Source organism: Balaenoptera musculus, chromosome 15 (assembly GCF_009873245.2).
Source record: "Balaenoptera musculus isolate JJ_BM4_2016_0621 chromosome 15, mBalMus1.pri.v3, whole genome shotgun sequence".
NCBI lineage: Eukaryota > Metazoa > Chordata > Mammalia > Artiodactyla > Balaenopteridae > Balaenoptera > Balaenoptera musculus.
The window spans coordinates 38,728,655-38,800,743 of NC_045799.1; the positions used below are offsets into that span (position 1 = coordinate 38,728,655).

The following is a 72,089-nucleotide window of genomic DNA, read 5'->3' on the forward strand; positions in this document are numbered from 1 at the left end:
ACCTAAGACGGTGCTTGGCTCAAAGCTATTGCTCAAAATTCATTTGAGAGCGAGTGGATACCAGGTATGCATGTCCCCACCCATTCAAACTCATTCTCTCACCACCCTCTTCTGATTCAGTGAAAGCAGTGGCCCTCTTTGCAACCAAGACCAAGCCTTCTCCCCATGCTTGAACTCCTGCCCTTTCCAGCTTCTCAGGGGTCTTACATTATCAGTTATCCTGTTTCTCTTATGCATAGTCTAAACCACACTCTTTCCAACAGCTTTTAAACATGCTTGAGAGTCTGTTCCACTGAAAACATAACTCTCCTTCAACCAACATCTCCCCTCCAGCTGCATCCCTCTCCCTCCTGTGTGCTTCCTAGAATTCTTAAAGAACAGTTTCCATTTGCCACCATACGCTCTGGACTGTCTCCATCTATCTGTTGTTCACATCAAAGCCTAATTGGGTTTTATAAGAGTGAAAAATAAGCACTACGTTTTTTCTTAATAATGTTTATTTTTGTATTATACAAATAATATGTATTAATTGTAGAAAAATTTAGAATACACATAAGGATGTATTTTTTTGAATAAAATAAAACCATATACAAATGCAATAACCAGAGACAGCCACTCCTTCTTAACATCTTGTTGCAAGCTCTTCCTGGCTCTTTCTTTGTTTACAGTCCTTGAGCTGCATGGCGTTGACGTGCAAAACTTCCAGCTACCGTGGTTTAGTTATAACCAACAACATGGTTCAAATTTCAGTTTTCTTGTTGTATTAACTGTAATTGCATAAAGGGCAAACTTTGCTTCTCACTCTTGGGCCCAGCAACCACTTCACAAATAATAGATATGCATCATGATCAGTGGCCAAAGATATTATTTCCTTCAAAGTCTGTCAGTGATGGGTCTCTGTGCATTTGTTATTCCATTCACACAGACAGCAAAGTTTGTAGCTGTGTTGCCTCCCTATCTCCCAGGGATAAACCTCTGTTACATTTTTCAAAAATGAATAACTGAAAGAGGAAATTGGCCAAAAACGTGAAAGTTCAGCAAAAAAAAAACTTTTTAAGGGATGATGTTGGAAGTGAAATAAGCATAGAATGAATGTTAACTGGATTATGGAAGAAATAGCAGACCACTGGAATGTTGACACTGTTGCCACTGAAGAGGAACTAAGTGAAGGTACATTTATAGACACAAATGTGGAATGTAGTTCTAAGGAAAGGATGAAGATGTCCCAAAGGACTTGATGCCACCAAGTCTCTCCATTAAGGAAACTCTCAGACACATGTCATGACTTTGACGGTGCAAAGAATAAAATGTTGGAAGATGACCCATCCAAGGAGGATGACAATTCACCAAGACATAGAAAAGATGCTTGTTCCATATCATAAGTTATATGACAAGAAGGCAAGTGCTATTCAAACTACTATTGATAATTTTTTAAAGAAATGAAACATTTTAATTCCCAATGCTTCTAATGTTTTAAATTACAGTATACTAAATAGAGATTAATTTTACTATTTTTTCACTTCTTTATACAATTAAAACAGGTTGTAAGGAACAGCTTGCATAATCCATTTTACAGGCCACACTACCATGCAAAGCAAGGGCTGCCTGTTCTCTCATTCATTCTCTCTCTTCTCTTCTCTTCTCTGTTTCTCTCTCATATCAGTACATGCAATGTAATAAAAATGTTACCATAATGGAAAAGTTGTGAATCCTACTTTTTTGCTTCACATATATTATTTCCATGTCAACACCATTTTGCATTCAGTGAATGCAAAACATACCACTGGCTCTGGCATCATTCATACAGTGATTTATTAAGACAACATTTGAATTATTGCTTTTGCTTTATGATTATGAAAAGTGCTACAATACGCTGCCTAAAAGTAGTATTGCTAAATCAAAGCGTAGGTGTGTGTATTTTTTAATTAGATAACACAATACTGAACTGAGTTTCTGAGAGTTACACCAATTTACACTTCCTCCTGGAGTGAAAGAGAACCACATCAAAAGTTGGTATTTGTATTCTTTCTAATATTTGCTAACCCAATCAGTGAAATATTTCTTTGCATTTTTTCAAATTGTTGGACTAAATTAAATTTGTGTTGGAGCAAAGTAAGACACCATGGCAAATTTCTATTTCACATTAGGAAGTATAAATGTTTAAGTCAGATAGTTTAGAGATGCTTATACTCGAAGAGGCCTTTTTGTAGTTCTCCAAAGACCTTAACTGTTGTATAGCAATCAGTGATACCTCTGTCTTCATGGACTAGAAAATAGAGGTTACACGGGAACAGAATACAAGTTTTGGATTCTGTTTATTGTTCTTTCCACTGGCCTGTTGGCTACACATGTTTAGAAGTTCACAGTGGTCCATATGGGTATCTATGTATACTAAAGATGCTTCTAACATTGGAATCCCCAGAAAAGAGAGTAGGGCTAAATAGATATTGGTTAAGGGACTGGTTTTACATTAAGACTCTAAACATAACACTGAGAATGCAAAGGGGTGAGAAAAAAAGTAGGTGTAAGTTAAAACTAAGCAATAAATCAAATTTACTTCAATATCAAAAGGTTAATTATAAACTTTAAAATATGATAATAACTTCAAAGATAAGCAATAACTTCATAGTTTATTCTGTTGTGAAATAATGTCCTTGCAATTTATGACATTTGGCTAGCAGAGTTGTTTTTTAATAATTGAAAAAATTTTAATATTAGAAGTGTTTAAATTTCCAATTATTCTTGAATCCTCAGAAGGTCTGATAACATGAGACCTCTCATTCCCACATGGCAACTATAGACAGGGGCTGGAAATGTAGCTGCTTCTTTTACAAAGGGGCAAGGTCCATAGTTTTTAGCTCACTTTCTTTATTCATTTATATTCCCTGCCTACCTTTTGCTCAAGAGGGTAAATCAATCTTGAATTTCCTTATGAATTTATATTACTAGGGGAAAGAAATGAAAACTTATGATGAACTCTGATTAGCGTAGCCATTATACTTGAAAGGGGCAGCAAATAAGTTTATCACTCTCTTTAGACATTTTATTTCAGGGAAAGGATTTTTTTTTCTTTAATATTTTTCCATTGAGTTCTTTCTGACTAGCTGCCCAGTCAGATGACCTAACGCCTAAACACTGTGAGTTAACACAATATCTAGGGGTTACATAGACTTCCACCAAAGCTTCCATGGTCCTGATGCAAGCACTTATCAGACTTGATGCCAGTGTGATCTGCATTGTAGCTGAGAAACCTAGTCCTTTCCTGTATTATCCCCACTAATACTAGTCCACTTTTCCCTAAGAAAAGTGTATAATCTGCCTGAAGTCACTCTCAATATTTTGTGGGAAAGTTTCAACGTCCTCTGTGAAGGGTTAGGCTCTTCTACTCTAACTGTAAATGATTTGCTTCCGAATTGACTGGGCTATGACAAAATTCTCAAAATACATGTTTCAGACAAGTAAGTCAATTTACTTAGTTACTTACTGTATGTTCTTCAAAACAACCATCACCAAGCTAGACGGGCACTGTGCTGGCTCTGCCATTTCTATAAAAAGATTCTAGAAGAACTCTACTTTCGAGTCTTATTCATTTTTCACACGTTAGAAAGAGAGAAAGGCATTTAGCTGGTTTTCCATGCGAGGAATAGAATCCATTAGGACAATTAATAGAGACACGAACAATGCAAGCTTAGAATGAGACTTCCCAGCCCCCTAAAATAAAAGCTAATTAATCAAGGTCATTCACCCCTTTCTTGATGATCTCACAGCACAAGGACTGTTCCTCAATAAAAGCTCTTTTTCTATTCTGTGACTTACTACAGCTACTCGTGTACTAATTGTCAGAGGCCTGTATCTTCAGCATCTTTAGATGCACCATAGTAACTAGCTCCTTGGTCTGCCCAAAGCAAGCCCTCAGTAAATGCCAGCAATCCACTGACTGACTCACACAGTGCCTAACTGAATACTCTTTATGTTCCTGCTCTGGGCAGGTACATCTCTTTCCTCCATCAAGTTGATTCCAGTGTCCCATTAGCTCTAGTGACTTTCTGTCCCATCTACCCTTCTCTCTTCATCCCTCCCTCCTTGGCCCAGGATCAGGGATGGGCCACCTCTCATTTGGACTCTTGCAATCTCATCCCTATTGTCCTCCCTGCCACTGTGGTCCTTCTAATACTAAATTCTGAACATGACACTCCTTTTCAAACTCTTCAGTGCCCTCCCCTCCCTGCAAAATGAAAATTCTTGGGATAATATACAAGGTCTGCCCACCTGCCCACCTGTCTAACTTACATTTCCCATTAAACCCAGGATCCTATTGTAAATTCCGGTATAACCAAACAATGTTCCAACATGCCACCTCTCTGAGATCCTTTCTTTAGGTAGGCTGTTTCCTTGGCCTGGAATGTGCACCCCTACCTGTGGGCCTGGGCAACTGCCACTCATTCCTCTCTGCTCCAAAAGGCCTCCTCTGAAACCTTCCCTTACTTCCCTGACAAGACACAGTTGATCTCACTGCACCTGGAGCACACCTCCAATAGAGTACGCCTCACATTGTAATCCAATTTGTTTGGAAGTGTTTCTCACTCATGGACTGTGAATTCCTCCAGGGAAGCAGCTGGCTCTGTTCTTATTTGAATCCTTGGTACTTGTTACTAACAGGTTGAGGGAGCTCTAACCAGAGAAGGCACTCAATTCATCTTGATTGAATGCAAGAAAGGACAAGGGTTGACTAGTCATTTCCTTGAAAACTTCATTCATCTATTCATTCATCTATTCATATTCTGTATTCATCCATTTATTGACTGCTTCCTAAAAATGGGTAGATTATTGTAATGGACACCCCTGAGAGGCTTAGTAAAAATGAGGCCACTTCACTTGTCAGGCCAGAGGCACTGAAAGCCAAGCTAACACACCTCAGAGTTTTGCTCAGGGACAATGTAGGCCAATTATTAGGGACAACACGTAAATATAATAAAGAGAATAATGCACATCACCATCACCATCATCATCATCATAATGGTATCTCACATGTGTACATCACTTCACAGTTTATAAAGAACTTAGATCTTTGCAACCTAGTTATCACAATTTAAACCACTAGAAATACTTGGGAGGGGGGGTTCTGGGTTGCGATCATCTCTAATTTATTAACATAAATGAGGCTTAGAAAGATTACGTGGCTTGTCTAAGTTTACTTCGTGTGATAGCCCAGTTCTTTACCCTTTCCTGTACACATACCTTTAGCCATCAAACTTTGCAGTTCTTCCACTTAGACTCTGGCTCTACCTACATAACTTACTTTGACTAACGGGATGTCAGCAAGCATAATACCAGCAGAGGTTTGAAAAGCCGATGCACACCTGGGCTTCCTTGCTCTTGCCCTCTGCCATCACCACGGGAAGCACCTGCCCGGGCTAGCCTGTTGGTCCCAGAGGAAGGAGGAAAAATACCCAGAGCAGAGACTAGTCACCTCTGACATCCAAACCATGACTATATAGACAGCTAAGAATCTAGACACGTGGGCTTCCCTGGTGGTGCAGTGGTTGAGAATCTGCCTGCTAATGCAGGGGGTGCGGGTTTGAGCCCTGGTCTGGGAAGATCCCACATGCCGCGGAGCGGCTGGGCCCGTGGGCCACAATTACTGAGCCTGCGCGTCTGGAGCCTGTGTTCCACAACAAGAGAGGCCGCGATAGTGAGAGGCCTGCGCACCGCGATGAAGAGTGGCCCCCGCTTGCCACAACTAGAGAAAGCCCTCGCACAGAAACGAAGACCCAACACAGCCATAAATAAATAAATAAATAAATAAATAAATAAATAAAAGCAGCCACCCATTCACTTTAAAAAAAAAAAAAAAAAAGAATCTAGACACGTGAGTGAACTGGGTCAAGGCTAGAAAGAACTGCTTAGTTCGGCCCAGACTAAGTCATTACCCTCAGATTCATGAACTAACTATATGCTTATTATTTTAAGCCACTTAATTTGAAGGTGGTTATATATAAGGGATTATTATGACAATCTACCCAGTTAATAAAATCAAAACCAGGACTAGAGAAGATTCTTATTGCAGTCATTCTTTACAGATATTGGCAAATCTGTAGACATTAGGCGCCTGGGTATTGAAGGTTGAACATATCCAATTTAAAGAGTCCAGGTGCCTCTCCATTTCCTGGGGAGTATCCACCTTGCGTAGTCCTGTGACTCAGTGAGAGAGTACAGATAGACTTCTTTATACCATGGACAGCTCATAATTTTCTAACTTCCAAAGTATCCCTCCTCTCAGAAAAACAATGTTTTTATAGCGTAATATCCCAGGCTATGCTAAATTGTGATTTGGAGACCAGTTGGAGTTAGATGAAGGCACCCACTCATGGGAGGCAGTTCCTGGGTCAGAAATGGGAGGAAGGAAGAGACGGATGAAGAGGCCAGTAGGAGATGTTTCTTCCAAGCCCCTCTAGCAATCAAGTATAATGACCCCAGGGAGAGAGGAAGGTCATGACACGGGATCCAGAACATGGGATTTGGCCAGCTGGGTCAGGACAAGAGGATGCAGGTGGAGGCAGAGATAATGCTTTGGGGCCCAGGTAACAAAGAATCTCTTATAGTGGAACCCAGAATATGACTCTCGTGAAGGGAGAACAGAATGCTCTTCGGTAGCCCTGGACCTTGGCAGCATTTGTTGTGCTGGGCAGAACCGCTCTTGGTGGAGACATGGTACGCTTAGGGGCTTGGCATCCGTGGTTCTGAGTGAACCACACCTCATGCCTCACCACATGTCTCATGGGTACCAAACACTAGCGAGTGGTCAGGGACAAAATCCAGAAGCAGTGTCCTCTGGGCTAAATGGACAATCAGAAATAACCAGGTGGCTTTGAAGTGGATGTTAAGGCCCTGTGTTTATGTAGGTGGGAACTAGGGACAACAAAGCCAATTTTAGTGTGAAAAACAGCGTTTAATCTAGAGGCTAGTGATGCCAAGAGGCTCAGCTTCCAACTATTAAAATTAAAATTGAGAGTGCTGAGAGGTAGCGCGCAGAGTCAGAAGGCGCTGGAGGCGGGGTCAGCTTCCGGACTGTAGCAAGTATTGACTGAGCACCTGCCTAGTGCCTGGCAGTGAGGTTGATGCTGTGAGAAAGACAAGACGAACTGAACCTGAGCTTAGTCCTCAAGGAGCTGGACTGGCCCAGAGGAGAGAGAAATTCAACGGAAGTAACTCTGCACCAGACTTGACCTTGCCAATGGACCTGGTTGGTTTTGGTTATGCAGCCCTGGTGACATTCATAAGCATTTTGGGATATAAGCAGAGAGGTGGTGTTCCATCTTTGATTGCTGGTCTTTTTTTTGGATTTTCGGTTGGTTATGGAGCTTTACTATGTCTCCAATGACAAGCAAGGTGTAAAACTATCACTGTTTACAGCTTTCTTCCTGGACACCACAATGGGGGTGAGGTTTAAGAGATCCAAGAAAATCATGCCAGCTGGGCTGGTTGCAGGTGTAAGCCTCATGATGATTCTGAGACTTGTCTTATTGCTGCTCTTGTCTCACTCTGAGAATTTGGAGGAACTGAAACCTAAATTCGTGTCATTCTGATGTAACGGGCAGAGCCTATTCTTTGCACTGGAAAGATAAATTTCAATATGGAAAGTTCAACATGGTCTTGTTTTATGTTACAAACTATAAAAGAAATACCATCAGCTCTAATATGGACAATAGTTTGAGGGGTTTTTTTTAAACAAATGGTTTAACTGTTTTCTAATTATCACATACTGGTTTCATTAAAGATATTTAATAAATCGTGATACACTCTTTGATTTGCTGTCATGTTTTATAGATGCGGTATTTTTTTTGATAGTTCCAAATACTCATGTCTGAAATAAGTTTAAATTAAACTACAACTTACCAGATGATGGAATGCCCCTTAAGTGGGCTTCACAGAATGCTAATGTTATCTATTTGTCATTTGTGTTATATTTGAAATTATTTTTTTTCCATTTTAATTGTATTACTGCCAGTGTTTTTTTTTTCCTTAAAAAACTTCAGCCTCAGCACACTCTGTACCAACAGAACATATTCAGTATTCAAATAAAACACATTCTGTTTTAAAAAATTAACTTAAATTAAAATTGAAAAGTAGCATCTCCATGATGTAATACCACACCTACCAGAAGGAATCAGATGAAAAAAGACATAATATATGAAGTGTTGGCAAGGATAAGAAACATGAACTCTCACACAATGCTGGTGGGAGCGTAAATTTGTACAACCACTACTGTTGAGCAATGTCGACTAAGGCTGACTTATTCAAATCCTCTGACTCAGCAATCCTCCTTCTAGGTATAAGTCCAACAGAAATATGTCCCTGTGTCCACCAAAGACATGTATAAGAAAGTTCACAGCACCACTATTTGAACAGGGAAAAACTGGAAAACCGCCACAATGCCTATCGATAATCACACTGGATGACTAAATTTTGAAACAGTCACACATGGGATACTATACAGCAATCAGAATGACCTACAACCACCCCCAATAATCTGAATGGAGCTCACAAACTTAATACTGAGCAAAGGAAGACACAAAAGAGACATACTGTATGATTCCGTTTATAGAAAATTTGAAAACAGGCAAAATGAATCAACGCTGTCAGAAATGAGGATGGTGTTATCCTGGGGAATTGGGCAGTGGTGTCCAAAAGGGGCATGAGGTGGGCTTTTGGATGATGGTCATGCCCTGTTTCTTGGTGAGAGTGCTGGTTACATGGATGCTTTTAGGTTGTGAAAATTAATTGAGTTGCACACTTATGCACCGTTTTCCATGTGTATGTTATACTTTGATAAAAATTTTAAAGTTTGGTATTAAACATCAAGTCGAAGTAATATGATGTGATATGATGTAATAAAAATTTGGTTGTCTTACAAATAGCTGACACTGTGTAGTGTTGATAGTGTCGGCTATTTGTAAGACAACCAAATTTTTTTTTTTTGGCCACGCCTCACGGCTTGCGTGGTGCAGGACTGAACCTGCACACTCGGCAGTGAAAGTGTGGAGTCCTAACCACTGGACCACCAGGGAATTCCAACAACCAAATTTTTATTTCAGCAAATAATGCTCTCTGAATTTTAGCTTTCTCATTTTAAAGATGGGGAAAATGATATCTGTTCTATTCATATGGTTGATTTGAAAATCAAGTGAGTTAATGGGTATAAAGAAAACTTCATAAACTGTGAAAATGTATACACATGGAAGATATTCCTGTTGGAAAAAAGTAGAGGAGGTTTCGATTTTAATTTTTAAATGACTTTTCACTGTTAAGGAATAGCTCCCTTTGGCAAATGATAGTAATTGTAAGTGTTTTGGATCAAATTTTGAAAAGCAGGTTTGTCAGTTATATAATGGTCTTTAATGTACCCAGATTATTGCTTTTGTTTCAGAAAACAGAAAATTACATGATAGCTTGTAAATGGCACATTCAATTTCACACACTGAGAATGCTTGAAAAGTAAAAGGTCCACATATAATGCAGGAACTCAAATTTAATGGCATCAAATGATACATAATTTGATTCGTTCAGCCACATTTCCAGAAATTAATCACTGAGTGTTAGTGTCTTTCTGTCCTTTGTGACTTGGTTTGTCAAAAGAAAACTGCCCTTTTTGCCATATCACTACTAATCAGCATTAGACTCTTTGGATTTAGCATTTCAATCCAGTGCTCAGCAACTGGAAACATTTTAAAAGGTCAGACTGCTACTCCCTTATTCAATTTACTAAAGTTTCACAAACATAATGAGCCTCCCAACATGCTTAGAAACACCTTTAGAAATCAATGGAAACTTTGTTAGAGCAAAAATTGGGAGAAAAGTTTAGGAGAGGCAGTTGGAATGAATGACCTGCAGCTTCTTCCTCTCCCACTGATGTTTTTTCTCTAGATCAGAGTGCCTGAACAGTACCACAGTTGAACTTTTAGGATGGCTAATTCTTTGTGGGGTGGGAGCTGCTATCCTGTGCATTATAAGATGTTTAGCAGCAGCCCTGACCTCTAACCACCTGATGCCAATAGTCCCCTCCCCCCACATTGTGACAACCAAAAAGGTCTCCAGCCATTGACAAATATCTCCAGGAAGGGAGAGGGGGTTAACATTTCCTCCAGGTGAGAACAACTGCTCTGGATGGAAATCTGCTAATGCCTTTGTCTTCAGATCTTCTCCAAGACGTTGACACCTTTGTACAATTTTCCCAAACTTTCTGGAAACAGTCTGGATGTAAGGTGCCCTGCTAAGGTGTGCAAGTAACCGGGTGGTTTGGCAAACCCATGTTGTTCTCTGGCACAGTGGGTCACTGCCTGCTGTGAACATCTTTAGAGCATACCTCCATTGACAGCATCACATTTTGAGAAGATCAGAGAGGACTAGAAATCAGAGGAGAAGAGGCAATCACTGAGGGGAATGAAGATAATATTCAGGTCTGCCTGGGAAGGGACTTGATGACGCCTCTCCGTGTCTGTGTTTACCTGGTGCATGTGGAGCTGCCCTGCTCACATCTCCTCACACTTACTGGTGCAAAACGTCTGGCTTCCAGATGCCAGCAGTTGAGATTCTTTGCCTTTTTTCTGGCCACTGAACCACCTTCAGCTCACAAGCAAAGGTTGAATGGAAGTGAAGGGAAATCAGTTTCCCTGGGAGCAGAACCTCAGTCTTTGATGGACTGGATGAGAATTGATGGATAACGATCCCAGCTCCCTCCAGCCTCAACTGGGACATCCCTGGTGTGTGTTCCCCACTCGGTCCCCCCCAGTCCCCCACAGGACCGAGCTCCAGCTGGTAAGCTGGCTGCACCCCATTCATTGTTTCACTTGCCCACTTCACCCTCAGTGTTTCCTTGGATCACCTCCAAACACACTACTTGCACTTGAATCCTGTCTGGAGGTTTGGTTCTGAGGAAAATCAAAGCTAAATGGTCTGGTGGGATATGACTTTTTGCTGTCACATTCTGGAATATTCCAAACCCACAAAGCTAACCTTGGGAGAATCAGACTCCACAGGGCTTCTCAGGGTCCAAGTTATTTGATCAGAAAGAATACCTTCTCCAGCTTTATGGGGAGCTGCACAGTAATAACCTTTTTAGAAGGGCAAACAGCACAATACAAGTAGGTAGTGTTTTATTCGTCTGTTTTTTGTCATTTACTCATGGGGGCACAGAATGTTGCATGGTAATTCACAGCTCTATGAACTGTAATTTACTCTTATAAGGTTATAATATAGTAACAAACAATTTACAATGCCTGTTTAAAGGGAAAAAGAAAAAAGGTTTCTATAGGACTCTGAACCTCCACAGATGCCAAGTAAGCAAACCCAGAGAAGGAAATGTACTTGCTTTTATTTCTTAAAAGCATAGCTCAGTCATATAACCAAGTGATAAAATACAATGCCTCTTACTTTAATGTCTGGGTTTAAGAAAATCTCTCTATATAACTCTTTAGTATGTTTTCCTCAAAATTCAACCGGGTTTAATGTCTGGGTTTAAGAAAATCTCTCCATATAACTCTTCAGTATGTTTTCCTCAAAATTCAACCGGGAATGGTTTTACATGATGAATTGAGCCATCAATTACGAGGAAATGCAGTGAAAAACACACGTGTGAACTACAAACGTTAAATGGATAACAGACAAGTAGGAAGTGTTTATCAACACTGTCTGCATATGAGAACTTGTTACTCAATCTTTTTGAAATCAGGTTTAGAATTCTGATGAAAGACCTGCGCGTCTGGAGCCCGTGCTCCGCAACAAGAGAGGCCACGACAGTAAGAGGCCCGCGCACCGCGATGAAGAGTGGACCCCGCTCGCTGGAACTGGAGAAAGCCCTCGCACAGAAACGAAGACCCAACACACCCAAAAATAAATAAATTAATTAATTAAAAAAAAAAAAAAACAACCTTTTTAGAACTCAAGACTGCACAGTGTTTTAAACATATCTGTTTACTGATTGTTGGGTTATTCAAAGATTGTATTCATTTTTGTTATTTACCCATATAATCAACTTAAAAAAGAGTTTTTAAAAGTGTAAAAATGACTAAACCTCAAAGAAAAATTCTACAAGACAGAAGGATACTAATAAAACTTGAGAGAGATCCCATTTACAATAGGGAGAGATAGTCAACACTGCAATACCGAAGAGATTTAAAAAAAACCTTGCAGAGTAAGAACAACTGGAAATGTATGGAATCAAACATGATAGGACTAACCAAATAAGACCTAGGCATGGCAGATTAAATTAATTAATGCCTGTATCCATTCTGGGCTTGCCAATGTGGCTTACTTTGGCTAATGAAACAGCGTCAACTTGATGTAATCAGAGGCCTTAAAATGTGCTTGGTTATTTTCACACAGTTTCTGGAGGGCCACCACTGCTCTGAGAACACACCTGGGCTAGCCTGCTGGAGACTAACAGACCACGAGGAGCAGTGCTGAGTTATTCCAGTTGACCATCCTAGACCAACTAGCTTCCAGGCAGCCCACCTGGCCCAGAAGCAGAACTGCACAGCAGACCCAGAGATTCGATGGAAGTAATAAAGGTTGTTGTCTTAAAGCCACTAACTCCTAGCGTGGTTTATTACTGAGAGGTATTAGATATACCTGATATGTTAGGTACAGATAATCAACAATGACTGGAGTAGAAAACAAGGTGGGCAATTTTTGCCATGAATGTGAGTTAGCTCTTACACTGGCAGTAGGATGTTGGGTGCAAGAGTTAAACATATTAAATAAATGTAGGCATCATAGAAAAGTTTTGTGATCCCATTGTCAGAGGTGATTTCTCTATTAGGAGATTTTCTAAACAATCATAAAGTAAAAATTCCACAGAACAAATACAGAAGTGCCAATACTCAACAGTTCTCACCAAGCACTGAAGTTAAATCTTTACCTGGAATTGTCCGTGTTACATCAGAACTCATGGCCTGATTAATCAAAGCTTGGAATTTTATTAGCAAGTGTTAATTTTATTAAGAAATACTAGTGATGCACATGTGCCACATATGCTATATATGCTACACCGCTAGTACGTTTCAGCATGATTTTTAGATGCTATTGGTTTCAAGTAAAGAACAATTGACACTGGTTTCATAATATTTAAGTTTTGATAATGCCTTAAATAAAACTAGTGATTCTCAAACTTTGTTGCATATTAGAATCACCCGAATTTCTTTTTTAATCCCAATGCCCAGGTGACGCCCTAGAGCAAATACACTAGAATCATGGGACCATGACACAGGCATCAACATTTTTTCATCTTTTCTCAGGTGATTCCAATGTGCAGCCACTTTTGAGAACCAAAAACCTAGTCCTAGATCTGTGCTGTCCAGCTCGATAGCAACTAGTCACATGTGGCTACTAATTATTTGAAATTGCAGTCTGAATTAGGATGAGCTGTAAGAGGAAAATACAAACCAAATTTTGAAGATGTAGTGTGAAAGCAAATGTAAAATATTTCATTAATAATTTTTTATATTTATTACATGATGAAATGATAATATTTTGAATATCTGGATTAATACATTATTGAAGTTAATTTCACCTGGTTTTACTTTTTAAGATGTTACTAGAAAATTTTAAATTTCATATGTAGCTCAAATTTGTGGCTAACATTTCTTTCTTAGACAGCACTGACCTAGACTGTCCCATTAAACTAGAATATAAGGTATATAAATAATTTTAATATTCATGTGACTTTACAAAACCTTGCTTAATGAAGTATGTGTTTACATTCTGGAAAACTGGATATAATTTTCTGTAGTGTAGGAGGTTCATTTTTAAAGAAACAACCCTCTATAACCCAGTACTGAGTTTGTCGCACTGTTTTTGTAGTTGCTTATGCGAAATAATTTACATGCATTTAATTTTTATGATTATACTCAATTTAATATTTTAAATGTCATATTGATGGAAAGTTCACTTAGGATTTAAAACTACAGGTATAATTAAAATGTGCAAAAGTCATCTTATTGAAAAGTTGTGTGTCAATGACATATTGTCAGTGGGATAAAATATTAAAGGGAAGAGGGAGGTAGAACTGGAAAAAATAACAGATATTGTGCCTGCTAGCCATTTTATATTATATTTTGATTTTTCATGATCAAATATTCTTATAGTAAGAAATACTTATATTGCCATTCTCTTTACTGAGTAGGCAACATTCTACTTGTGATACTCACCAGGTTGAATTCTTTTGAATAGTATTAATTTAAAAAAATCATGGAGAGAGGATGCTGTGTATGAATCTGTAGTGCAGAGATATGTTTTAGTTCTAATTTTAAACCATTTAATGTGAGCACATTGGTTAATCCTGCAAGGCACCATTCCAGAGTTGGTAATTTTTTTAAAAAGTTTGGGCCAGGATGTATTTTAACTTATTTCACATCTCCTATTATCATCATTATTATTCATCAGATGATAATTAACATCCATGGCTGGAGGCCATTCCTTTCAATTTTATTAAAACTCTTCCTTTTCTAGTATAGAGTTTCCTTTAATCCCAGATTAATTTATTTCCCACTCACTGTGGCAAAGCTCCTGAAATGAATATATTCACAAATTCTTATAATAAAAGAACATCCTGATTATTTAAAAATTACTAAAATGCTGTGTATTTTCCCTAAATCACTTGCTTTTGTCAGTCCTGCAGTCGGCTTACTCTCATCCACAGTGGAATATTTCATTCTCAGCCAAAAGGAAAAACGGGGTCACATCATGACAGCCCTGGCTACAGAACAAACATGATGGCCATGTCCATCCACCTGGTTCATGGTTTCCAACTCAATTATTCCTTGTCCTTTTATGAACTCCAATCCCCACTGTCTGTTATTGTCATGTTAGATTTTTATGTATTCTCCTCATAAATTTTCATGAGGTCAGGGGAATTTACCTAAGTTATTTTTTTTTTAACTCTAAAGTTAAATTCTCCTTTAAACAAAACAACAGCCATGACGGAAAAAGAAAGAGGAAATGAGGAAAAGAGGAGCTTTTACCTCTGAATGGCTTGTAAAGGCCCCTCCTGCCTCACCCTCTCTTATTATACCCTGTAAACTCTGAACTGAAGCAAGTGAGTCAGGGGAATGGGAATGTTATTTTATTTAATATTTACCAGCTTTGCTCAAACTTTTTTTAAAAGATGCTGCTCTACCCCATTGGCTTGTGCCAAACCAAACTGTGCAACCTGAGGGCCACAGTGGAGGCAGGATGAGGAGACGGAGCCCCCAGAATCAACTTCCTGAACAAAGTACACCTGGCTCAATCATTTATGCCCCTCCTAAGGCGCTTGCCACATTCTGCCTTACATTATAGCTATGAACTCTTAGCCTATTTGATCAATTCCCCAAGGGCAGGGATGTTGCCTAGTACATAACAAATGGCAATATCTGTAGATTAAATGGAATATCTTATCCATTTTTGCATGCTCCCAATAGCTACAGGATTGCCCCAAAAGGGATTCAATAAACACACTGATTGAATGCCAAATCATGCATCTACTCTGAGATTGAGAATTATTTCCAGTGTAAACTCTCCTTAGGTTGCTCCCTCCTAGCAGCAAGTAGTTAATTGTACTGGCACTTAAATTGAAATAAAATGTTCAGACGTGAAATCATGTCACTGCTTTGCATGTCTGGTGTTTTAAGAGTACAGCTAGAGTCCATCTTTAGTTAATGGCTCATTAGGCATTTATTTGAAAATAATTAAAATATTCATATGTATCACCTTTTTGGTATATCATAGCTAGGGAGACCAAAATTTTGTTACCTCCTATATCAATTTTTTAAATTTAATAGTATTACCCAGTGAACTGAAAATCTCACCATGCCAATATCCACACGCTCTCCTCTTTTGGTTTTTGCCTCTGGTATTCATTCACAAGTAATAGCAGTTGCCATTTATTCAGACCCTAGCATGTGCTGGGTGCTTTACCCATTTTTATTTAATTTGTCATAACCTTATAAGTTAAAGATTACAATACCCATTTTTCAGATTCAGATGATAATTAACTCATGTAATGTTCGTAACCTCGCAAGGTATATTAGTCAGGGTTCTTGAGAGAGAGAGAGAGAGAGAGAGAGAGAGAGGGAGAGAGAGAGAGAGAGAGAGAGAGAGGGAGGGAGGGAGGGAGGGGGGGAGAGGAGAGAGAGAGAGGAGAGAGAGAGAGAGAGAGAGAGAGGGAGAGAGAGAGATGCGATAGAGAGGATGAGATAGAGCGGTGAGCGAGAGACGTACATTAAGGAATGACTCACATGCTTGTGGAGGCTGGGACGTCCATAATCTGCAGGGGTGAGCCAGCAGGCTGTAGGCCCAGGAAGAGTTGCAGTTCAGTCCAGAGGCAGTATGTGGGCAGAATTCCTGTTTTTTTTTTCAGGGGAGGTCAGTCTTTTTCTATTTGGGCCTTCAACTGATTGGATAAGGCCCACCCACATTATGGAAGGCAATCTGCTTCACTCAAAGTCCACTGACTTAAATGTTAATCTCACCTGAAAAAAAATACCTTCGCATAAACATCTAGACTATATTTGACCAAATATCTGAGTACTGTGGCCTGGCCAAACTGACACATAAAATTAACCATCATACAAGGTAAATATTATGATTCCATGCTACTGTAGGGGAACAAAACTTGCCACCCCAAAATGTCTCTTTGGTATGCAGATTTTTTTTCCGAACTGAAAACAATCAAGGCCCAAAAGACTCAGGAAGAACCTTTGACCTTCCCCCTAATTGCCTAAAAATTTTAGATATAGGGCCTATTCCAGGAATAGAGCTATCACCAGAGACACCTGCAAAAATATGGGCTAGGGATGGTAGGGGAATAGGGCATAGAGATCAAAGTCCACTCTGTGTCCCATTGTCTCTGCCTGATCCAGCAAACAGTTATTTACCAAACATTTATATGAATTGCCTTCTTCCCCTTTCAAGTCCCAAACCACGACCCACAACATCTTCTTTTGCCTTTAAACTGAAGATGATATTTAAGGTAAGGGTGTCAGTCATTTTGGTGAGTTACTCAGTTTTCCTGGCTCTCTGCCATGTACATATGTTATTAAACTGTTGTTTGATTTTCTTCTGTTACTCTGTCTCAATTGAATTCTTACACCAGCCAGAAGAACCTAAAGGGAAGAGGAAAATTTCTTCCTCCCTGACATTACAGATGAACACAGTAAGGCTCACAGATATTGAGTAACTTGCATTACATCAGACAGTTTGTTTCGGAGCATCTGGACTTTATAAAAGGGGTTTTTGTTTTCCAAAGTCCATATATTTTTCACTACATATACTGTCTCTCAAATTAATGTTATTTTAATTAAGTAGAAATATATTCTCCCAGGACCAAACTCATGTTAAAAGAAGCATTTAGTGATTGTAGCTGTACATTTTAAAGGTCTAATTTATCCACTAATAAATATCTACCAAAGATGATGATCTAATCTAATGAAGTAGGTGTCTCTCATGAGAAACAACTCTTTACACCCAAACAGGCAGTGACAAAAACTAGGGAATCCTGTCCTTCACAATCTCACAATCTCTGAAAACGTTTCCATGTATTCTATTTCTGATGCCAACACTTGAATTCAGGACCCTTCTACTTCTACAGCATTTCACTGCTAGTCTTCACCTTATATTCCAAAATTCTGCATCTAATCAGACCGCCAGAAACACCAGACCCTTCTCCCTCACACCTTTAGTATTTATCAGTTATCCACTAAAAAAAGCTGAAAATTTGAAGTGAAGCATCAAAAATCTTTTCCAGACGAGCTTCAAGTACCCTTCCAGCCACCGTTTTTGCCCTTCACTATGAAAAACACATTCAGATTAAACTTGTCCCCAAGAAGGTTCATGAGCTCATATATTACTTGATTTTTTTTTTTTTTTTCAGTTTCTGCCTTTGCATTGACCTTTCTCCCAGGTGAGCTTATCTTCTGACTCCATCTCTTACCCTTCCAGGCTTCTCAAAAGTTTTCTCATCACCCCAGCCAGAGGCAACTCTCCTTCCCCAAATTGCTTAAGAGTGTAGTTAAGGTTTGCAGTTTCAGGTACTGGATGATCTCTATTTATGCACTTTTCTCATCTGTTCAAAGAGAGGGCTGGAATCAGTGCCCGAAAAGGAATCCCAAAGCCAAATGCAATCGGTTCACCATTACCTGAGGATGCCCTGTGTTCTGCACAAAGGCTCTGCCAAAGTAGGTGCTCAATAAATATTTAACACCTTAATTGACGAATGATACAGAGAAGAAAACTGCAACTTGTGGGACAAGGGCGAACTTGCTTCTCAGCGAAGGGTGACTTTTGGCCCTCTTCCACTGCCCTACGTTTCACAGGTCCAGGGTCACAGCCCACTCCTCCACCGGACCCTAGGAAGGGACAGGCACTACGCATGCCCGGTATCCAGGGGCGCCTCCGGGCGCTCAGCCCGCTCGGCCCCGCCCCTCCCGTCGCTCGGGTGCGCGCGTGCGCGGCCCCGCGGAGCGTGCCCTGCGTGCGGGTACCCGCCGAGCCCGCCGGGCGCTGGTTCCCCGAGTGCCCGGGCCGGGGCCTGAGGAGCGGGCACCGGGCCGGGGCAGCGAGCAGTAAGCAGAGCGGACGGCGGGCGCTGCCTGAGGCGACAAGGACAGCGAGCGGTGAGTGAGGGGGCCGTGAGCGAGCGGGCGGGCGCCTCCGCGCGTGCGCAGCGTCGGACCGCCGGTCCAGGGGCGCGCTCCCGGCAGCGGGCCGGAGGGGCAGAGCTTGGCTGGGCAGGGACGGGGCTGCCGGCCGGCGTGGGGACAGGGGCTGTGGGGGCGCCCGGATAGCCTGTCCCGGCTCGAGAGGCGCTGGCCGCGCGGGCGGGCTTCCGGAGGAGCTCCAGGCGGGACGGTGCTGGCCCCGCGCGGAGGTCCTGGCGTCCGGGCCCGAGGGCAGGGCCAGCTGCAGCTGAGGACGCCGGGGAGGGGCGAGGCGAACCCCCCGGGGCTCCTGCCGGCAGTACGAGCGCTCGCTGAGTGCGCGACCCCCGGAGGTGGCCGAGGTCCAGGGAGGGGGCGCGGCCGAGCAGCCTCGGCGTCGAGCAGGTGGCGGGGCCGCGCCCCTCGCCCGGGGAGGCGCGGGTTGGAAACGGGAGCAAAGTTCCCCGGAGCAACTTTACTGGGGCGCAGCCTGCGGGGTGCGGGGACGGGGCCCGTGCTGGGGGCTCCGGGGACCGACACCCCAGCCTTCGTCCAGCCCTGGTGGTCGCAGGACGCCCGCGAATGCTGGTGGGCTTCTGCGGGTTCAGTTTCCTTCTGGTCCTGGAGCTCGTCCTCCAAGTTCTGAGCTGTATTCACTGCCAATTCGCTCTTAAAATAGATATGTAAGTTTGGTGTTTCGGTAAGAAGGATATTTGCTCTCTTGGGAAGAAAGGGCTTATATTGCCCGTTTTTGTTTTTTTTTTTAATCTCAAAGAAAGTATTGTTAGGGCATACCGGGGACTCCTATTTATCAAGAAACCTATTGTCCTGTGTGTGCTTGGAGAAAGCCAGCTAATTTCTATTATTAGCCGTAAAAAGACAAAGGGAGATAACTTTGCTTTCTTTTTTCCTTTCTTTCTTTCTCTCTCTTTTTTTCTTACCCTTTGGTTTAAATACTCTCCGCCACCTCGCCACATCTTGGAGTACTGTAGTTCCCAAAACTGGCTGCACAAAAGGATCACTGGAGAGTTTTAAGACTCTGCTCAAGATTGCACCCCAGACCAATTAAAACACGGTGTGTAGTTTATAAAGTTCCCTCGGTGATTCCAATAGTGCAGCAGAGTTTGGGAAGCATAGGTTTAATTTAAGAAAGTCAAGATTTTAGTTTTGCGAAGTAGCATTCAGTTTGTAACTGATGAGAAGAAACTCTGGCTTCGTTTTCCATAGACAGGAACTCACAAAGAGTGGTTTGTTCCCGCCGGGGAGGGAGGGAGGGAAGCGTCTCTAATGGTTCAAACTTTAGCTGAACTATATAATACGACTCCAGCGTCCAGACATTGTTCTAACTGGTGTTTTGAATTTCTTTTGGGCGTGTTGAATTTCCTAGTAGTAAGCCCACCTTCCTGACCCCTGCCGCACCCAAGGGGTTTCGTCGTCTTTTAACCCTCTCTCAGCCTCCCTCCCCCGTTTCCCCTCTTAACCATCCCCCAGCCTCTGGGAGGATCCCCTCCCCCAGCATGTACCGACTCTAAGGGGTGACTGCAGGTTACCATAGCAACGGGTCATCCAGGGGAAGTGGGCGGGTCTACCTTTGGTTTTCTGAATAGGACTCTTCTTTTCTAAAGATTTTGAATGACCCTTTTCAGTACTTGGCCTCAGCTCAGGTAAGGGTGAGTTCACGCAATTCCACTTTTTCTTTCTAAGTAATTTCAGTAGTTATTTATTAATGCTGTTGTATGGAGTGATAATGCTAGCAGCTGTGCTGTTCTACCTTTACCAGTCTTTGCACTAAGAACTTGTGTAACAAAGTTCCAAAAGAGGTGGAAGCAACTTTTTTTAAAAAATAGTTTTTCTTTGGGGCACACAAATCTACGAAGTATATGCATCATTTTTCTAAACTCCGAAGACATATTTAAGAAATTTTAAAAGTGAAATATAATCCTATATCCATGCAAAAACCTTTGCTAATTTGTGGCCCAAAAATGTCATTGTCTGTTTGTAAATTGTTTCGTTCCTAGAAAGTGCTTTGCCATGACTCTTTGCAAAAAGTTAAACCACTTGTAACGTTATACTTTAAAATAACAAAGGAAAGGCACAGTTTGTCTACAGATTCACCCACTCCTTCCCTTCCCCAACACACACACATCCAAACAAAGATAAGTTTTTAAAATGTTCATTCTTTTATGTTCAAAACAGATATTCCGCAGCCAACTAATTCCAGTTTACCTTGAAAGGAACTCTTAAAACTGTTCCACACAAAATAGTACAGACATATTTACGTGTCTTCAGGCTTTTTGTTTTTATGAAACCTTTCAAACTTTAGTGTGTAAATAGTAATCAGAATTCGATCAGTCAATTCAAAATGCTTATGGTAGTATAGTGACTCCCAGCATCTATTGGGGATTGCAGAGGTTTTCTCTACTCTTGTGTTATGTGCTAGTTAACTTTCTGGTTATCAAGCAGATTCCGTAAGGCTAATTTTCCCCATTTCACTCTGAGAAGACAATAATAGTGGAAAATCCTCTCATTTGATGGACCTTGCAGTTCAACAGTAATGCTGTGCAGCTAAGGCAGTAACTGCTCACCTAATCTTTTCATTCCATGTTTAAAAACTGAGGCCTTCTAAGCATCTACAGTTGAGAATTTCTATTCTTTCTATGGTTTTTAAACATTTTAAAATGAAAAGCCATTGTCCTTGTTGTAGACATTTTGGGAATTACCAAAAAAAGTTAAAAAAATAAAAATCACAGGTACGTCCAGAAATAATCAGCTGTTCATGGGATGATATGCTTCCATTTGTCCCATTTTATTTGTCTGCGTATATATACTTTTAAGCAAAATTGGCACTTTAATTTCATTTGTAGTTTTAAATACTGCCCTTTCGCTTAATATATCACATTTCCTATGCCCTTAAATCTTCTTTGAAAATAAGATTTTTAATGATGGGTATGCCAAAGTTTATTTAGCTAGTTTTCTCTTTTTTGACATATTTCCATTTTCAGTGTTTGGAAGTATCATATTAAATTCTGGTTGCAAAGCCTCGCTTGGCCACTTCCGATCTAAGTGACCTTAATTACCTAATTATTTGATTGTGCTTCCTTTATCCATAGAATGGGGGTAATAATTGTGCCGGCAACATAGAGTTTTGGAGCGATGGAATGAACCAAATAGAGGAAGGTCTTCAGCAGAGTCTGGCAAAGGATGTAGGCTCAGAAAGTAATAGCAGACACACAGGCAGAGCTGGGGTAAATGCCCTTGTCTGAAAGTCTCACTGTCTCTGACTTGCTCAGGCTAGATTTATAGCAGAATTCCTGGGGCAGAGGTGAACTCTTTTATGACTCTTGAGGCCTGTTGCCAAATTGCTTATGCCAGAACATGTCGATTCTCTTACACTCTGAACAGTCTTTCCATAGTGTCAGCACTCCAGTGTTTAATCTTTCCTAATCTTCTATAAAAATGTGGTCTTATTTTAATTCATATTTTTTTTGGTAACTAGTGAAATTAGTAACTTGTTTTTTATTTGTTCATTTTGCCTCTGAGAGTTGTCCAGGTACTTTGTCCATTTTATTGTTAAATGATGATTTAAAAAAATGATTTAAAGTATCTTTTAATATAAAGAGATAATATATGTATAATTAAGTATCCTATATATATTATATAACATATGCTCTTAATATAAAGAGCGTATAATATAAATATGCTCTTAATATAAAGGGCATTGTGCCTTTATCATATTTGTAATTTTTTTTTTTTTCTCAGCTCATTATTTGTCTTTTAATTTACTTTATGGTGTTTTCCAAACAACAGGATATCTTTACTTTTATGTAGTCAGCTCTCTTCATCTTGTCCATTATGACTTTTCCTTGTAAATATTTACGTTTGAAAATATAAACAGAGGTGAGGTAAATGAAACAAAAATTTTGGAAATACATTAGATTTGTACACTTAGTTCTATATTAGCACATGGATGTGAATTGTTTTACAGCACCTCCTCCTCCTGAGCCAGCCCATCTAGTCTACCAGCACCATCTGTTAAACAGTCCATCCTTTCCTCATTGGGTTGTGGTCTTCCCTTTATTATATTTTAAGATCTTGACTAGCTTTTGGGTCTGATTCTGTTTTAGGTCTTACTCATCTATCATTGATCTCTTATCTTAATCAGTGTTATATCTTTTTAAATGTACATTTAGAATATATAGAAGTATCTGCTAGAGGAAGTCACAGTGTTCTTTTAGAAATCATAATTATAGTCATCTATCCTTTCAAATAAAAATTATATTACTATCTATATACTAATACATGCACATAATTTAAACCTAAGAATACTAAAATACTTATTGTAAAATAAGTGGTCCCCTATCTCTCACCGCCCTCCACCCATCCCCTTAGGCTCCTCAGTGGCAGTCTTTTGACTGTTACTGGTTTCTTTTGAGTTTTTCACTGGGACCGCATATAAGGTCTTTTCCTGTTGGACTGGTCAGAGGGTGGTCATCAGGCAGGACCCTGCGATGAGGAAGGAAAGGAACACTCCTGCCAGTGTTCAGGAGACATCTGGCTGGAGTCTTAGCATCTCTTCACTTTGGGGAAGGTTCTGGTGCTCTCACAGTCCAAATACTTACCTGTTTTATCTACTCCCCCAAGAATCAGTCTCCAGTCTTGCTGGGCTCAGGGACTGTGGGCCAGAGCTCCACAGCCAGGAGGTGGGAAGGGCATCCGGGAAGTAAGGCTGCTAACCTTATTTTAGCCTGCTACCCTTTCTCCAGTTTTGAAGCAAACTGGAGTGCTTCTCAGCTTTCCTCACTGGTGGTGGAGCATTTCACTCTTAGGGCTGCTGGGTTGCTACTTGTCCATCTGCTTTCCGCTTTCATGATTTTGTTGTAATTTCCACTACCGTTGTTTAAGTCCTTGCATCTTTGTCTTCTGGAAAGAACTCTTTACTGCCATTTTTGTGGAGTTTATCGAGAGAGGATGTGCTTGAATGTTTTGTTAAACGTGCCATCTTAACCTGCAATGCTCTGCAGATGAATCCTTAGAACTGAGATATATCCAGTTGTTTTGGTTCGTTGGCAAGGACTGTCATGTACATGTAAAGTAGTCAGTGTTTCTCTGAAGGGATGTGAAAAGTTATGCAGACCTTCTGTCTCTTAGCAGAGGTGTTTTGTTTGTTTGTTTACTATTTATATAAGTCCTAATATTTATTGTTAGGGTTCTTCTTAGGTATTTATGTTTTTGTTGCTGTTGTGATGGGTTCTTCAAATTGCTATTGCTGGTATAAGATGGTTGTTGATTTTTGTAATTTTATTTTATAGCTGGCTCTTATTCTAAGAGCTTTGCAGTTTATTTTCTTGGGTTTCCTACTTACATAATGACACTTGTGTCTACTTCTTTCTAATAATTATACCTTTTATTTTGGTTTTACGGCAGGCTACACTACTGTTAGCATTCTGAAACATTACAAAATACATCTGGAACATTATCAAATAGTAATGGCAGTAATGTGCAAACTTTTGTTCTTTAATAGGAAAAACAGTAGTACGATATTGGTTTTTGTTTTATCATAATTCCTCATCAGGACAGAGGAAATCTATCCTTTTATTTCCAATTTATTTAGAGGTATTTTTATTATTATTTTTTAAGGGATAGGAATTGAATGGAATTCAATTAGCAGTAATCTGCTAATAGGAATTAGCAGATTACTGTTAGCAGCTACGGTTTATCACTGGTATTTCTTAACAGATCTACTGACTTGAGTCCCAAATATTAAACTGGAGTAAATCCTTCCTTTTGAATAATTCTTTAGAAAAATGAATTCAGTTCGTGACAAAATTAAAAGATAACATCACATTCAGTGCATATTCATGTCTTCTGTGGTGGGGGCTGTGTGGGATACAGTCTCCAGGGCTTTTTCAAAAGAAAATATTGTAAATTGCAGAATCCAACAATCAGTTCTCATCTTTACTCTGGGCAGCACTTGATATAATTGGTCATTCTCTCTTTAGATTTGACTTTCTTCGATTTTGAGGACACCACAGTCTCCTGCTTTTCCTTCTGTACCACTGAATTTCATTAATTTTTTTTTAAATGTGTGTGGTTTTTGTTTGTTTGTTTTCACATCAGCCTGTTAATTTGGAATACTTCAGGGCTCAGTTCTTGTGGGACTCTTGTCACAAACAATTGTAAGATTTTAATAAAGTACCATGTAGCTCCTTAAGACTCCCGATGTATATTTCCAGTTGAAGTGGCTCTCTTAAACTCCTGATGCATATATCCAACTACTTTTTTGACTTCTTCAGTTGAATACATAAAAGATACTTCCATTTTAAGGACTAAAATGGAATTTCTGATCTTCCTCTGCAAACCTGCTCTCCCTGTAGCCTGCTCTATTTTGGTGTTGGGGCAGCTCCATTTTTTGGGTTATTCAAGCCAGAAACCTTGGAATCATCCTGACTCTTCTCTTTCTCTCCCACTTTACATCCAGGCTGTTAGCAGATCCTGCTGCTCTATCTTCCACATGTATCCAGAATCCTGTCTTCCAAATAAATCCAGGAGTTCAACCCCTTTTCTCACGTCTACTGCAAGCACCTTCCTCCCAAGTCTCCAGCACCTGTTGCCTGGATGGTATGCAGTGACCTCTCCTTTCTTCTTCCCTACCTTCCTTTAATATGTTATCGACATAACAACCAGAGTGATCTTTTTAAAGCATAGGTTGCATATGCTTAAAACCCTCCTCTGGCTCTCCATGTCACTCAGAGTAAAAGTCAAGATTCCTCATAATGATTCACAAAGCCCGACACCTTCTGGTTACCAAGACCTCTGACCTCCTCCCCACTCCTCTCCCTGGAATGGAATGCTCTCCATTCCAGCCATCCTTACCTCCTTGCTGATCCTGGAACCCTCCAGGCACATTCCCACTTTTAGGTCTTTGTGCTGGGTTTTCCTTCTGCCTGTAGTATTTTCTCCCCAGATGCATTCATGGTCAGCTCCCTCACTGCCTTCAGGTCTTCACTAAGCCACCACTTTGTCAGTGACGTCTACGCTGTTTACAGTTGCAAACTGTGCCTGGTATCCCTCTTGGAATGCTTTACGTTTTCTCTTCACCATAGCATCTCCTACCTTCTAAATTACCGTACGACTTATTTATTTATTGTTTATTTTTGGTGAATTCTCTTTTCCCGTCCCTGCTAGACAGTAAGTTCCATGTGGCCAGGTATCTTATGTTCCATGTGGCCAGGTATTTTATGTCTGTTCATTAATGTGTCCCAAGTGTGTGGTACATAGAAGATGGTCAGTAAATGTTTTTTGAATAAATGAACATAGTCTGCCTTCTCCATTTTTTTTCCAATGAATTTCTCATAAAGCAGTGTAGTCCTTTGGCGTCTGTGGATCCAGCATTGGTGATTTAGCATCCCATCAGCAACAGGGAAGTTGAAGAACATGTATGGATATAATAATACATACAGAGAGTGGTTATGAGGTTTAAATAGGATACTGTCTGTAAAGTGCTAAACTGTGCCAGTGTGTAGGAACAGGTCACTTAACTGTTAGAAAGCCTTAGCCAACTGACTCGATTCACATCTGAATGATGTGAATTGAATTCTAGAACCTGCTCTCTTTGGATTTCAGTTTTTTTAAGCAACGGTGGGCAGTGGCTTCACCTTGGGAACATTTCAAAATACAGGGAGCCTGAGCTCCCTGGTAAATATCAGTGATGTGCTCTTCCTTTGTTTATTCTTTAACCCATCTGTTAAAGTGGAATGCAACCACTTGTTTTCTCCTTTTGTGTTTTCTTTTTTTTTTTTTAATTTATTTATTTTTATTTATTGATTGATTGATTGCTATGTTGGGTCTTCGTTTCTGTGCTAGGGCTTTCTCTAGTTGCGGCAAGTGGGGGCCACTCTTCATCGCGGTGTGCGGGCCTCTCACTATCGTGGCCTCTCTTGTTGCGGAGCACAGGCTCCAGACGCGCAGGCTCAGTAGTTGTGGCTCACGGGCCTAGTTGCTCCACGGCATGTGGGATCTTCCCATACCAGGGCTCGAACCCGTGTCCCCTGCATTAGCAGGCAGATTCTCAACCACTGCACCACCAAGGAAGCCCCTTTTGTGCTTTCTTGTTGTTCAGGACATCTCCCCATCTCTCAGTCTCCTTTAAGTCCTTTTTCCTCTGAGGTTCTAGCTGAAATAAGTTCTTTTATGAGGTGATTTTGAAATCCTTCAGAGGCACAGAGAAGCACATAGTTGAACATAATATTAAATCCACAAAGTCAAAAGCTCTCAGACCTTTAGCTTCAGTTCCCCGGACAAGCATGCGTTGTGGCCATCCCTGCAGCGACCATCAGAGCCATGGTTTTGCTTACAGAGTTTCTAGAGTCTCCTTTTATGTCCTTTAAATCTGAGAATATCTCAGAAACATCAGGCTCCCTCTCCTCTTTTGATAGAGCAAGAAATATTTGTATGCTTTTTACTGTGGCAATTACTGTGCAAATAAGGTGAGTCATGTGCCAGAAAAAGATGATTATTTTAGAGATTGTGTAGGCAGCCAAAGAATAGACAATAAACCAAAACGACGATGTATCTCTAGAAATGTGTAAACCCAGTGCCAGTAACCTGAACACAAAAATGTGAACATTTTCTTCAATTTCTAATTTTTTTCCTCAAAAACGATCTACTTACTTAGTTTTTTAAAAATCTACTTAATTTTTCTCTAATAGTATATGAGCAGGGGAGGTCCCCATATTCAGAGAGTGTAAACATTTTAGCCTCAGTTGCCATACATATTATAAATAAAATTTCACAAACACCACATTCTGAATGTATCACCTGATGAATTTGCCTTCTCTTTGAAGATGGGATCATTGTATTTGTGCTTTGTTTTTGTTTTGTTTTATTTTTTTATACAGCAGGTTCCCATTAGTTATCCATTTTATACATATTAGTGTAGATATGTCAATCCCAATCTCCCAATTCATCACACCACCGCCCTACTCCCCCGCCACTTTCCCCCATTGGTGCCCATACGTTTGTTCTCTACATCTGTGTCTCAATTTCTGCCCTGCAAACCAGTTCATCTGTACCATTTTTCTAGGTTCCACATATATGCGTTAATATACGATATTTGTTTTTCTCTTTCTGACTTACTTCACTCTGTATGACAGTCTCTAGATCCATCTACATCTCTACAAATGACCCAATTTCATTCCTTTTTAAGGCTGAGTAATAGTCCATTGTATATATGTACCACATCTTCTTTATCCATTCGTCTGTCGATGGGCATTTAGGTTGCTTCCGTGTCCTGGCTATCGTAAATAGTGCTGCAATGAACATTGGGGTGCATGTGTCGTTTTGAATTATGGTTTTCTCTGGGTATATGCCCAGTAGTGGGATTGCTGGGTCGTATGGTAGTTCTATTTTTAGTTTTTTAAGGAACTGCCATACTGTTCTCCATAGTGGCTGTATCAATTTACATTCCCACCAACAATGCAAGAGGGTTCCCTTTTCTCCACACCCTCTCCAGCGGTTGTTGTTTGTATATTTTCTGATGCCCATTCTAACAGGTTGTGAGGTGATACCTCATTGTAGTTTTGATTTTCATTTCTCTAACAGTTAGTGATTGAGCAGCTTTTCATCTGCTTCTTGACCATCTGTATGTCTTCTTTGGAGAGATGTCTATTTAGGTCTTCTGCCCATTTTTGGATTGGGTTGTTTGTTTTTGTAATATTGAGCTGCATGAGCTGTTTAAATATTTTGGAGATTAATCCTTTGTCTGTTGATTCATTTGCAAATATTTTCTCCCATTCTGAGGGTTGTCTTTTCGTCTTGTTTGTAATTTCCTTTGCTGTGCAAAAGCTTTGAAGTTTCCTTAGGTCCCATTTGTTTATTTTTGTTTTTATTTCCATTACTCTAGGAGGTGGATCAAAAAAGATCTTGCTGTGATTTATGTCAAAGAGTGTTCTTCCTATGTTTTCCTCTAAGAGTTTTATAGTGTCCGGTCTTACATTTAGGTCTCTAATCCATTTTGAGTTTATTTTTGTGTATGGTGTTAGGGAATGTTCTAATTTCATTCTTTTACATGTAGCTGTCCAGTTTTCCTAGCACCACTTATTGAAGAGACTGTCTTATCTACATTGTATATCCTTGCCTCCTTTGTCATAGATTAGTTGACAATAGGTGCCTGGGTTTATCTCTGGGCTTTCTATCCTGTTCCATTGATCTATATTTCTGTTTTTGTGCCAGTACCATATTGTCTTGATTACTGTAGCTTTGTAGTACAGTCTGAAGTCAGGGAGTCTGATTCCTCTAGCTCCGTTTTTTTACCTGAATACCGCTTTGGCTTTTCGGGGTCCTTTGTGTCTCCATTCAAATTTTAAGATTTTTTTTTCTAGTTCTGTAAAAAATGCCATTGGTAATTTGAAGGAATTGCATAGAATCTGTAGATTTCTTTGGGTAGTATAGTCATTTTCACAATATTGATTCTTCCAATCCAAGAACATGGTATATCTCTCCATCTGTTGGTATCATCTTTAATTTCTTTCATCGGTGTCTTATAGTTTTCTGCATACAGGTCTTTTGTCTCCCTAGGTAGGTTTATTCCTGGGTATCTTATTCTTTTTCTTGCAGTTGTGAATGGGATTGTTTCCTTAATTTCTCTTTCAGATTTTTGATCATTAGTGTATAGGAATGCAAGAGATTTCTGTGCATTAATTTTGTATCCTGCAACTTTACTAAATTCATTGATTAGCTCTAGTAGTTTTCTGGTGGCATCTTTAGGATTCTCTATGTATAGTATCATTCATCTGTAAATAGTGACAGTTTTATTTCTTCTTTTCCAATTTGTATTCCTTTTCTTTCTTTTTTTTCTCTGATAATCATGGCTAAGACTTCCAAAACTATGTTGAATAATAGTGGTGAGAGTGGACATCCTTGTCTTGTTCCTGATCTTAGAGAAAATGCTTTCAGTTTTTCACCATTGCGAATGATGTTTGCTGTGGGTTTGTCATATATGACCTTTATTATGTTGAGGTAGGTTCCCTCTTTGCCCACTTTCTGGAGCGTTTTTATCATAAATGGGTGTTGAATTTTGTCAAAAGCTTTTTCTGCATCTATTGAGATGCTCATGTGGTTTTTCTTCTATTTGTTACTATGGTGTATCACATTGATTGATTTGCATATATTGAAGAATCCTTGCATCCCTGGGATAAATCCCACTTGGTCATGGTGTATCATCCTTTTGATGTGTTGCTGGATTCTGTTTGCTAGTATTTTGTTGAGGATTTTTGCATCTATATTCACGAGTGATATTGGTCTGTAATTTTCTTTTTTTGTAGTATCTTTGGTTTTGTTATCAGGATAATGGTGGCCTCATAGAATGAGTTTGGGAGTGTTCCTTCCTCTGCAACTTTTTGGAAGAGTTTGAGAAAGATGGGTGTTAGCTCTTCTTTAACTGTTTGATAGAATTCATCTGTGAAGCCATCTGGTCCTGGACTTTTGTTTGTTGGATGATTTTTAATCACAGTTTCAATTTCAGTACTTGTGATTGGTCTGTTTATGTTTTCTGTTTATTCCTGCTGCAGTCTTGGAAGGTTATACCTTTCTAAGAATTTGACCATTTCTTCCAGGTTTTCCATTTTATTGGCATAGAGTTGCTTGTAGTAGTCTTCTTAGGATGCTTTGTATTTCTGCAGTGTCTGTTGTAACTTTTCCTTTTTCATTTCTAATTTTATTGATTTGAGTCCTCTCCCTCATTTTCTTGATGAGTCTGACTAATGGTTTATCAATTTTGTTTATCTTCTCAAAGAACCAGCTTTTAGTTTTATTAATCTTTGCTATTGTTTTCTTTGTTTTTGTTTTTTTTTTTTTTTTTTTTTTTTGGAGGCCCCAGCAAGGTTTTCTTTGTTTTTATTTCTGCTCTGATCTTTATGGTTTCTTTCCTTCTGCTAACTTAGGGTTTTGTTTGTTCTTCTTTCTCTAGTTCCTTTAGGTGTAACGTTAGATTGTTTATTTGAGATGTTTGTTGTTTCTTCAGGTAAGATTGTATTGCTATAAACTTCCCTCTTAGAACTGCTTTTGCTGCGTCCCATAGGTTTTGGATCGTCGTGTTTTCATTGTCATTTGCCTCTAGGTATTTTTTGATATCCTCTTTGATTTCTTCAGCGATCTCTTGGTTATTTAGTAACATATTGTTTAGCCTCCATGTGTTTGTTTTTTACATTCTTTTCCCTTTAATTCATTTCTAATCTCATAGTATTGTGGTCAGAAAAGATGCTTGATATGATTTCAATTTTCTTGAATTTACTGAGGCTTGATTTGTGACCCAAGATGTGATCTATCCTGGAGAATGTTCCATGCGCACTTGAGAAGAAAGTGTAATCTGCTGTTTTTGGATGGAATGTCATATAAATATCAAATCTATCTGGTCTGTTGTGTCATTTAAAGCTTGTGTTTCCTTATTAATTTTCTGTTTGGATGATCTGTCCATTGGTGTAAGTGAGGTGTTAAAGTCCCCCATTATTATTGTGTTACTGTCGATTTCCTCTTTTTTAGCTGTTAGCAGTTGCCTTATGTATTGAGGTGCTCTTATGTTGGGTGCATATATATTTATAATTGTTATATCTTTTTCTTGGATTGATCCCTTGATCCTTATGTAGTGTCTTTCTTTGTCTCTTGTAACATTCTTTATTTTAAAGTCTATTTTATCTGATATGAGTATAGCTACTCCAGCTTTCTTTTGATTTCCATTTGCATGGAATATCTTTTTCCATCCCCTAACTTTTAGTCTGTATGTATTCCTAGGTCTGAAGTGGGTCTCTTGTAGACAGCATGTATAAGAGTCTTGTTTTTGTATCCATTCAGCAAGCCTGTGTCTTTTGGTTGGAGCATTTAATCCATTCACGTTTAAGGTAATTATTGATATGTATGTTCCTTTACCATTTTCTTAATTGTTTTGTGTTTGTTTTTGTAGGTCCTTTTCTTCTCTTGTGTTTCCCACTTAGAGAAGTTCCTTTTGCATTTGTTGTGGAGCTGGTTTGGTGGTGCTGAATTCTCTTAGCTTTTGCTTGTCTGTAAAGCTTTTGATTTCTCCATCAAATCTGAATGAGATATATGCCAGGTAGAGTAATCTTGGTTGTAAGTTCTTCCCTTTCATCACTTTAAATATATCCTGCCACCCCCTTCTGGCTTGTAGAGTTTCTCCTGAGAAATCAGCTGTTAACCTTGTGGGAGTTCCCTTGTATGTTATTTGTTGTTTTTCCCTTGCTGCTTTCAATAATTTTTCTTTGTCTTTAATTTTTGCCATTTTGATTACTATGTGCCTCGGCATGTTTCTCCTTGGGTTTATCCTGTATGGGACTCTCTGCGGTTCCTGGACTGGGTGGCTATTTCCTTTCCCGTGTTAGGGAAGTTTTCGAGTATAATCTCTTCAGATATTTTCCCGGGTTCTTGCTCTCTCTCTTCTCCTTTTGGGACTCCTATAATGCAAATGTTGTTGCATTTAATGTTGTCCCAGAGGTCTCTTAGGCTGTCTTCATTTTTTTTCATTCTTTTTTCTTTATTCTGTTCCACAGCAGTGAATTCCACCATTCTGTCTTCCAGGTCACTTCTTTGTTCTTCTGTGTCAGTTATTCTGCTATTGATTCCTTCTAGTGTAGTTTTCATTTCAGTTATTGTATTGTTCATCTCTGTTTGTTTGTTCTTTAATTCTTCTAGGCCTTTGTTAAACATTTCTTGCATCTTCTCATTCTTTGCCTCCATTCTTTTTCCAAGGTTCTGGATCATCTTCACTATCATTATTCTGAATTCTTTTTCTGGAAGGTTGCCTATCTCTACTTCGTTTAGTTGTTTTTCTGGGGTTTTATCTTGTTCCTTCATCTGGTACATAGCTCTCTGCCTTTTCATCTTGTCTATCTTTCTGTGAATGTGATTTGTGTTCCACAGGCTGCGGGATTGTAGTTCTTCTTGTTTCTGCTTTCTGCCCTCTCTGTATTTGTCCTTTGTTAGTGTGAGGATTCATTCTTTAAGACTTACCACTGCTACAATTTATTTTATTGTGAACTCGAAACAGTCAGTAGTGTTGGCCAAGACTGAATGGAAAGCATTGACCTGCCTTTCTGCTGCTGAATTGCAAAATATCCCTTAGTTTAGTTTGTTAATGGATAGCCCAGTTGGAAAACACACCTTGTTTTTTTTAGTTCTACAGCTGGGCTGAGGACCTGTGTAAGTATTTGTTTTCATTGTGAAGATTTTTTTTATTTAATTGCCACCTTGTATTATCCAGTTTTTCGGAAGTGGTGATCTTGCCTACCCAGCACCAGCAAACACATGTACTGTGTAGTGAGGGACTGAGTTTGGCCTTCAGGCATTGCACTGTAGGTCTCTTGAAAGACAGGGCTCACATCTAGACCGCCACCTATTTTCATACCTTTGTTCATGGGACGTGTAGTGGAAAGTCAAGTGTAATAGTCAAACTACACTTAGATGTGTTTTGGGGGGCTTATTGGGGAATCACCTACATTCCTAGGAGGTCTAGAAAATGCTAAAATTCTTAACTAGGGTTCAGCAGGCCTCTCTTCTTAAAATAATCTTACTGTCCACATTAAAAATGTGAGAAGGGACCCAGAAGCACCTCCCACTCCAGGTGCAGATTCAGATGCCAAACCCGCTGTTCTAGCTGTTGCTTCCTCTTTTGCATAGCGCTTCCCCCCACCCCCATGTAAGACACCCACCCAGGCAGGGGTGCATCCCAGAGTGCTCCTTCCCTGTTCCTGGTTTCTTCCCTCACCCCTCCTATAGCCTCAGGAGATGAGGTGAGTAGGAGCTAGAAGCTGGCCTGGCTGCTGGAAAGGGAAGGGCAGTCACTCCCACTCCCTACCAGTCTCTCTGCAGACTCCCCACACCTCCCCTGAAGGATTTCAGCACATATTTCAGTAAATGCTGTAGAATATCTTTACAGGAATTAATAGATTTTCCAGTTAATTTAACAGTATTCAACAAGTATTTCTTTGGGACTTATGGGATCAGCCCATGCTTACCTGAAATTCTGGATTACTTTATTATCTGCTTTCTCCTGTCACTGCCGTGAAAGACTCCTCAAAATGCCAAAATCAATCCTGAACTCTGGGCCAGCATACAGCTCCCGACACATTCTCAAAATCATCACCAGCCAGTGTTGTGCTCAACCAGGTGGGTGTTTGTTAGGGATGTCAATACCTAATGGTGTTTGGGTTGGGTTATAGGAAAATCAGATGCTTGAGGTCAGATCAACCAGTATTTTGATTTTACAGTCTTTATATAATAATGTATAATTACTGAATGTAAGGTAACTAGGAGGATCACAATCCTACTAACGTGCACAACCTCTAAAATCGTTTCAAGAATGAAGCTGAGGAAGTGTTTGAACACCAGCTCTTTAAGAAAAGGCAATTTTTAGGGCTTCCCTGGTGGTGCAGTGGTTAAGAATCCACCTGCCAATGCAGGGGACACAGGTTCAAGCCCTGGTCCGGGAAGATCCCACATGCTGTGGAGCAACTAAGCCCTTGTGCCACAACTACTGAGCCTGTGCTCTAGAACCTGTGAACCACAACTGCTGAGCCCACGTGCCACAACTACTGAAGCCTGCGCGCCTAGAGCCCATGCTCCGCAACAAGAGAAGCTACCTCAATGAGAAGCCTGCACACTGCAATGAAGAGGAGGCCCCACTCGCCGCAACTAGAGAAAGCCCGCACGCAACAACAAAGACCCAACACAACCAAAAATAAATAAATAAATTTTTAAAGCAATTTTTAAATGAAAAGTCACTGCTGTATTAGCTCCTTGACTGCTGTTAATTTTTTTTTAAGTTTTTTTTTAAATTAATTAATTAATTTGTTTATTTTTGGTTGCATTGGGTCTTTGTTGCTGTGTGCGGGCTTTCTCTGGTTGCAGAGAGCGGGGGCTACTCTTCGTTGCGGCGTGCAGGCTTTTCATTGCAGTGGCTTCTCGTTGCGGAGCACGGGCTCTAGGCATGCAGGCTTCAATAGTTGTGGCACGTGGGCTCAGTAGTTGTGGCACGCAGGCTCAGTAGTTGTGGCACACGGGCTAAGTTGCTCCACGGCATGTAGGATCTTCCTGGACCAGGGCTCAAACCCACGTGGCCCTGCATTGGCCGGCGGATTTGTAACCACTTATGTCACCAGGGAAGCCCCAACTGCTGTTAATTTTTTGTGTCAGAGATTGTCATTTTCTCATGTCCTCCATTCTGTCTACCTAATGTGCAAAAAAATGGTTGAGAATTATGCTCCGAGAATTAATTATTATTTTCTAGTAGAGTAGAACCAAAAAGCAGGTATGTTTAAAAACCTGGCCCTGATCACTTAGTTTTTTGTTTTTTTTTTAAAGGATCTTCTTTGAAAACCTTTAGTAGCTTACCACAATCACACTTAAAATAAAATCCCAACTCCTTATGATGCCAGGTGAGGCATCAATGTTTCTTATACTTTTTGACCTCAGGACTCTTATACTCTTGAATATTTCAAGAAACCCAAAGAGCTTTTGTTTATAGGGGTTATCTCTATTAATATTTACTGGAATAGAAGTGAAAACAAAGAAAAAAATTTAGTATTTACTAATTTGTTTAAAAAATAAATGTTTTGATTGAAGCTTATGAAGAAAATCTGGCCTCATACAGATATATAGCTGGAAAAGGAAGGAGTATTTTAATAGTCTTTTCAGATAATGGTGGATATTCTATGATAACCTCAACAAAACTTGGATAGTAATTTCTTAAAGGTTGATTGCTATGTGGAATCTAAAACTGTCAGTGAACTTTTTGTATTCCTGTTATACTAAAATCCATTGATCTGTCTTGTACTTTGAATGGACCTTTTACCAATATGCATGATTCTGTAATGTAATAACATTGTTATCAGAAAACATTGGTTCACTGAGTTATGCAAATCTTTAAAATGTTGACATGTTTCATTATACAATATAAAAAATTACATTTACCTGATGTCACCCGTGTTAATCAGAAACAGTCTTTAAGAAGTCTTTACCAGTCTTGGGAAGCTATCAAGCTCATGGTGGCATAATCAAGATTTCCAAAATTCTAACTTTTGCTTTTTTATTGGCAATAAATAGTCAGTTTTCCTTGAAGTGACAGGCTCATTTCATTCATTTTTGAGAAAATGTCTGCTAAATACCTAAGTGTGAATAAGCATACTTTGCATATTTTCTCAAGTGCAGTGGTGTTCCATGAAAAAATAGGCTGGTTCAGCTCTCACACAAACAGTTGCACAAGTATTTTTTTCTCAAGGCAACCGTTCTATTTCAGTTTTACCAGAAGTGCTTTAAGCATACTTCCCATTTCATCACATAGAATATTAAGAAAATGTATACTCAAGGGCTGAGATTTAATAAAATCAACAGTTTTTACTACTGCATCTCATAGAGATTCCCCAATGAAATAATACATGGATCATGGCAAAGGAATGCACAGTAGCTAATCTGCATTCACACAAGCTGTTTCATCACTGTTCCTAAATCCCCCTGCCCCCCCCCCCGCCCCCAGGTGTGGGTGGGGAGGCATAGGGAAGGCAAGGCCACTTGACAGGTCCTTCAGTGCTGTTCACTTTGGCTGCTTAGGGTCCACTGGAGTGACTGTCCAGGCTTAGGAACCAGCAGCTTCAACTGTGAAAAGGCAAGAGTCCCAGAGCCTGACTGTGGACCAGTCCTTATCTGTTTAAGGCTCCCTTTTCTGTTTGGAGCCGATGGCTCTCCCATGATGGCTTTTGGTGATGTGTCACCACTGCCAGATGCCACAGAGCGGTTTCAGAGGGCCTCAGCCACCACATCTACTTCAAGTACCTTCTGAACCAGTGCAATTTAGAACTGCTTAAAATACTTAACACGTTAAGACACACACACTTTAACCAACAGGCGCAAAACAGTGTGTACTTCATCCCACCTTCCAAAAAATGTGCTTTTATAACCAGTTGAACTCGTTATTTAGAAATTCAAGCTATATTTTTTGCCAACACACAATTCAAGCCATTACCTTTTAACAATTTGTTTACATTATCAACCCTACTAATGATTTTAAAAATCATTGCTGCTGGTAAGTTTCCTTTCATAAACACACCAACGCAGCAAGAGACTTTGCAGCCATGGCTAGGGTATTCAGCTCCTCCACTATTGATATGACCATTTCCATTTGTGCTTACTCCAGTAATGTAAGATGATATATAGACCGAAGTTGAGAATTCTTTATTTTGGGGGAAGAAAAATAAAACATGTGATTACTTAACACTCCAGTTCTTCTTAGTAAAGTGTTTCACCGAGACACACCCCTGTTAAGAAGTGCATTTTTCTGCTTGTGCTTGTGCTCTGCAGTAATCTGAAATGTGACATTGCCCATCTCTAGCAGTGTGGTTTGTTTGCCGGGTAGGGGTGAGTTTCTAGACTATTCATACACTCAGTCCTGAACACACAGGTGTGTTTTATTACTTTGTTTGAAGATTGGGTGTGTCTAATGTAGTAGAAATTCTTGCATTCAGTGTTAAGTACCGACGAAACACGTTTCAAAGCCACATTTAAAAGTCTTCTTAATTATCCTTTTTTTAAGATTATTCATATGACTGCTTTCCTCCTTTCAAGTGAATTGCTGAGAATTTATTATCCTCTCTAGTTCATTAAATCAGAAAATTCTCTACTGGTGCTATAAATAAATACACCAGGCCATGAATTGAGACCAGTTGATAAAGGCAGCTTTGTCCTGGGTACGTGAGTCTTGCTCCTCGTTAGCCCATACTTCTCTCTGACTATGTGAATATCTGTAGTACATTAAATTTTAGACTCTAATGAAGCAAGGCCTTGCTCTGAGCACATATGGGGACTTGCTTTAAGTCGTGCTTCAGTATTTTCAGTTGGACTAGATGCTAGATGGATGCAATGTTATAAAACCACATTTGTGCTTAGACATGTTCAGGAAGCCTCAGGACACAGTTCACAGATGTCTCAGTTCTTTACCACTGTACCTCGTGTAAACCTGCATCTCGGACAGCTGGAAACTTGACAGCCCTCGGTTTCAGACCATGTCAGCCCAGGACCAGTTGCACTCCACAATGCAATCTAAGGTTCTAGATGGACTTATATAAGTGCTGGACTTGATCGTTCCTGTTACAGAATGATTGTAAGCCAGGTGTGAGTGTGGTGCTTTTAGCTCTTGTTGGGAGGCATGGAGATGAGGCCCTCGGAGAACTCACCTAGTCAGACCACCTAAGGCAGGATGAAATGTGAGAAAGTGTGGCGTGGAGAGGCTGGGAACCTTCCTTGTTGAGGTGTCTGTGGACTGCATTGTGAAGGATGGGTAGGCTTCCGACAGGTGAGCTCTAAGGAAGAGAGGGCAGGGAGGATGGCAGGAAGCAGTGGGCTCATTTCAGTTCAGGAATAGTCTTGTTTGCAAAGTGAGTGAATGAGGAGGACAAGTCACAGGGCTTGGAGTCAGGTCATGGAGATCCAGAATGCACTGCAAACTGTGTGGCTTCCTCTCGCTGAGAAAGGTGAGACAGAATTTCTTCTTTTTTTTTCTGGATAGATGCTTGGTCTGCACTCCTAGCATGCTGAAGCAACAGGTGAGACCATCCTCCTTTCACATGGTAACCTCTTTAGGAAGAGCAGCACAGAGTAGTTGGTTAAGACTTGGCCACATGCTGGGACTTGCCTGGTGGCGCAGTGGTTAAGAATCCACCTGCCAATGCAGGAGACACGGGTTCGAGCCCTGGCCTGGGAAGATCCCACATGCCTCGGAGCAACTAAGCCCGTGTGCCACAACTACTGAGCCTGCGCTCTAGAGCGCGAGCCACAGCTACTGAAACCCGCACTCCTAGAGCCTGTGCTCCGCAACAAGAGAAGCCACCATAATGAGAAGCCCACGCACCGCAGCGAAGAGTAGCCCCCGCTCGCCGCAACTAGAGAAAGCCCGCGTGCAGCAATGAAGACCTGACGCAGCCAAAAATAAATGAATTAATTAACTAATTAATTAATTTTAAAAACTTGGCCACATGCCACTTAATAAATACCCCTTTTCATTTCCTTTTTATGCCATATTTTAAATTTTATGAGAGAGTATTACATTAAACAAATACTGGCATCAACCAGGTCTACTGTACTGAAGTCTCAGTGGATCATGGCATCCCTACAGCTGGCTAGTAAAATGCTTATGCAGCCCTGACTCCTGTAAATTTTGATCACCCTTTTCAGAGACTGTCAACTCTTCCTTGGTTTGGTTCCAGTCATCATCAATACTGTGGAGCTTGTATGAGTCTATGCAGTTCTTGGCTGTGGTAAAATCATTGCTTCTCTGAGTGTTACTTAAAAAATTTGGAGCACTAATAGTTGAGTGGCCACTTTTCGAAGATATATTTTTGACTCGAATGCTTTTAATCTGCTCATTATACTTAGGTACACATGTAAATACTGTCTACCTATTGTTGTGTGATGCAGAGATTGGGGAAACCCAAATTTGAGAACATATTTTCACGAGTAGTCTTGACTTTCTAAATGAAACTTACTTGAGCATTATTTTATGAGCAACTAAATTTTATACTATACCTCTGGGCAGTTGTACTGACCTACTTCTATAGTAGCTCTTAATTAAAAACAAAAACAAAAACAAAAACAAAAAAAAGCTTGCTAAATATATTATTAGAATTGAATTTTTGTTTAAAGTACCTTATTTTCTTAGTTCTGACACATGCAATGAAACTATGTATAGAAACCCCTCAACTTTTATTCTGATTAGAACAGCATGAGAGATAGAAGCAACAAGGGGTACTTCATTGGTGCCAAATAATTATTTCCTGCAGCAAATGGTGGTCGTCTCTGAATGTTACTTGGTGTTGATATAGTTAAGGGTTTTGCCATCACTTACAGTACAGTGTGCCTTTATATTGTGTCCTTCACAACAGTCATGGGGAATTGTAGACTTTAAAGCTAATTAAAAGAAAGTAGCGTAAAACATATTTTTTTTATTTGGACTTAGAACAGATTTTACTTTGAGTTTTTGCCAGAAGCTGGTTTCTATAATAACCCTCCATCACAGGCTTCTAATTCTACTTGGATTTTTTTGTTAGAACACGTTTTTGTGACTCAGTTTAGAAATGTATGTGCTTTTTTCATTTTCATTTGGTGGTCTCTACTCTAGAAAGGATATATTAAAAATTGGGTTTGAAGATGCCTGGTAATTTCAGATGTGTTTGTGTTTTCCTGTAGCACAATTTCTCTCAGTATAGCAGATCTCTTATTTTTAGATCTTGTATTGTTTGCTTAAAATAACTATATTTCATTCTAGTCACATACATTGTAAAAATGAAGGAAGGCATTTCATTAAATAGTAATTAACTGAGGCTCTTGTGGATACGTGTATGGTGATAGTCAAAACACAAAATTGGTAACTTATCTTTTCTATGTGACTTTGCAAAAATAGGAAATGAAAGTTTTTTGGTTTTTGGTTTTTTCTCGCCTTTAACAAAACTATCCTACTGATTTTACAGTGATAAAAATTTTTAATCTAAGATAATGTATATCGTTCCTTCAGGTGTTTTGGGGGGCTGTACTATGTTGAGGGAGAGGAGAGCAGTGCTCATTTCTAAGTGCCCCAGCGTGACTGAGGGCAAACGCACAGTGAAGTGACTTGTGTTTGGGAATCTTGTTTTATCTTGCAGAGCTTTTTCACTAAGTTGTGAATGTTGGGGAAATTGGTTTGTTACATCTACCCTGTTAATAAACAGGACTGATATAGAATGGTTTGAAGGTTGGTTTGAATGTTGTCAGGATTTTTTCTTCCTGTTCCATGTGCTCATTGGAAAAGTGTGACTTTTTCAAATAAAGCCAGGCATTCTTTGGTTAAGTACATAAGTGAAGAGGGCCTTTGAATTTTAATGATCTGAGTGTAGAGATGATTTTGGTTATTATCTTCCTAATATCAGAAAAAAAATATACTAGGCAAAGTAAAAAATATCTATGAAAAATATTTTTTATTTGACTAAAACATATTTTCCTCCTCTGTCAACTAAAGCCAACAACCGACCTGGAAAAAAACCGCAGCTGTGGTCAGGCAGAGTCATACTTTCCAGAATTTCCAATAGGTTTAATGTCCCCTGTTGGGTCAGAACAGCCCCCCTTTGGGCCTTCTCAGAAGAGACCTCCTGAGGCCTGGTTTTACTTTTCTTTGGATAAATTGTTTTCAAGTACCTAGGAGAAAGTCATACATATAATGGGATCATTGTAATATAATAATATTTCTCCCCTTAAAACTAATATTTTAATATTGATTCTATTTGTTTGAAAATTACTAATAATTTCAAACGAGTCATTTAGCTCCAGGTTTAACCTGTGTATCACATTGTTGTAGGTTAATCTTTGATTGATTGATTGATAAAATATCTTTAGCAAATATTACCCGGAGAGTTAATAGGCTTCTATTAATGAGTTTTATGTACATGTATAGTTGTGTGCCATGAGAATTTAGTAGAAATGCATTGTATTAATTCTGAAACTCTTACCAGTCCTGGCAATGGAAATTCACATTTTGGAATTTCCATGTAGACTTTTTACCATATCATCGGTTGTCATAGTAGCAGTCTCAATTGAGAATTGTGATTATATACTTTATCAAATGACTAGTTAATGAAAGCTCAATTATTCTGATGTAGTTCAGCCAGAATTCTGAGCCGGCATCTTGCCTGGTTAGGGGAGTAATTAACCAACCTAAAGAAGAGAGCCCTTTTTTTCTGTTGAGTTATATATATTTTACCTTATTTCACTGATTGTAAGGTGCCATCAGTTGTAAGGTATGCCTTTATTTTATGTACCAACAAGAAAGGGGAGGAACCTAAAGTTATACTCATAAAATGCCATCAATTATAAGATTCAGCCCAATTTCAGAGATGTTAAAATGTTGCAGTGGGGGAGAAAAAGAAATCTTATAATCAATAAAATGTGGCACATGTCTATATATACATACATAGAGTTTTAGTTGGGATTTGGTTATAATCATAATATTAAAATATAAAGAAAATTATATTAAATAAGTCATTATTTCTGCCAAACATTATACAGATTCTTTAGTTCTAGAAATCTAGAATTGGAAACGATAAGAGAGATATTGTGTAGTCAACAACTTTTACACACAAGGAAACTTAACATGAGATCACTCAAGAGTATATAAAAATTAGCAATTGATTATCTTGTTTACTAAAGGATCTTAAACTTTACGAAAGACTTTATAGTATTTTTTTAAATACCTATCATTAGAGTATCTCATATGATATATTTTATATGTTCCTTTCAAGATCACCTCATTTAACATATGATAGAGAATGATTTGGCATTTAGATGAGTTGTTTAATAGTCCAAACGAGGTACCCATAGACATAGCTGTAATCATCAAATATCATGTTAACTGCTACATGAAATTTTAAAAGAATCGTTGTTCCTGCCTTCAAAGAATTGTCACATTCTACCTTTGGGCATTTTTTCCAAATTTAATGTACAGTTTTAAGGTTAACTGGAACTTTGTGTGGTGAATAGGAGATACTTAGTGAAACAGCCCATGAGCCTCATCCCTCCAGCCACACAGAGGCATGCCTTGCCCCAAGTGTTTGTCTTAGTTATCATCACCCTTGGTGCTAGAATTCAAATTGGGTCATTGTTGAGAGGCCAAATTGAGTTGCTAGTGTAGACATTGCTGGGTGGCTCGGGACTGCTTGCCGCTTTGGGCTCTCTCAGGAGGTGGGTACAGCTGGGTATCCACCAACAGGTGGTCTCGAAGTCCAGTGGACACCCAGCCTGGAGTGTGGGTTCCAGGTGCACAATTGGGCATTGTGTGGGACCTGATCACAGTGCACGACAGAGATCTTGGTTATTGATTGAACCTCCCCTGCAAAATCCGAACAAGAGCCACAGCAAACCGGGGCCTGCTCGGTGGGGTTGGAGCAAGCCTGCAGATGGGTGAAATGTCAGTAGCTGTCAGCCAGGAAGATTAGGAGGGCAGGGAGCCAGAGGAGTCTTTGGGTTTTTGTGTTTTGGGAAGTTGTATCACAAATATTTCCTGCTTTGGGTACAATTGTTACTAACAGTGGAAGTTTACCTTTGCAGAGTGTTTTCAACTTTTATCAAAGTGCTTTCGCAAACATGTCATCTTGCCTTCAGGAGAAACCTGAAAGGGATGAGCTAGGTAGAATCACCCCATTTGGCAGATGAGTAGAATGAGGTTTACAGATGCTAAGTAACTAACCCTAAGTTCGCTAGTTATTGGCTCTTTTTGTTTTTCACTATACGGTGCCGCCCAATGCTTGACTGTATTTATTTCCAAATTTAACATGCATATAGTCTGTTTTCCAGCAACCGTTGCTATCTTTAGGGATTGCCACCATTTTGTCACTTATATTTTATACCTCCCAAATCACAAACATGACTTTTGCTCAGTACTGAAGAGAAAGATAAGCAAAACCAAAACACTGTTCCATCATAATTTATCAGGTTATATTACTCTCCTCTGTTAGGTTCTGGAGGCGTCCACCCTGTAGCTGTTTAGGTGTCTTGTAGTAAACCAAATACAAGTCCAGACAAGGAGTGCAGGGTTAGAGCAAGTTAAACAAGAGTTGCCAGCGTTGTTAGTAGTTGACATCGCATTTGTTGGTGTTAACCGTGAATGGCTGGTTTTCTAATTTTCCTTTCACTGGAGAGCCTCTTCTGTTTCTGAGCGGCTTCCTCGTGGCTGCTGCGCTCCTGTGTTCCTTCCTGTTACAGTTCCTCTCCATTTCTTCCCAGAAAGTGTCCCTCTCTCATTCTTCCAGCAGTTGCTTCCTGCAGGGTACAGAGTATATATATGTTCAGGGTTTTCATAACTGTAAATTCGGACATGTGTTTTTCTTTTAAAGTAGATTAGAAATATGAAGATAAAGCATTACATAAGATTGTGGGGTAATTACTGTGGGTGAAAATTAGAGCGAGTGGAACAGACACAATTAAGCAAGCAGTCAGGAAATCTGCGCTCCAGTCTGGACATTGCCCCACAACCTAACTGTGGACTTTTCACAAATCCCGTAATCTTCTGGACCCCTAGTTACCTTATCTGTGGGACAGAGTTGCATTAAGTGATTTCTATAGTCCCTTTTAGTTCCAAACCTTACTCAAGTCCCCAAACTGAATAAACAAGATTCTGTAATACCAAATAAAGACCGGATGTCTGGCAAACCTTCCAGTGGTGAAGAGGATGATCTAAGTGAGCTTAATTCTGTGCATAATTTTATTATTATCGGGAATTGAATGGGAAGAGATAAAGGTGATTGAACTTTCCGGCAGTTATAAAATTATCTGAAATCCACTGCTATTAGCTAACCTTTTCAGCTTGGTTCCTAATCTTGCTCACCACTGCATGCCCGACACCTAATACACTGCGTGATCAGCATGTTTGTATTTTGAGAATACTTTCATAAAAGATTGATGGGCTTCTTGACTTCACCTATTTATTTACTTTATGAGGGCAAATTAACCATGTCTCATAACAGCTTTAAAATTCAGGACGTGTAGGAACAAGTGGTATGCTAGTCAGAAAGAAATTTTAGAGGTGAAATTTGACAGTAGATACCAGGCTGGTATTCTTTATTCTTCAACCCAGTGGGTGATGTTTATGGGTTACGGATTCAATAGATGGGATTTTAACTATTTATATTCAATTTCAAGGGGGGGAAAGAAGCCATAATTTGTGTTTAATGAGATAGACTATAGAAATGAAAGCAGAAAATAAAGTGATACGATGAATATTTTGACTATTCAAATTAATCTGCGATTTCCATAACATTTTATTATGTTCTGCATCATGAGTTACTCTGAAAGACAGATATGGCTTCTCTTTCCAGAAAAATAAATACAAACTCCCAATTTTGCATGTGATTTGAGGGGTTTGTTTCATGGGCTCCACTAAGTTGATGCAGCCTTGCCTTCTTCCTTGTCTGGTGGCCCCTAGTCCAAATTCCTGATAGGAAAGAACCCTGGGATGTTAAGCCTTAAAAGTCCTTGGAAATAATCTAGACCAGTGTTACTTAAACTGTGGTCATGAAATCAATGGACTGTATCAAAACCAACATTAAAAAGAAAAGAATAAAACAGAAAATATCGGAGTGTTTCATAACATGCTAAGCATAAAGTTTTGTTTTGTGACCTTCTTTCCGTTTGTATATAGATGTATGTGTTTATGTGTGTTAGTACCGGGTCTGAATACAAAATGGATTTCTTGCTGTGGATTGAGGGTAAAGTTTGAGAAACACTCATCAATTCTGGATGAACCTCTTCATTGTGTAGGCGCTCTAAAGGCTAAATGATTTGTCCCGACACTCTCCCTCCCTCCCCCTCCCAACACACACACAGCTCTTTAATTTTTAGTGGCTGAGCCAGGACTGAACCAGACTATTTGATTGCTAATTGTGCTGTACCACAGTGCTAATTTTTTGAAATAGAATTTGAAGTAGATTATTTTAAAATATTAGGTGGTTCATCTGTCTCACACTTGGCATTTTTTAATCCTTTATTTTTCCCACTAATTGTCTGTGTCACTGCCCTTTAAAATAATTTGGGCTTGAGCTTCTTTTCCTGAGAATTGAAAAATATTTGGGGACCTCTCAGTTGGCTGTCTACACATCTGAATCATAGAATTTGACACTTAGGGGCTAATCAGGATTTCAGAACAAGACATGAAGGTTCAAAATTAAATTATTTTGAATTATTTGTCCATTCACTTGAAATGAATGTGAAACGTGGCTCCAGATGTTGATACCGGAACATTGGGAAGACCTTGTAACATTCCCTTAGTCATGTGTATGAGGTTTTCTCAAACTTGAATGTCATATAGATTACTTGGAGAGTTTTGTTAAAATACAGATTCTGATGCAGAGTCTGGCTGAGGTCATGGGTTTCTAACAGGCTCCCAGGAGGTGCTGCTGCTGCCCCTTCGACCACACCTGCAGTAGCAGGGACCTTATATTAACTGCCTTATTATCGTGGTAAGAAAAGGTGGCTCTCAGCAAGCTTTTCATTGTCTTGATTTTATTAACATTTTCATGCCTTTCCAAATTGGCTACAAAAATTAAAATATCTTTCTTGTTTTTTAAAAAACTGGATTATTTTTTGTAGTTAAAAACATGTCTTTAAAACAGCCGTGCTCATCGGTCCCCACATCCGTGAATAAGGACAAGACCCCTCTTTGCAGCACTGTTCTAGGTGATTCCAGTTTAACTCATATTTCCAAGCTTCTCCACAAAACTTAATTTTCTAAATAACTGAAACTTAATTTTATAAAGAACATTTTCTAAAATATTATATAATTTTCTTTCTTAAACTATTACGTGCACTTTTTCCTTTATTCTAGCGGTAAAAGAGCAGTATTTTTTGGAGGCTTTTCTGGTGAAGGGTGTTGAACTATATGCAAAATGAATAAAAACCACAAAACTTCTAAGTTCTTGTGTCTGTCTTTCATGCTTTTTGTCTGTTTTGTCTTTCCAGCTGCTGGTAAGTCTGTCTCAAAACGCTTCATTTCCCTTCCATTCTAATTGATTACTTCTGACCTGAAGGAGCCAGCTACTAGGTTTGTTAGAAGTACACAGGGAATTAATCCCAGTCAAAAGGAGCTCCCTGTCCTGGGGGCTTTCCTAGGATGGTGATGGTCAGGAAGTTCAGTAGCACTTGAGCAGGAGAGAAATCCTTTGGTTTTAATCATATTCTGAAAAGTTAGCTCTAATAGGAACTCACTTGTTTCTTCTTCGTGCCTTTCTCCATGTGTTTCTTTCTCTCTCTCTGTTTCTCACACACACACACACACACACACACACACATTGTGTGGTGAAGTGTGTTTGCAGGCAGTCGGAAGTGTGTATATATGTGTGTGTGTGTGTGTGTGTGTGTGTGTGTGTTAGCCCTATGACTGGGAATACGGTACTTGTAGTAAATAAGTGGCACTTCAGGGTTTGTACGAAATGGGGGTGAACAACCTGTGCTAAAGACCATGGTTCTGTTTCCACACAGTCTGTCCTGCAGTGCTTTGTAAACAGGTTTAAGAATAATAATGATGACAATAAAGAGGATATTCCTTGGTTCAGTTTAGTGATTCCGGGTCCCAGGGATTTAAAGTCTGATTTCAGTTGTGTTATCTTTAGTAGATTGTCGGTTATAACAGCAACCAAAGCTCCCATTTGTTGGGCCCTCACTCTCAGGAACTCATTATTCAGATGGATGTGGTGCAGCAAGCAGGGCGGTGGTCATGAAGGTGCGTCAGGTGGGGGCAGCACGTGGCTGCCGCCCTTCAAACCAGTTGGAGTGATAGTGCTTCATTCTCCTCATTAGGCCCCCCTAGAAATGCATGCGCATGTGTGGAACCTGCAGCAGGTGTTTTGGTTTTTCCTTACTCAGCAAAGCTAGAAACGTTGGAGGATTCACATCTGTGAAAACCGTGTAGTGCTTAGTACTGTTCTGATTCAAAGCTGAGAGAACCTGTTTGCATCTTAACTGTGCAGCACTGGAACATGTATCATTTTGGGTAGCCTTATTATTGGTTTTGTGTTAGAATTTGTGAATTACATTCTTTAAAACTGTGATGAGGCTAAATGTAACCATAACATTTAGGTTGGATTTTTTTGAAGTCCTAAACAGGGCCCCATTTCACATATTTTTAGTGAATTACAGCCTTTAAACACTGATTACCAGATTTGTCTCATTTGAATCTTATTTTTACATCCAGAATGTGTCTTATGTTTCAGTGCAGCTAAACCTACTGGTATCATTTTAGTCTAATTAACAGTATTTTGTGATCTGGGACTCCTGTCAAAGATCATTATAGGAGCTAGAAAACACTGGGGGGTAAAATGAACACATGACCTCATCTCTTATTTGTACTAGACTATAACTTGCATTCAAAGAGACTAAAAAAGGAAAAAGAAAAATTTCATTCCTTCTCATTAAGCTGTAATAAATGTGTTTAATATGGATTTGCTATTAATAATCCCTTTTAGCTGGTAGAATGGAAGATTTTGTTTGAAGTACTAGCAACTAAATGCTGCCGGGATCAAGATTTTACTAGAAACAGAGTAGATATCAGTCCCTGCTTGTTTAACTGGGGGAATAAAAATGCACATCTACTGAAGAAAAATCTGTGGACATAAACTCTTCTCTTCCTGTTTTCAAATATATTTCATAGGTTGTTTATCTTATTTAAATGTACAATAATATAGTAGCCAAGAGAATGCAACTGCTGTTCCTTTAATATCAGAACTATGCACACTACAATAGGTGTCACTGTTTTGCTTGGTCCAATCATGACTGGTGACTTCAGCTATTGGCTCCGAGCACTGGCTGTCTGACTCCATCTGCAGGGCTGTAATACCTACTCTCCTCCGATCCATTCACCACACAACTTCAGCCGGCCGAACAGACTCACGCGGCTCCAGCACATCTTGCTAACCTAATTCAGAAAACAAGTGCTACGGCTCTCTGCCTGTCACCTTTGCTCAGTGTAGCATTTTCAGGTGATCTAGGAAACTGGGTTATTTTTATGAGCAAATAAGAGAAACAGGAATCATGATGGGGATGTATTTAACAGACCCAGTACTGGATAAAACTTAAAGCCAGTTTCTAATTCAACATAGTAAAAAGGTCACCTTGCCCGGCTGAGAAAAGAAGCAAAAATATCAGCTTGCTGGTTTCTGTTCTCATCTTAGCTCGTGCTAGCCTCTTTTCCTTGATGCTCACACCGATTTGGAATATCTGGCTATAAAGAGAGACCTACTGTACTCATGGTAGATGACAAGGAAAAGAACATGAAATGTCTCACCTTCTTCTTGATGCTTCCAGAGACGGTAAAGAACAGATCCAAGAAAAGCTCGAAGAAAACAAATCCCAGCAGTAGCAGCAGCAGCAGCAGCAGCAGCAGCAGCAAGTTGCCTCCAGTTTGTTATGAAATAATTACCTTGAAGACTAGAAAGAAGAAGAAGATGGCTGCTGATATATTCCCCCGAAAAAAGCCAGCCAACTCCAGCAGCACCCCTGTCCAGCAGTACCACCAGCAGAATCTCAGTAACAACAACCTTATTCCGGCCCCGAATTGGCAGGGTCTTTATCCCACCATTAGAGAGAGGTAAGTGCCGGGCCAGCATATTTACTTTAAAAGTTTTCCTGTGTTGAAGTTTCTGCTTTTGCACAACGTGTAATGTATTTTAACATAAATCTGTGTTTCCTCTTTTCCCAGAAGCTTTATTGGTAATGGAAAACTGCCTTGTATCTTTTCCAGAATAGTACAGCTGTTTTCCTCTTAGATAAAAATGTTTTTGTAAGCTGTAACATTTAGGTGACAGGGTTGTGTCTGTGGGTTATAGAAGATAGAAACCTTTTATTTGTCCTTAAGTCTAAAGAAAAGTTTGGGTAACTTTTTTTTTAAACTTCAGTTACTTCCATGTGTTTGCAGTGATTACAAATGCAGTTGTATAGTTGGAACCTTTATTTGCAGCTTTACCCTGAAGTTATTAAACTGTTGTTTAGCTTGTGAACCTTTTGTGGGTTTTGTATGTTGGGGAGGGGGTGTTAAAACGCTGTGAATTAATGAATTGCCTCTGTTTACAGAAATGCAGTGATGTTCAATAATGATTTGATGGCGGATGTACATTTTGTGGTTGGGCCACCAGGTGGGACTCAGCGGTTGCCAGGACACAAAGTAAGCAACAGATGCGTTACTCGTTTAGTACTGAGATTTACAAAGAGGGACCCTCTCCGTGAGCCTGGAACTTGGGGTGGGCAGCTTGCCAATGGCAGGCAGTGCGTGTTTCACCCGATCACAGAGAAAGCGCAGCGTCTCCAGAGGGCCTTGGCCACGCTTAATTTTTTTCTTTGTTTCCTTCTACCCTGCTTTATGTCTCACACAAAAACATGCCCTCTTAACTCTACAGTCATGGGAAGTTGTTGTGATAGGTTAGGAAAGTCATATGTTTCCCCTTCTCCTAGAAATCAGTTAGATAAGCTTTTATTTTATTTATTTTATAATGAAGGAACTTGGGCATCAGTCTGTTAAAGCCTTGATAATTAGCAGCATAGAGACTGGTTTGCGTGAACTTCTGTCTTTTGCTTTCATGGCCGGATCCACTGTACCTTCCTTGGCTTTGTCAGTAGAGCAGGTGTTAGGTGCTCTGTGTCCACTAAAGCTGATTGCTTAGAGTTGTTTTTCTGGATTGATTTGCTGAAAATGTTTTCAATTTAGTGCATGAAATAAGATTTCCCTTTCTCCACAGTATGTTTTAGCTGTTGGGAGCTCTGTTTTCCATGCAATGTTTTACGGAGAACTTGCCGAGGACAAAGATGAGATCCGTATACCAGATGTCGACCCTGCTGCTTTTCTCGCTATGCTGAAGTAAGCATCTTGCGTATGTTTGGAAAGAGTTTGTTTATGCTGTTTTTGTGCTCTTATGGCTTCACAGTTAAGTATAACTTCCAGGTAATAGAAAAGAGAGACTGATGAAGAAAGTGGGTGCTGCTTACCTTGTAAATGTTTTTGATGAAAACTCCTGTGCATCTTTCCATGGGGAGCATGTGGAATGAAGCAGACGTTTACAGTCACACCTTGGCATGGAATTTGGGGGCAAGTGGCACGTATAGTGATTTCATTTTTAATGACTTATAATTAAAGAAAAACTTTCTGGTGTGTTATCTAATAGAGCATGTTCTCTCTGAAAGTATTGTGTGTGAAGAAGTCTTTAAAAAGGCATAAATTATATTTTTGCTTCACAATTCCAGAAATTATATACATTATTTAAATACCACCAGTTAGGAGGTTTTTAAGTTTTCTAGGAGTTATTGTCTCCTATCAGCAAATATAAAACTTACTATCTGTTGAAATTGTCTGATCTTGATGCACACATACATACACATGCTCTCACATGAAGTCAAGATACTATTTCTCAAGGATAAGAGACATTTGCATTTTGTAGTAGAGGAGAAATTTTTGAAAGATGAATGATTTTCTATAGATTTATATGGATTTGTTCAGAAAAACTTCAATTGGTCATAAAGAAATGTAAAGTTATAAGATATAAATTTATTTAAAAAATAGTTTTCTCTCTCGTGGGTCTTTTTCAGAATCCAGTAAATGTTAACCAGATAAACAGAATCTACTTCTGTGACCTGTGTTGGTGCTGGACAGTGTCATAGTCTACTGTGTGGTTAGGGTCCAGTGATTATTCTAAGTAATATTTAGGTGATTTTTCTTGATTCTCATTCTAGCACACCAAAGTGTATCAGAGTTCAAGGTTACCTGCTGCTGTGGGGATTTTGAGTCACTGGAATAAATTACAATGTTTGTTGAAAAAAATTATTCATTGGGTCAACAAGTTGGACAGTAATCCCACAAACATTTAAAATGTTGATATATATTGTCTTCTGCCTACTGAAAAATAAGTATTATAGTTAGTTCCAGAACTTTAAAGTGTTTAATTCTTTATGTGTAGTATAGTTTTGAAATCCATTTGCTGCTCTCTAGAACTTTCATAGTGGGAGATAGGGAAATTAAAGGCAAGTGAGCACGTGAAGTACCAAAACATAAACTAATCCACTACTTTTAACGAACAGACACTTTGTGACCTTGGTAACGTTTTAGAGATATACATACGGAACTCAATTTTACCTGTAGCGATTTTTGTGTGTTGTTTTTTTCCCCAGTGAAGTTAGCTTTGTGTATTTGACATTATTTCTGTTGCAGAGGAGAATGCTGACACTAGTTTGGCGTTTTGGCATCACTGTAGTCAAGTAGACTGTTGTGTTGCCGCAGATATATGTACATAATTAGGAAACCCGAGTACGAGTCACAAAATTCCATTTCACCTAAGCCATTTGATTCATCATTTGACAGGCATCTTTTCTTATAAATGTGTTGCCTAGAATATATCTTGATACAGCTTTTTAAAATTATATGAGCAGTCCACATAAAGTGGTAAGAATCAGAAATGTAGCAGGTGCCATTTACTGTCGTGCTGTGCTTGATCAGCACAGCGTGGTTGCCTGGGATAGCGGAGGCCAGGTTTTCCTCACCCCTGCATTGTGGGTGAGTAGCCAGTACTCCGGGAAAGGGGGCTGTCAAGAAAAAGGGAAGACTGCTCACTTGCCAGTTTCAGGGTAAGAGCTACAAAGTGCTGACCGTGCTGCAGAATCCTCCCCACGGTCCTGGTGCTGCAGGTATTTAGTCGAGCAGTCTTGCCATCTTGCCAGTGGCTGGCTTAGTCTATCAGAAAAGAGTAAGGGCTTCCTGGGAGAAAAAAATTCAGGTTCCATTCACGATTGTGGTCATTTTTCTCATTGCCATCCTTATATTTTTGTACTTTCTTACAGAAGCTATTGCTTATTTCCTGTTATATGTGTTTCACTAAGGAAAATGTCACAGCAAGTAGCTAAACACCTTAGCTAGAAAAATTTTTTAATTATGTTATTAGTATGTATTTTTTACTCATGTGTAGTTCTTACTATCTCTTAGCCACAGCATCTAAAAGAAGCAGATGATTTCTATCTTTACATACCATCTTGGGAGACTGCCACTGTCCCTCAAAACAATAAGAAGTGTCTTATCTCCTGAAATGGGGCCACGTCACAGAAGCACACACATAGTGCAAACTTAGACTTTCTTACTTTGTTTTTTAATTAAGTATATCTGGAAATAATGTATTCTTTAATTCTGAAGGTGGAAGGAATGTGTGGGGGAGAAGAAAGAATTTAGAGTTAAAAAAAAAAAAAAAGCCAGATACAAAGCCTGCGTTGGATTCTATGTAAAGTTAACTGGAAGATAGCATTGGAGCCCATATTTAAAAGTCTACTGAACTTGGAACTACTTGAAAAATATCTTAAGATCAGGTTTTGTTTTGTGTTTAAGGAAAATTCAAGTCATTCTTATATAATAGCGTCAAGATGCAATCATTGCTAACATTATAGTGTTGATATTAAAGATACTTGTTTCCATCTGAATTTGCAGAAACATTTTTAAGTAAGTCTACATACATATATTTCTCCTAAAACATATGGGGGTTATTTTTAACTAAATATAGTATAGTTTATATAATAGAATTTTGCTATATTTTTTCCTCATATTCACTATTTTTGATTTCAGTCCTTTCTCAAACAGTTCTAGTATCTTCTATTTTTTGTAGCTTTAAAATACAGGCTAGAATGGTTACATGAAGTTAACGTCTTTAATAATACAAAGTTGCTACTAAGTTGAAATATTAATAACTTACGAATGTATTTCAGATGTTGCTTTAATGTCTAATCGTGTTTGTAATAACTGTCCCATAAGATGATTTTCTTGGAACTAACTTGAAAGTAGTTACATCTTTTCTCACTGGACACGCTCATTTTTGTGAAAATTCCATTTACATGCAGCACTCTTTCTTACAGATACATCTATTGTGATGAAATTGACTTGGCTGCTGACACAGTCTTGGCCACTCTTTATGCTGCCAAAAAGTACATCGTCCCTCACCTTGCCCGGGCCTGCGTCAATTTCCTGGAGACCAGCCTGAGCGCCAAGAACGCCTGTGTCCTCCTGTCCCAGAGCTGCCTGTTTGAGGAGCCGGACCTGACCCAGCGGTGCTGGGAGGTGATCGACGCCCAGGCCGAGCTCGCTCTCAAGTCTGAGGGGTTCTGTGATATCGACTTCCAGACACTAGAAAGTATCCTCCGCAGGGAAACTCTGAATGCCAAAGAAATTGTGGTTTTCGAGGCAGCTCTCAATTGGGCTGAAGTGGAATGCCAGCGACAAGATCTGGCTTTGAGCATTGAAAACAAGCGCAAGGTCCTCGGGAAGGCGCTTTACTTGATCCGCATCCCGACCATGGCCCTGGACGATTTTGCAAACGGTGCTGCACAGTCTGGAGTCTTAACTCTGAACGAAACCAACGACATCTTCCTTTGGTACACCGCGGCCAAGAAGCCCGAGCTGCAGTTCGTGAGCAAAGCCCGCAAGGGCCTCGTCCCGCAGCGCTGCCACCGTTTCCAGTCGTGCGCCTACCGGAGCAACCAGTGGCGCTACCGGGGCCGCTGCGACAGCATCCAGTTCGCCGTCGACAAGAGGGTGTTCATCGCGGGCTTCGGGCTGTACGGCTCCAGCTGCGGCTCGGCCGAGTACAGCGCCAAGATTGAACTCAAGCGGCAGGGCGTCGTCCTGGGGCAGAACTTGAGCAAGTACTTCTCAGACGGCTCCAGCAACACCTTCCCCGTGTGGTTTGAGTACCCGGTGCAGATTGAGCCGGACACCTTCTACACGGCCAGTGTGATCCTGGACGGCAATGAGCTCAGCTACTTTGGACAGGAAGGCATGACGGAAGTTCAGTGTGGCAAAGTCACCGTCCAGTTCCAGTGCTCGTCGGACAGCACCAACGGCACCGGGGTGCAGGGGGGGCAGATCCCCGAACTTATATTCTACGCTTGAGCACGCTTCCCGGAGCAGTGTGGGCTCTGAGGTGCACACCACACTCCTCCTTGCTTGATGCTTAGCTCAGCTGCAGATATGCGATCAGCGCAGGTAATTTGTAATGAACGGAGCTGTAGGGCAGGTTCTAATTTCTTTCAACCTTTTAATTATGTACAGACAAAAATGCGGCATTCAGCTTTTAACTCTATGCCTAAAAGAGCCAAGTTCTCATCAAGGCTTGTGGTTCTTAGAGTTGGATCTATACATCTGGGGAGATTTTTGAGTTCTTTTCCAACTGCCCCACTGACCTCCCAGTTTTGTCCCTCTTAGGAAGATTTTCAGATCACCTCAAATTCCCTTTTGGGCTTTATTTTAAATAGGAATAAATAGTCTAAAATAACAATAACAAGAATTATTTTTAAACAGAACCCCTCACTTCCCGAAAATCAGATAAACCTCAGTGTACAATTTTGAAAGACGTTTTGCTTCATAATTAATAATTTAGAAAGTAGACAGTAGTCTCACCTTTACCTTCTTATTTTATTTCCTTTTAAATATTTTACTTTTGGGCATTGCTTTTTCTTAAATCCTAAATTCATAAGATTGTTAAATTTTAAACTGCAAAGTGTCAATGTAAAGTAAGCAAGTAAGAAATTTGAAGTTTTAGGTCATGACTTTTGCTACAAACAGATTTATATTCTTTTAGTTTAGAAGACAGAATATTGCAGTACAGAGACTTCTTTTAGAAGTAACTAAATTATAAAATTTTATTGTCATTAGGAAAAAGTTGCAGGCCTATTAATTTAAACTAAAACGGTTTTAAAAGGAAGCCTAAAAAAGTCCCATATGACAAATACTTTAATTGATGACATATTATAATACAGAGTTTGAAAAAGTCAGACCCTTTTCCCTGCTTAGATTCTGATCCCTGCCATTTGCGGGTTTTCAAAAGTTGTACTGTATAGCATTCCTATTCCCTTTTTCCCATGAAAAGAGGACCAAACAATTCTTTAGATGAATAGAATAACAATTAGTTTTGTAGCACCACATGTTAATGTAATAAGATATTTTATTAATTGATTTTTTTTTTTTTTTTTAATCTGAAATGTACTTCACCGGATCTACTTTGACCACATTGTATCTTCTTAGTTAATTATAATTCTGTCCTGTTCCTGGACTGCTAGAATCTGGCCTCTGGCCATCTTAAAGTGCCAATATATGCCTGCAGGGTTTTTAGAAAATGGTCTAGAGCGATACGCTTGATGATACCTAATAGTCACTGCCTCAGCATCACATCCAGCTCTCTCATTTGTCCACGGATAATGTAAACAAAGGAGGGAAAAGCTCATCAAAACATTCTCCTTCAGCGAAGGCTTGTGCTGGCTTAGTGCCCGTGACCCTGGTGGTGTCCACTGTGTTCACTCCCAGTTGAAGTATCCATGTGTTTCTGGGCAGCTTTTCTGCCCAGCGTGATCCTGAGACGGCTTCCCCGCCACCCAGAGTGTGGCCGCTGGCTGCCTCCTTCTCCTGCTCTGTGAGCCCGAAGCTGGCTGTGGAGCAGGGGTTAGTCCTGGGGTGGGTGTGTGCGTGGGTGCCCGTGCGCGTTCAGGTGCGTGCCAGCTCAGGAATTGTCTCCTCCTTGCCTGGTCAGTGAGGGCTGGGACAGAAATGGTCCCCCTGCTGGCCCCAGCTGGGCCCCAGTGAGTGACTGCCTGTGCTTCTGGGCCACTTGTCCCCCCGTAGACGTGGGCTTGTTGCTTCGGCCAGCTTCCCTGATGGAGGAGAACACTGGATTACGGGAAACGTTTTAATCACCTTTACCATTACCTATGTGTGCTAGCTAGCGCAGATGATCAAAAGCTATCATGGTGATTATAGATGAGTATTCCCAGAACAACTTTCCAAAGTTATCTAACAATTATTTCTTATTAGCGAGATGACAGTAGTTTTGGCAAACTATGAAATAAAGGTACGTTTTCAATTTAAAAAATGCTTCTACAAAGGGTATTATTTATAAATTATGGTTAAACATTTCGGTAACTCATAGTTACTTTGCAAATTGGTAGACTATATACCCAATTGGAAGGCACTCATTTTTAAGCCAGAGGAGAAGAAACTTTATTTAGCACTAATTTCATCATATCAGATTGTTGGCGGTGGGTGTGATAACCTTAGAGTGAAGATTGTTCATTCAGTAACACCCATGGTCAGTGCTCCTGTTAGTAGCTGCCCTCCAGAGGCTGGGGAACCGCTGGGTGAGAGCCACGTGAGATCCTGTACACTAGGTATGGAAGAACTTAATTTTACATTAATTACTATCACCTGAAAAAGAAAAAAAAACAAAACCCATCCATCATCTGATTGGCTGGTGCCAAGATCTGTGGGTTAAATTTGAAAGTTGTATTTAAAACAAGAAAACTTTATCTTTTAAATCCTATTCTCCCTTCTGCATTTTCAATGACATGGAATTAAGGCTAATGTGCTTGCTTTATTTTCTTTGGTAATCTCAAATTTTGTAGCTTTTAAAACTAGAAACCATTGTTCTGACAAGGCGGGCAACTGTAGTGTATAAACGCAACTTTATTAAACAATGCCCTATAGATGCTTTTCCCAATGTATCTGGCAGTCTTGGTCATTGTTTATATCCTGGGGATAAGGGGAACTAGGCTAGCAGTTCTAATGTAACATTCTTTAAGCATATCTTAATATAGTATTTAAGTAAATGGTCTAATTTCTACATAACTGTTGCACTGAACTGTCTTTTTTTTTAAGGTGTTTAAATAAGCTCGCTAATTCAAGACACTAGCCACTTGTGCATCAGTGTGCTTGAATTCAGTAGCTTACAGCATTATTTATGAAGGAAAAATATATAAATATGAAGTACCTCATGTTGAATGTTATTGTACTGTATTTTTAATGTAACAGTGCAGATCTTGTTAGACACATGAATGTATATAATCATGTTAAGTGAAAATAAAATAAAACTGGTTCATAGATTTGTTTTCCTTAGCATTTTTGTAGGTCCCTTGAAATAGTAAAAAAAAAAAAAAAAAAAAAAAAAAAAAACTCATTCTGGCACTTTTGGTGCCACTTATATTTTACAGAGATGGTTTTTTCAGGAGCATTTGTTTGCTAAGTTATTCACATATCCTTGATCCCTAAAGAAGTAAAAATCTGAGGCAAAAGCATACAAGAACAATGAATATGTTAATCAGTTGCATTGTGGAAAGCCTGACTGTTAAATTGATGAGAGGGAGTGAATGGATACATTTATATTCCAGGAATGGAGTTTGTGGTTGGCTGGCATTCTGGGTAGAGTTGCTCAAATGTCTTGTAGAGCTCCCTGTACTCTGGGCTGTTGACACCAGATCACATCTAGCTTTAGATGTGACCAGTGCTGCTGCTTATTCCTGCTTTGTTATAATTGCTTACATCTAGGAATAAAAAAGATAAATGTCATATGACAATTGTGAATATAATTTTTATGTCCTCAACTAGTTTTCCATTATATTTCCCTATATCAAGTACATATATACACACACACACTCATATATAATTATACACACACGTACTTTTTTTTTTTTTTAACCACAGCTTTCTGTTACTTTTATACTAGAGTTTATTATGAAACCCTGTGTATTTGCTTAACTACTTCATCTACTCATAGTTCAGTTTCTATAGCATACCTACTCAAAGGATTTTTGGAATTATTCCAAAGAGTAAGAGAACTGGTAATACCCATTCTCATCAGCGTAATTACAGATACAACCTGGATTGCAAAGATCTTTAATCCAGGAAAGTCTTAGTCATTATCTCTTCTGGTGCTCTTTAAACTTAATCCACATGTGTTTGTTTTCAATATCCCAAGACAATTGGAAATGATCCTCCTCTTCTGTTGGCACTCAGGATCAAAATGTCATTGAAATTACACTTTCTTCCCAGTTGACTCTTTGGCTTGCCTACAAAAGCCATGGACTTAAACTTGGGATAAAAACAGGAAGGAGAAAAGCATTCCTGAGGAACTAAATAGCATGAAACTTAGAGGCCGAAACAAGCAAGTGGCCCTGAAAACCGGGGGTACCTTAAGTGTTTGTTAGAGAGGGCTGCACGTGCCTTTGAGATGCTGCAGTAGATGACTATGCTTTTGATTTCTATCAATAATTAATAGATTTCAGCATTTTTTTCTGAGCCATTTACATTTATTGACCAACTACTTCCTTTGCTCAAAACTTCATGTTATCCTCCACTTTTTAGAATAGATCATCTAACAAAACTAAAACCAGAGGAAAATTTCAATAGAACCTCTTAGTTTATTTCCATAACCAACCTAAGCACTGGTGAGAAAAGTTTCTCAACCAAGATAGGGTCAGGTAGGTGAGAAGAAAATACTTTTGAGGAAGAGAGGAAGACAGTGGTTCACCTTGTCACACACCAAGCAGTGTAAGACACTAGCATCTGTAGATCAGTCACTGAAGAATCACTGGGTACCTTTTCCCAACTGGGCATCTGCCCTCTGTTTCTTCTTCTGAGCCTTTTTTGAGTGAGGGTGGTGGGGAAGGTGCAATTCCTATTTATGCAGATCTTAAATGTCCTTATAATGGTAGTTTTCTATTTGCCTGTTTACTTAAATGTCCATTGGACAGCAGTTTTGCCAGCAGATGCTACTATTTTATACTTGATCTTCTAACAAGTTCCTCACTTCAAGATACATAGTTAAACAAAACACCCACCCTTTACTTTGTCAAATATGTACTTTGTCTGTGTACAGGACATAATTAAAGTTGCCTGTTAGACTACTACCACTGAAATGTTAGTTTGCTCCTACTGATTCCTCTTTAAGCTGTTCTTGGTAGTAACGAAGCTAAGTGCTATGAAGAGAGGCTGTGCTTTAGAATTTAAGGATGAATTTTTCACTTAATGCAACAGCAGTACAGAAAATTATTTCAAAATTAAGGTGTATTTTTTGTTTTTATGACTTAGGTGAACAGTTTATATTTAATAGACTATCTCTTTTACATCAATTTGTTTTAGAGGAATGAAATTGTACCTGGAAAATTTTAAAAATAAGTCATCCTAGTGGCCTTGTTAATTTAATTTAATTTTTTAAAAATTTATTTTATTGAATTATAGTTGATTTACAATGTTGCATTAGTTTCTGCTGTACAGCAAAGTGACTCAGTTATACATATATATATTCTCTTTCATATTCTTTTCCATTATGGTTTATTATAAAATATTGGATATAGTTCCCTGTGCTATACAGTAGGACCTTGTTGTTTATCCATATAGTATCCATATAGTATATATATATATATACTATATATACTATGTTGTATATCCATATAGTTTGCATCTGCTAATCTCAAACTCCCAATCCATCACTCCCCCACCCCCTCCCCCTTGGCAACCACAAGTCTGTCTCTGTCTGTGAGTCTGTTTCTGTTTCTTGGATAAGTTCATTTATGTCATATTTTAGATTCCACATATAAGTGATACCATATGGTATTCTGTTTCAGACTTACTTGATTTAGTATGGTAATCTCTAGGTCCATCCACATTGCTGCAAATGGCATTATTTCATCCTTTCTTATGGCTGAGTACTATTCCATTGTATTTATACCACATCTTTATCCACTCATCTGTTGATGGACATTTAGGTTGCTTCCATGTCTTTGCTATTGTAAATAGTGCTGCTATGAACATAGGGGTGCATGTATCTTTTCCAATTAAAGTTTTGTCCAGGTATATGCCCAGGAGTGGGATTGCTGGATCATATGGCAACTCTATTTTTAGTTTTTTGAGGAACCTCCATACTGTTTTCCATAGTGGCTGCATCTATTTACATTCCCACCAGAAGTGTAGGAGAGTCCCCTTTTCTCTACACTCTCTCCAGCATTTGTTACTTTTAGACTTTTGGATGATGGCGACTGACTGGTGTGAGGTGTTACCTCATTGTAGGCCTTGTTAATTTTAATAAGTGCTGCAATAGCATACAGCATAAAGACTGTTTTGTGAGAAACTGGAAAAGTCTGTGAAATATTATGATATATAGCAGTCTTTACTGTGGCTGTACAATTTGCATTTTCATTCCTAAACTATTATGTTCAAAATATAATCAAAGGGAAGATAATGACTATTTAAGGAAGCTTCAAACAATCTTTCAAAGCTTGAAATGGAGGGTACTACCTTCTGCTATATAGTAGAATACATAAAAATGTACTTTTTGAGAGACATTCTGTGCATCTTACGGAATTTTCACTTTTGTGCATGCCTTAACCAGCCCTAAACTTAAAAGTTATTTCAGCATCTCTTCCAGTAGTGCTGAAACAAACCCTCAGAACACCTGAGCCTTATCCAATTCAAAGTTCAAGAAAAATTTCAATTCTAAGAATATTTGGAGGCATAAGTGGACTAAAGAGTTTTTAGTATTTACTGTTTCTTGGATAATGTAGCTCCCCAGGAAAGACACATCAGGTTTAATGAATCATTCAGAGGATTAATTCAACGTTCATTCATTGATTGATCATTCGTGGATTCTTCGTTTCATCCCAGGCAGTAAGAGGTGCTAGGAGACAAGGTGAGTGCTTTCAGAAGCTTCTGGTCCAGTGCAGTGCTGCTGTGCTGTTAGCACAGAGGATTGTGCATTGCTGGCCTCTGCCCTCTGATTGGGTTGGTCTTGGGTGGGGCCTGAGAAATTGCCTCTCAAGGAGCGTCCACATGATGCTGACTGACACTGTTGTCTGCAGATCATACTTTGAGTAGCACCCATCTAAGTGAGTGATGTGTCAGGGAGGGGCCGGTACAGAAATAAACCAGTAGGGTTAAGGGGCAGTAGAGAAATGGCTTGGCTACTGTGGGACCAATGGAAAGCCTTGGGTGGACCAATCAGCCTTGGGTGGAAGAAAAAGTGATGCTTGAGCTGGGTTTTGAAGGATGCATTAGAATTATCTAGTGCAGAATTATCTAGTGTGGACTGATGACACAAATTAGAGGGAAGGGATAGGGATGAAGGGAATTCCAGGAGAGAAACAGCAGGGGGATAGGATTGGGAACAGCTGGATATGGCTCAAGTAAAGGGTACCCGTGGGAGAACGAGGCCGTCTGCTGTGTGCCAGCCTTGGAGCTGGATGATGAACCGGGCAGGAACGTGGAGCACTTCACATATTGGGCTGAATTATTTGGCTTTTATCCACAGGAAAAAGCAGTGACATTGAAGAGGTTTGAGATGAGACAGCAGTTTCGTGTTTTAAAAACGTCTTTCTGAATTTAGGGAAGGGTAGACTGGATTAGACTGGAGGCAGGAGGAGAGGGTAGGGCTGTGAGTAATGCAAGCAAAGATCAAAGGGGGCCAGGAAATGGAGAGAAGGATGAAGATTCTAGAAACATTGAGGAGAGACAACCAGGCTGCAGTGGCTGTGACATCCAGTCTAAAGGGGGCTTGTGAAGGTGGAATGAAGCCTCTTGCTTTATATTTAACCTTATGGAAAGGGAAAGAAAACAGTTTTTACTCTACCATCCTCTGTAGATGGTTTATAGGTACCCACCCTTGATTCTAAGATTCTTTTAGGAAGAAGGAAAAACAAAGAGAGTCAACTTAGGGTGCTGGCTTATAACTTAGACTGCAGGCAGACTGCCTGGATTTGAAGCTCTAGCTGCATGTGAATTCAGGCAAGTTACTTAACCTCTCTGAGCCTCAGTTTCCTCAAGAAAGACGGCAGTAATAATAGTGCTTCCTAATAGGGTTATTATGATAATTAATATTTCTAAAGCACTTGTGACAGTACCTGGCAAACAGGAAGTATCATAAAAGTGTTAAGTGAAACAAAATATAAAAGGCCACAAATTAAACCCATGCATTTCCCTCATATGTGCCTTTATGCGAACCAGTTTTAGTTTACACACACTTTTAAAAAGTTGTCAATGCAGACAATTAAAAAGGGTCATTTTGTTGCTGTTCTTTTAAATAAACTATGGCCAATAGGTAGGGAGTATATAAAGTTACAAAGAGCTATATTGTTGAAGAATTCTCATATTTTAGCTGTATGTCTAGTAAGTATTTAAATTCTGTCATGTTAATGAGAGACAACTGAGGTAGGTGGATTCCAGCATGTCAGATGCCTTCAAAGCTAGGAAATTAGGATTCAGAAAATTACTCTGTAAAAGAGTACACAGCGGGTTTTCGAAAGACGTTTTGAAGACATCTTCCAGGAGGAGTCATTTTGCAGGTGAAAGAACGTCGCCTTTGCTAGTTCTGCTGGAGTCAAAATAAGCTCTTTTTTCTTGGCTTACAGTCTTAGACAATTTTGGATATAACCCCTTCTCCAAGTATTTGGGGATTAAAATCAGTTTTAGCTTTGACATTATTTGCTGTGTGTTGAAAGCAGGTTTGACCTTCATTATGAGTGATGTGAATATTACAGGGAATATTTGAAGGGCTAATTGTTTTTATTCAGGTAAACACAGGTGTGTCAGAAGCCCCGGCATCTCCGAGTCCGTGTCCCCCACTGTGGGTGGCTCTCCACCTGCCCTCCCCACGATGTCCTCCATCTGTAGGCTTACCTAGTCCTGAGCCAGTGCTGGGCCTTGGTTTCCTGGAAGTTAGTTTCTGGTCCCTTGTTCTGGGTTCTCTGTTTTGCAAAATAAGCCCTCAGGAGCCTTACCCCCCAGAGATTCTCATTCAGGGGCCAGTCTCGTTTATGTGAAGCTGAGAGCAGGTATGAGGGACTCTGATGCCCGTGAAAGGTTGAGAACCCCTGGTGTAGAAAATGTGCTGAAAAAAATACACCCACATGGACATTTAGCTTCAGCACCCTGTTCCCTGCTGGGGGCTCTGGCACCACACGCACACCCTGAAATCAGTCTGATGCTTATGTTCCGAACCCATGAACCCTGAAGCTCACCCCAAACAACCCCAGTCTGCGTTAGTGGATGAAATAAACTAGGGGTTTCGGAAGGCCCAGCCTCTGACTCCCTGACTTCTTGACCCTGAGCTCTGTTTGTTGAGCTCACTCTTTGTCAGTCTCTCTGTACCCCCCAGCCCTCCACCTGCACCCCCGAGTTCATAGCCCCAGCCCTTTCATCAGTGTCTGGTCCCAACGCTGGCCCACTGGACCATGCCACCTGCTTCAGTTCTGATCACCATTAACTGGTCTCAGTGCCTGCCCATGCTGGGGACTCCAGTTCTGAGCCCTGTCTCTCTTACATTCCGCTTGCTTCAAGTACGTGCTGGCCACTCGGCCTGCGGGACCTCCTCTCCCAGCCTCCAAACCCAGGCTGATATTCCCGCCCCCTGGTCCTGGTGGAGCCCCTGCCCAGCCTGTTCTGAAGCCCCCACTCCCTGTTCTCTTCTTCTTACCTCCAGCCTGACCCCCAGAATGACATACGTAAAATACATTTGTTAAAGTACAAATGCAAAATACAAATAATACATATAATGCAAATAATACAAATACAAATAATGCATAGCAGACACACACAAGCTCAGTGTAGCACTGCAATACATTTATGCTCCCATGTTCGGAACAGCTGCAGGCTGTCTTGGCAGTTCTGCTGACTTGGCCTCACGTGTGAGGGTTGGCTGGGGTGGCTTTTCTCCGATTGCCACTCATCCTCCAGAAAGCTAGCCCAGGCGTGGTCTCGTGGCGACGGCTGAGGCACAGGAAAGTCACCTGCATCAGGAGGAAACGTGCAAGGCCTCTTGAGGCTTGGGCTCCGAACTTGCATGTCATCACTTATGCTGTGTTCTGTCGGCCAGAACAAGTCAGAAGGCCTCCCAGATGCAAGGGGTGGGGAATTAGACTCTACCTCTTTACTGAAAAGGGCAGCAAAGTCATGTGGTGAAGGCTGTGGATAAGGAGGGGGTGGCTGATTGGGTCATTTATGCCATGAGGCGGCCACAGCATTTCACCTGAATGTTGGAGGGGCCCACGTGAACACACTGTGCTCCTTCGAACTTGGACCCCAGACTCAATTCCCGCTGAAGTTGCCCACGGAGAATCCACTTGAGCAAAAAGCAGTAGTGAACATGACTGTTTTATAGGGGAGAGGAGAAGGAATCCCTTTCTCGTACTCACAGCATAAACTGCCCAAACATTCACTTAGCAGGTCTCCTCCCCAGGTAACTAGTTGGTTCTGCTAACAAGAAGGTGTTTCTTGTCCCGAATCCTCCACGCACAGCTGTAGCTTCTCCTCAGACCACATCTTGCCCCCCTATCATCTCCCGCTCCTCAAACTGGAGCCTTCACCTGGAGTTAGTACACACCTCAGTGCAAGGTTGTCTTGTCACTTACAGCATCACTTCCGCTCTTGTTTACATCCCCCTTAGCACTGCTGTACGGTTGTACTCAGAAGCCAGGCCCTAGTAAAACAAGTAAAGGTTGTGGAGGTGGATGGTAAGGAGCCTTTCCCTCTGTGTGTCTTCATCATCATTAGCAGCAACACCCCAGGAGACCTAAGATGGTCCAAGAGCTTCTTCCAGGTACAGGAGGATGGGGAGTGTTGGCCCTCAGAGGGTCAGGAAGGGAAGAGGGAGTTGGACTTGGATATAACAGCGCAGCCAACCCTTGGGGGATAGATATAGAGGGTTGGCTGGAGCAGGGAGAAAGGATGGGGTCTCAGGTGAGCAGGAAATCTCACACAGCTTCTCTACTGGGAACTTCTCATTTTCTCATCTCCTCAGGAATCCCTGACCTGGAACCCACCCAGGAGACGCTCAGCAAGTGGAAAAGTTTAGGGAGAGCCCACCCACTGGTGGCCTGGGCACATCACCTGAACTCCTACGGTTTGTTTGGCGAGCACTTGCTTAATCGGCTCTGTCTTTTGTGACCGTATCACCGAACAAGTGTCCCGTGTGGCCTTTGTAACACTGCTTTGTCACCTCACACGTGCATTTGTCAGTCAGCTCTTTACTCTCCGGTCTTTGGGGAAATGTGGCAATGCCCTTGATTCTGCTTCCGTCCCTTTCTTCTCTGAGGAACCCCTCCCTTGTCAGAGCCTCTGCTTTCTCTCTGTTCCCCTCCCGCAGTACAGAAAGTTTTAACTGGTGAAGTATCCCAGATCCTGCATTCCCCACGGAGGAACTGTACTTGGTTACTATTAGTAACCAGCCAGAGCCTCTATTGCTGAAAGAGTTGCTAAATTTGGGGAAGAACTGCATTCCTTCCTCAAATGTCAGATTTATCTGCCGCATGGGTTTATCAGAAATCAAGAGAGAAGCAGCTCATGCCTTAGAAAAATCAGGCTTCCCCTTAGAAAAGTCCCATGACTGTAGGTACAGTTGGGTTGGAGATAACATCTAGTGTGAATGGGAGCCTCGGGACCCGGTGGCTTCCCAGAGATTGGCTGTCATCCACCCAATCAGAAACCTGGGCTGAATTTGAGCATCTCCCAGGCCAAACCTCTTCCCAGCTACACAATGTTTAAGGTTCTCATCCCCCTTCCCTGCCGCCTTCCACTCCACTCAGGAGAAAGGCGCGTCCCTATACAGACAGCTCCCGAGAAAGCTTAATCAAGCAGAGCGAAGACTGCAGCCATTTCCAGTAAGATTCCCATGTCCTGACTGACCAAATGTGCAAGAAAACTCTTATTTGGGGTGGATTTTGGATGTTTGTGGTGGGTTTTACTGCCGTTCTCTAGTGTTTCATTTATTCAGACCGAGTTCAGAAGTCAGGAAAGAAATGAACTAAGCTCTTCCCTGTAACTGCAGAGAAACTTCCACCTTTCCAGGTAAACAGTTATTAGATTGAGAAAACCAAATCTTCCACATACACAGGTCACCTTGGCCTCCAACTCATGACAGCTTCGGAAATGAGCACGGATGTGACTAGAATCAGGATGGTGCAGGCAAAATAAGTCAGGGAAGGAAAAGGGCCGTGGGTCGAGGAGACAGAGACTGACCTACCGTTTCCTCTGAGAGGCAAAGTCTTTGGAAGGAGGGTAAAGGAAAGCAGTGGACTTCCTTGGGTGGAGGGAGTGACACTGAGTAGTGGACAAGCCGAGGGGGTTGGGGACACGGCTGCCTTAGACCTCCCTGGCCCACCTCCTACTCTCTGTAAGGAGCCTTTGTCGGCTTGCCAAGCCTTTCGCTAGAGTCCCATGAATGGCCTTCTCAGGGCTGTTTCTCAAGGGCTCTTCAGTTTCTGGACCTCCAAACAGGGCCCAGAGTGCAGGCCAGACCCAGCAGCCATTCAGAGGTTGAGGCGGGAAACCACGCCATCCTTGGCTCCTTTTTTGTGAAGCGTTGCCCTCAGGCCTTGGAGCAGCTGAAAAGATGTGTGGACTCTGTGTCCTTCACCAGAAAGAACCAAGTCCGGCTCGTGGCAGCCTCAGAGGACGGCGTCAAGTTTTCCTTCCTGCTCTGAGACGGCCCACCCCTCAGGCTGGGTGAAGTCGGCCTCCCACGGGGGGGCCAGAGGCCCTCTCAGCTTGCATACCTCCCTCCCTTTGCTGTCCTTCTTTCCTCAGTGGTGTCGTCATCCCACCCCCATCCCCACCTTCATCAGCACAGGTGTGTGCTCACTGGCTCCCAGCTCTCACCCTTGAACCTGGGCAATCCAGCCCATTCCCGCCCCACCCCATCCCCACCTTCATCAGCACAGGTGTGGAGGTGAGGGAGTTTTCTCTTGCAGAACAGCGTTCGCCTCACAGTACAAGAGCACTTCACCGTGGGTGGGAGAACAGGGAGGGGAGAGCCGCGGAAGAGGCCGCAGACTCCCTGTCATAGTGATGAGGGCAGGTGGGGACAGAGGCCACTGGAGCCAGACCCCTGATCCCCGACCGGCCCGTGGACAAGGAAAGACAGGACACGTGGCTTCTTACAGCTTAAATAAATAAAAGGAGCTGGTTCTCGGGCTTTGCCACGTGCCTGCCATTTACATAGTAACTATGCAGTCTTCCCAAACTCCCACTAAGACGCCCTGGTTAGAAAAACGAATTACCAAGTGCCACCAGAAAGCAGTCTTTCATAGGTCATTATCAGGGCCTAGTCAGTACCACGCCTGATTGGAAGCAGCTCTCAGGATCATTTAGTTTCTCCTGTGTGGGAAGCTTTTTCTACTGCTTCCTGCTGCCCTGTCATTTTGAGCTAACCCCCAAAGGGAGTGTTAAATTGATGTCATCTTTCCAATTTCTTCCCAGAAGCATTTTCCTTTCTGGTTAACAATGGAGACATTTGCACAATAATGGGGGGGGGGGAAGAGTGTCCAAACAAGAGTTCTGTGAAAACCCCTAACTGGGATGAAATCATTTATTTATGTGCTGGCCCCAGTCCTCAACCTTCTGATGGCACAAAGAAAGATGAATCACACAGGTGGCACAATAAATAAAGAAAAATAAAGAAATAAAGTCAAAACAATCCCAAACCAAGAAGAAACCCATCGCCTTCAGTCAACAAGAGGATTCAGTTTGAAAACTGTGGAACTGTAGAATTACCACCAAACAGAAAATTGAAGAGAATGTTGATAATCTTTGAACTGGGACACATGTATTTCATTGTACAACCTGTATTCGTGTATGTTTGAAAATTTGCATAATAAAAATTACGTTAAATTGTGGTAGGAATTGGATCAAAGGGCTCATACGTGGCATGGTAATACCTAGGCACAGACCATTTTACCCCTAAATTTAATTAGCAAGGCTGGCAAGACCCACTCCAATAACTTACAGCTGAAAGCATGTTTGAAAGTAAACCTGGCTTTTTTAGTTACACGTGGACAAAGGGTTCTCTGTGATCAGCCCACCTCTGGCATCATATAACTCAGACAAAGTTTTTCCTAAATGCAGGGACTTTTGAATTTAAAAAAAAATTATGCATCCACTTAAATGCAGGGATTGAGATTTATGCTTAGTTGCTTAAGTGAAGACTCCTACTTCATAAAATACTTAATTAAATGGGAAAAGCATTCTACATTCTTGATCTTTGTTAATCATATCTGGGAGAAGCCTGGACGTTTAGATCATGATTTCATTAGGGCATTCTTACAGTTCCCCTGGTGGCAACATAATCTAATTTTAACAAACTTTAATTACAAGTGCAACGAGGGTTTATGTGGACTGGAGTTGAGTCTGAGATATTCTGGCTTCTGGAAGTAGCACCACCAGCCCCTCCACCTCAGACCCTCCATTTAGCCATGCCCAACCCAAAGAGTTATACGGCCCAGGGCAATTGTACAAATGGCTACCTGCATATTATGTGTCTAAATATTAACAGTTATAAATCTAGTAATGGCTAAATAAAATATGTTCTAGCATTCTACCTTGACAGATAACGACTTTGTAGCAATCTGTAAGGCCAGGTTCAAATTTTGAATCCTTAACCCTTCAGAGTTCTGCACCAGGGAATGTGGTGGTGGAGGAGAGGTGGTCCCCAGCTCCTGGGCTGCTGCCCACAGCCCACACCTTTTCTCCTAGAACCCTGTGTTTATCTTGTAGCACAAGGAGTCTCCTTGTTCATGTGTCATCTCCTTAGCCCACACACTCAACTCTGTCCATCCCAGTCCAACACCAAAAAGCTACCCTTTGGCCAACCCTGGGGCCTAGAGGTGCACAACTCCTGGCCTGGGCTGTCCTCATGAGGAAGTGAACTTGAGGCCATGAAGACAGAGAATTCCAGAAAACCAGATACTACATGATACAGAGATTGAAGCAAGGGTTCTAGGTAGGCATGTCCCCTTGGTTGATTTGCAAGGGTTAAGGGGATCCGTGGGGAAGAGCTTTGCCTTGCTTTGTCCTGCTGGCAAGTGTAGGAATGGGGAGGTGGATGGCACAGACACAGCCTTGAGACCAGGAGCTGAGCCCCCACTGACTCTGCATCACCATCTCATATCTAGTTCTGAATTGTGGGAGTAGAGGTCCAGGTGGAGGCAACTGTAAAACATCAGACAGGGAGGGATACACATAAAAGGAAGGTGTGTGTCTTGGGGGAGGAGTTCTCATTTAAAATAAGTCTATAAACTAAAAGTTCCGTACACATGAAATAATCTAATGCTAGGACAGGCAATAAAATAAAAAATCAGAATGTAAATTCACTCTATGAAGATCTGTGTATCAGTTAGCTATTGCTGTGTAACAAATCATCCCAAAATTCAGTTGCTTTAAACAATTTTATAAGATATTACAACAAAGACTTTTGATATTATTATCTATCAAATAGATATATCTATTTGCACTAGAAAGGGAATAAGAATTTATGAATTACAATCAAGGTTCAGACATGTAGAGACACAGCAGATAGACTTGAAGGATGAAACAGTTGAAGCCAGATTGCAGGAAGTGGCATTGGGGTCAAGAGGGGAAAAGAAAATTTCCATTAGTAAGGAAAGTTATTGGTCATTCTCAGTGTTTCAGCTGGGAGAGGGGAGAAGAAATGTTAGGTTTAGTGTAAAAGCTACAACTGGTGGGGGTTCCTCTGCATCATAGTAAGGAGGGAGGTGTAGACTAAAATGGGGAAATACATTTCACTAAGGGACCATGAACTTCTGCACACTTACAGACGCACACACGCACGCATGCATGCACTCACATGAAGTGAAAGAGGGTTCCTTCCATTCAGCCAGAGAGGTGAGCACCAGAACTCAGGGAGTGGCTGGTGGCTCTGAGAACATGACCCACTGAAAACCTCTTCAATATCAGAGCATCTGGGGATGGAGATTCGGGTAGCAGGGGCAGCAGCAGCAGTAGCATCAGAGAGAACAGGTGCCCAAGACACATCCATGCAGAAACAGCCACGTGGACCAGTAGGGTATGAGAGGCAACTGCAGTTGCAGAAGCAGAGGTTAGAAAGAATTAAACATGAAACAAATAAGACTACCCACTGCCAACGCTGGTGACCACTAGAGAAATATAAGAAAATGTATGGACTGAGATCTTGCCATTTGGCTGTGGTAGCCAGTGAGCCTACAAACTTTAGGACAAACTGTTGAAGCCTCATTCCCTGGGGCCTGCAAGCTGGTAAGGTGAGAGAACATTCAAGTAATACAGGAGACTGATCTGGAAGGACACACAGTTCTTTGAGCACTGACTTGTAGATCTAAATCTGCAAAATCACGTGTCAATCAGCCTCCCAGATGTCCTTGTATTCAAATCACTGTGAGATTCCACACACATTGAATGGGCTGATCTATGAAACCAATAGAATATTGCACAAATAATGGCGTGTGATTTTAACAGCTAGGTCATACAAGACACCATAACTTCTGAGCTGCTTTTTTGGATCATTCACTCTTGGGAGGCCAGTGGCCATGTTGTGAGGACACTCAAGCTGTTCTATGGAGAGATCCAAGTGGTGCAGAATTGAGGTGTCCTGACACGTGTCTTGCCAGTTAGCCGTCTCGGAAGCAGGTTCTCCAGCCCTAGTCAAGCTTTCAGCTGCCTGCACCCATCTTGACTTCAACCTTATTAGAGACCCCAAACCATACCCACCCCTTTAAGCTGCACCCAGATTTCTGACCCACAGCAACTGCATGGGATAATAAATGTTTATTGTTTTTTAATTACCTACACTATAGGGTAATTTGTTATGTCCCAAGCAATAACTAATACAGGTTTTAGTAGCAGAGGCGAGGTCAGACAAAAGATCCTTTAAAGATTTTAAGACTGTATCTTCTCACAGATTCTCTGGATGCAATATTCTCATGGGTTCAAACCTGAGATGACTTTGTGGGCTTCATGTGACTCCAGCAGGTGAGCTTGGGCTTGTAAACATGAGGGTGACAGGGATCCGAGAGAGAGAGAAAACACACAAGCACTTTTCAAAGCCTCTATGTGTGTCAGGTTTGCTACTACCCCACTGGCCAAAGAGCGTCACATGTCTAAGCACAGAATCTCAGGAGGGTAATACTTAAGGGCCTGGATATAGGCAACTGTGATGAATTGGGGCTATTGATATGGTTAATGTACCACAACAATCTACTAAGGTCGCTTTAAATATGTCAAGTTATAGGAATATTTTCAAGATGACAAACCCCTTATTCACACATCCCTGTTTTCCACAGCTGTTTAATCTAATCCAATTTTCCTTAAGTTTTAATGAGTCCTTAAGTGTCCACAGAATTTTAATGTTAAATCCACTCCAATCTATTTGGCCAGTTTTCACACCAAAATTCCTCAGAATTACCTTCTTTCATTGGTTGCCAGAGGCTTTCCCTGAGCTATGGTATGCTGTCTAGTAATAAAAGCCTAACTGCTTACAAATACTCTTTTTAAAATGCCTTTAAATTGTTTTCTTAGGACTGCAGCTCACTTCTCCCGGTACACACATGCCTTAGCTCTTTTTCTTCCAAAAGCAGAAGGGAGATTCAAAAGAGAAAATGCAGTGCATGGGATGTGGACGTGCAGAAACCCCATGATTATCTCTTCCCCCAGCTGGAAAGAAATAGTATTCCTCTTCCCTTAGTGGTGGCTGTTTGCCCTTTAAAGTCCGACTGCCATTGCTGATTTTGTCCTGGGTGATTCTTTTGCAACATTTATACCTGTCAGGTTAGCATGCTTATATTGCATATGCTTTCTTTTCCTTTTTTTTTTTTAATGTTAAGCATGATTTTAACCTTTTTCCAGCTGCATTTCAAAAAAGCCTAGAACAGAAAATTTAAAAAGCAAATTTCAGCAAAATCTGATGGTGTTTTAACTTAACTCCAAAATGAGTTGTTACAAGGCGGTTTCATGACATAAGACTGATACGTATTGAGGGAGGAATCCCTGACTGCACAAAGCTCCTGAAGAAAATGATGTGTGAGTTATGGGCCTTGAAAGTCTGCGTTGGACACTCGTGGGAAAATGTGCCCTACTTAGTGCGATCAGCTCTCTTCTTTGAAGGCTTTCTGAGCTTAAAAGACATGGAATTTGTCCTCTTAATAATTTTTTATATGGCATGTGAGAAACCATTAGTACTTAAAACGCTGACATTGGTGGATTTGACATGTTCATTTCAAGAATTTTCAAGCAACCAGAAATTTCAGGGCTGTTAGTAA

General features: G+C 40.5%; 1 protein-coding gene and 1 pseudogene across 2 annotated transcripts; both read left to right on the forward strand.

The window, feature by feature from the left end:
- Window positions 1-7,234: 7,234 nt before the first annotated feature.
- Window positions 7,235-7,586, forward strand: LOC118881611 (annotated as a pseudogene).
- A 10,911-nt stretch (window positions 7,587-18,497) lies between these two features.
- BTBD3 (BTB domain containing 3) lies at window positions 18,498-57,120 on the forward strand. 2 transcript variants are annotated; one of them, XM_036826369.1, is made up of 5 exons: window positions 18,498-18,647; window positions 48,540-48,822; window positions 49,305-49,395; window positions 49,967-50,085; window positions 53,112-57,120. In XM_036826369.1, exons 2-5 carry the CDS (start codon window positions 48,680-48,682, stop codon window positions 54,142-54,144), a joined length of 1,386 nt encoding a protein of 461 aa, XP_036682264.1. In that variant the 5' UTR covers window positions 18,498-18,647; window positions 48,540-48,679; the 3' UTR covers window positions 54,145-57,120. The 2 variants fall into 2 exon arrangements, with proteins under 2 accessions (XP_036682264.1, XP_036682262.1); XM_036826367.1 differs by lacking the exon at window positions 18,498-18,647 and having other exon boundaries at window positions 47,717-48,822.
- The last annotated feature ends 14,969 nt before the right edge of the window (window positions 57,121-72,089 follow it).

Coding starts and splice junctions, on each gene's coding strand:
- BTBD3 (XM_036826367.1), top strand. CDS start 48,482: ATGGTAGATGACAAGGAAAAGAACATGAAATGTCTCACCTTCTTCTTG. Junction 48,823..49,304: donor TATCCCACCATTAGAGAGAG/GTAAGTGCCGGG, acceptor CTCTGTTTACAG/AAATGCAGTGATGTTCAATA. Junction 49,396..49,966: donor AGCGGTTGCCAGGACACAAA/GTAAGCAACAGA, acceptor CTTTCTCCACAG/TATGTTTTAGCTGTTGGGAG.